Here is a 60,948-nt window from a genome sequence, read left to right as displayed (position 1 = left end):
TTGAGGTGTGCTATAAACACAATTATTCAAAAGTACATATGAGCTAAATACATTTGCAGCTGTGCGTAGAGTAATGCTGTGTTATTATCACTTCTAGTCCTTTCCTGGTGTCCCTCTGCTGTTTCCCTTTTTGGGGAGATGTAGTTTGTTCTTTGCGGCTGACTGATAAATAAAGTATAGACAAGGAGGAAGTGCTTGAAATATTTATGGTCTTTGTTTCAAGAAACACTGTGTAGGAACACAAAATGGAAGACATGAATGCTGTCCGTATGTACGCACTGTACTGTACGCTACATTTATACCTAGAGGGCACGTATGTACAATGCAACAAGAGGCATAATGGTTTCTGTGAGAGTTAAGGCTATAAAATGCCTTCTGTTTCATAATATAGATTAATAGTTATGCAGTGGGGGAGGCCTCTATATTTGAGACCAGTAAAATAATTAAAAAGCTATTGAGGAATATGTTTTTCAATATCTTTATGTAAGTAATGGAACAATACATGATGTACTCAGTAATACCTGCAGTATTTCAGCAGCTCTGCAAAAAAAAAATCTAATATAAGAGGTTTCCATAAACAGCGGATTCCCATGGCTCATGTCTTTCACTGAGAGTCCTGTAATATTGGTGTAAGCATTATATCCAAGCACTGTGTATGATATTATCTACATTATTATGTAAGTCTAAGAATACTATTCAGGCCACATTTGCTTGCATAATGTTTGCTTTTCACACTCATAAAACTGATGATGCCTCTACAGCTTTACTGGCTCATTGTAGGAAACCTGTGAATTGCTTAGTATGATCACAAAGCTTCATATTTTGCATGGTTTCTCCCATATGCACCCACTTCCTCTCTCTTTTACACACTCACGCACACACCAAACAAGACACCAGCTGGTCCTGAATCATTCTGACATCTGCATACAGTGTACAGGGACTTGTGTTGCTATATCAGGAGAGGCTCAGCTGAACTAACCCTAACCCATTCTCAACCTGTCTGCTGTTTGCCTGCCTGTAACCGCACTTTTACTATAATAGATTTCCCATATATTGATTTTATCCGCGTACAATGTAAGCAAGCAGTTCAGGGGAACACAGGCTCCGAGACACATTTATTTAAATAACTTTCAAAAACAGCAATAAAGAAAACATCTATTGAACCTACAGTACATGGGAGTGAAACGTTTGTACAAAAATATGTCACTTTGTCGGGCCAAACATACAGTAATACATGATTATTATTATTATTATTAATAAAGTTATACAGATCAGTAATAAGACTAAATTGAGCATGCTGTATCTCCTGTACATGTTATATAAATATTTACAGTCATTCAACATGAATACATCGTCACCAGCTCAAGCAAACTCCTATTTTCACAATCTTAACAATTCAGCTATATGTGTCAATATCATCATACGATCACCTCTCTTCTGTTAACTCTCAGTTCTTACGTTGGGGAAACTTTTTTGCAGGTGAAAGCTGTAGGAAAGAGCAGTCATGTTGCAGTCCTTCATCTGGTCATCTTATCTCCAGTAGCACTGTAGCTGAAACTGAAATCAAGGGATGACTTCTGAGTTATTTTTCCTCTGAAATAACTGACATTTTCATTCATCCTGCAGCTGTCAGATGAATGAAATGACGCACTCACAACCCAATATTACTTCAAATTGCTTGTTGGAAATACTACTTTTATTTTAAACTCTTGAACTGTATGTGTCTGGATTAGTCTTTCACGCCCCTTGAACTCTGAGTTACATTTTGCCTGCTCATGGATTGAGCCGTCGTTGCTGTTTTGCGTCACGTTCTGCTTCATCATCCACCCGCTGAATATGCACAGCTAATCCTGAATGTTTTTTTCTCTCATACCACACTCCTCACTGCTGTGCCGTCCTCACCACCCTCCCTCGCTCCTGCTTCCCCCACTCCTCCTCCCTCTCCCTGTGTTGTCTCCTGTTCCTGCTCTTCCTCATTTCCTGCATGTGCTTCCACTTGCCAGCTCCTAAGCCCCGTCCTCGCACCCTCGATGGCTTCTTCTCCAGCCACAGCGAATCGCAGTACTCCTCCAGAGAGCCGAAGGGAGAGCTCATCACTCTTAAGTAGTCTTTGTAACGCTGGCGGGACTCCACCACGGGGTCTTCGCTCGGCTTGGGCCTCCCGTCCAGTTTTCCGTGTGTAACAAGTTGTAGATTGAGACGGAGGAGAGTGTGGGTGAAGTGTGTGTGCTCTTGAGCCACGCAGAAATACACACCGGCGTCTGAGGCGTGGAGGGAGCGGATCAGGAGACCGCGATCTGTGTGGACGACACGATCATCCAGCCTAACCTGGGAGACAAAAAGAAACACGTGAGAGCTGAGCAATGTAAGACAAAATGTTGTAAAATGTCGCTTTCTTCAATTGCCCTTACAATTTTCTCTTCATAAATCAAGTTTCAAAGCTCTACTGCAAAGAAACAAGAAATCCAGTGTCCCTTTACCCCCAATAAATCAATCAGAATGAGCACACATTGCAAAACACCGCCTTGATACCTGCCACCCTGCCTACATCCATAGATTTTCACGCCTGATTTGTATCCAAGGTGCGTTAAGCACGGTAATGACCCCTGAAACGGGAAACATATTGAATTGGGTGCAGTGAGTGTCACCCACACACAGATGCAGCGTGGGGGGCCAGGGGTCATTATGTGGTGTGGAGAGATCTTTAGATGCGTGATGAGTGCAGGCAATAAGCGAAGCCTAAAGAAGGCATTTGGCAAATTTGTTAGTGTGTGTGTGAGGGTGCATGTGCTTGTTGTTAAGGTATAAGGGCAAGCAGTGTGCTAATGTTTGCGCACCGCTCTTTTTATTTAGCATCCACCATGATTCATCAGGTGGTACGGCTGCTGTCAGGGCCTAAAACAACACAGCTGTGTGCAGAGGACAGGGAAAGAGGGCAACAGTGTGTGTGTGTCCGTGCACGTGTGGGTGCTTCAAAAGAAAACCTCCCACAGCCCCACTCCGACCCCCCAGAGGTGTAAGTGATAAGAAAGTTAGAGAGGGAGGCCGTGGCGTGAAGTGCATGTAGAAAAACACGAATATTGGCCTGTTTATGGCACTACATATGAACCCATGTGTGCATGTGTGTGTGTCTATATAGCTCTGTGGTGGTTCTAGGTCTGACACTGATGATGTGTTGTCCAGCCAGAGACAGAGCCCCCAGGCCCTCAGAGGCTCTTTGGGCCCTGACCCTTACCCACATTAGATTTACTGCTCTGTCACCCATCACATTCTCATTTCCTAACACACCTGATTGACTTGACAAATCACGTGGGATATATATCAGAAACAAAATCTCACTCAGGCAATGCCTCTGCTGAGATGCTGTGCAATTTTTTAAAATCATTCGATCAGTATTTATGTGTTCACTCCATCCAAAATAACGGCATCTGTGACCAAATGGCAATGCCAGACATTTAAATTCACCCAGCTGGTCTGTCTTTATTTGTGTACCTGTGTGTGCATGTGTGTGTCTGTGTGTGTATGTGCATGTGATTGAGCCTACAAACTACTGCAAAGACATTGCAACGGAGCATTTTGTTCGTAGGGACCCTTGCATGCCCATTTGTGTGGACAAGCGTGCACGTGGAACAATCCAGTAAAATACAGCTTTTAATAGTAAAATGAAGCACAAGTTTGGGCAAGTGTTTTAAAAGCTTAGGTGATCAAGTTAAGAACTCACCATGCTTACAGGAAGGCTGTTTTTCTAATGAACACCACAAATGAAATTTAACATGATCCATGTTTTCCTATTGCAGATTTTCTAATGGGCCTACATTCCAGGCTCCAGGAGGTGAATACACACACACACAGGCACAAACAGACACATACACACACAAACATGCTGTGAGAAAGTCTTCCAGCTCACATCTTTAATAGCTGACTTTTACGAGGGGGATAAGAGGAGGGAGTGTGCGTATGAGTGTGATGAAAATAAGTGCTGGCTGCAGGTGCTGCGAGCAGCTGGTCGAGGACGCCTTTATCAAAACCCATCAGAAGGCGAAAAGTGCGGAGAGAAACGCAGAAGGAAAGAGACTGTGGGAAATTGTGGAGACGACAGGAAAAGTATGGGGGAACAAAGTAGACGGAGTAAGCAGCGTGAAGGCAGGGACAAAGTGAGGAGAGATTAAGGTGGGACTGATGAGAGGGAGTTGAGGGACAGAAGAGGACAAGGGATGACAGACAGAAGGAAGCAGAGTGAGAGGTTGAAATGAGCCAGACACTTCGGAAATCACCTGCTCCAGCACCACACATCCAGCTGTGAGAGCAGGCAGACCACCTACTCACGCAAGAGGGCATCATTGTCCCTGCTGTGGGGGCCACTCTTGTCAGGCTGTGTGATAAATTCATCTTAAGTCCACAAACTTTGGGTGTTCTGGTTACATACGGGTTTTCATGTTCTAGCCAATCAAGTTTCTGTTCATAAAATGCAGGAAATCAGGCTGCAAGTTTTTTTGTACCTGACACAGCTGCCAGTAAATGCAACTTGGCAACTCGGCAATATGAGAGACGGAGAGAAAACCATGACTACGACTGAAAAAAAACAAAAGTAACATCAACACCAAATGGCAGTGAAATCACATCTCCATACAAAGATGAGGAAATTGTCAAATAGCATCAATTACAAGAAAGCTTTTTGAATTCTTCAGTGTAACAAAGCTCAAACAAAGACACCCTGAAAACACGTAACACACACACACACAGCTAATCTCTTCCATCACCTGAAAAAGTACACTGTGGGTGTTTCTTTGACCTCCACCTATCTGCAGTTCACTTGAACTCCTTCACTTTGTTTTGACTGTCAGCAGCTTTGCTGAGGTTCAGCCAGGAAAACAATCAATCAAGTGCTCAGTCGTAAATTTGAACCCACATGAGGAGTAGGAAAACTGAGTGAAAGTGAACGTGCACCTATTTTATTGCATAAGATGTGTTGCCTGTGAGGGGAACAGAGAAATAAAACGTATTCAAGTATTAAACTCACAGTCAGGGTTAAGAAAATATTTCTTTCAAACTACTTCCTGTTTTAGTAATTGTTATCATTCAGTTTAAAAGCCATGTTTGTAGTCTGGCATGCTAATTGAATGCTATTTTATTAGCCCATTAGGGGAAACAATGTATCTTTAAACCATGTTTGGTTTATTTATCATTTTTATTGTTTATTCATTCATTTATCTATGCAAAAAATTATGTAGTATGGCGGCATGGTGGTGCAGTGGTTAGCATTGTTGCGGATTCCTGGTTTAAACCCAGGGTGAGGGAGCCCTTCTGTGTGGAGTTTGCATATTCTACCCGTGCCAGTGTGGGGTTTCTCCAGGTACTCCGGCTTCCTCCCACAGTCCAAAGACATGCAGGCTAGGTGAACTGGTGACTAGAGGTGTGAGTGTGAGCGTAAATGGTTGTCTGTCTCTATGTGTCAGCCTTGTGATAGTCTGGCAACCTGTCCAGGGTGTACCCCACCTCTCGCCCAATGTCAGCTGGGATAGCCTCCACCCGCAACCCTCATGGACGACAAACATGGCGCTAGTCAAGAAGGCACAAAAGCAGCTAAAGCAGATAAAAACTCTCCACAGAACATTTTACAACAACAGCTACCTGCCCTGGATGACATCGTCACCTCCCAGTGCCTGCAGAGAACACATAACATCATAAAAGCCTCACTCCATCCTGCTCACCGTCTGTTTCAACTGTTGGCCTCCAAAAGCTCTACAGGTCCATCAAAACATGCACCACAAGATTCATAAACAGTCTCTACTGTACCCCAAAGCCATCACCATACCAAACTATAAAATGAAGCAAACTCACTAAAGCATCTTACAGGTCTTTTCCTTAAGTGCAATAACTTATTTTATGGGCAATAATATGCATGAGTGCTTTTTTTATCCCATTTTAACTGCATACATTGGCAGTGAGTGTATGGTGTCTACATGTGAGTGGAATGGAGGCATTTATTTACTTATTTTTATTACTATTTTATTAGTATTTATTACTTGAGTCCTTGAGTGCACCTGAATTTTGCACAATGACAGTAAAGAAATCTGAATCTGAGTCTGGTTTGTTCATGTTTCAGTCATTAGCAGTACATTATACCATGATAAATATCAGCATTGGTCAGAATAACAAACTTGTGTTAATGTTCTGCTGTGAAGCCCAGCCTGAGTCTGTGTTATCATCCAGTAATAATTGTATTAAAATGTATCAGGAAAAAATGTATTAGTCCAGGTGGTGGCTCTCTCTACCTTTTTATTGGCAGAGAAGACGGTGAGATAAAATGTCTGTAATGTTAAAAATGACTTCAATGAGCATACTCCAGCACAGCCAAACCTCTTAGAGATATTTTGCCATCATCAATATGACTGTAGTTACTGTCCATCCATCAGATTCTACACATTATGCTTTATTTTCTTAGCTTCTGTGTCTATATCACATGACAGTCCTGAGGGAGGAAGAACTCCTGCATTCACTCCTTCATCACTTTGTCTAGAGTACAATAGGTCACATATCATTGCATGCCTAGACACACAAACACAGAAAACACCCCATTGTGTTCATTACCCCAAAACACATGGCTGTCCCTAGGGAGCGCTCTGTTATGATTTCTGCTGTAGGGGATCATAAAGAAACACACGCACACACACACACTACAGGGAAACATGGGGCTTTGTGCTGTGAGGGCCTATAAAGGAACACATGGGCCTTTAGTGGCCTCTGCACCTGTCAGTGTGTTTACATTCACCCCTGAAAGAGAGGACAGGGGACCAGTCGTGGGAGTAAATAAGTATAGCAGGAAGTGGGAAGAGAAAGGAGGAGTGAGTGGGTTGAGTGGTAAGCAGGCCACTCGCAGAGGGTGGAGGGAGGTTTGTGTGTTTGGACAGGGGAGGTGGAGGCACCGAGGTGCTGAGTAAGCAGGTCTCTGTCGTCTCATTCAGGAGACGGGTGTCATCATCAACGAGTTCCTTTCCACACCTCAGATATAAACTCTATGTCCCTGTACGTCTTCGTCTGTCCACCATCCTGTCTCGTAGGACCTGAGTTTTAAAGTGACACTGGTTCGATGCAATGACAATTAGCAAGAATCACTTACTGAGTTTTCAAGTAATGCTTTTGCTGCATTCACATGCTCCATGGACAGTCCTGTTTTTCAAGTTGGGAAGTTGTTCTTCCAACTTAGGTCTGTTCATGTCTTAGGTCCACACAGTTAAATATATTTAGTGCCATACTTGCGTTTGGCCATGTCGTCAAGCTAGTCTGCTGTCTCTGTGAGGTAGCTGTCTGTTAATCATTCTCTCTACAGCAGGAAACTGCACTTCAAAATAAAAGCTTTGCACCAGAAATTCACTGTACTTCAAAATACAGTCCATTTTTAACGACCTTGACACATTTGCAAGTCATTTGCAGACCATTCAGAACGGAGCTGTGACCCACTTTTGGAAAGCGACCCACCAGTTGGGAACCACTGCTCTACATGAACATAACTAACCTTTTCAACCTAATACCATATTACAATCATTGTGTGAAATGATAAAAAGTATTATCATCAATCAAGCAATCACTTTAATCCACTGTGCTTCTGCATGAGTTCAACTTGGGAACATGTGTACCAAAATTTTGTTGTTGCAATTTGAGAATGTGTTCACTTGAACTTTCCCAGTCGGGAACTCATTATTCTGATTATTCCAACACCATATGACTGCAGGGTTTGTGTGAAGTCAATATTGATACAGCCTTGAGCCCTGTTTCCCCCAACGACTTTCGATATAGAACCTTTGGAACCAGAAGTAACCCTTCAGACATGGTACCAAGACCCTCACGTTTCCACCGCAAACAGTACACTTAAATGTGGGAGGGGTTGTTGCTGCTGCAAGAGGCAGCAAAACATCCTTTCATTTTATAGTTACAGTTTACTAATAAAACTCTCCACGGTGGTTACATAAGCCTCAATCCAGCCACAACTCAGCCCTGAGCAGAGTGACCGTCCGCTATTGACCAATCAACAGACTGCAGTGTTCACAGCTCCACCTTTTAGTACCAGATCTGTCTGCTAGGTACCCCAACAGAGGGGGGACCAAAAATGGGGACGGTATGGAACGGTTCCATTGATACCATCCACAACTTTTCACAGTGGAAACGAAAAAAAAGCGTACTGTACTTAACTGCACCGTACTGTACTGCTTCGTGGAAATGGGTCTATAGAGTGCTGAGTTTGTTTTCTGATCCACCACTCCATCCTCCTGCCCAAAACACAATTTAAGGAATCTACAGTCGCCCTTGAATAATCTACGGTGGCCCACAGGGAGAAGTAGTTGCATTCCAGCATGATAACTTAATAAGAAAATGCAAAAAAAACAAAAAACAAAGGTTAAATAAAGGGTAAAATTCAATTCTCATGTTCTTTCCCCCCTTTTTCCATATAAGATAGATAACTCTCATCAATATCCTTTCAGGTGGGCCTGCTTTAAGTCATTCTTCACCTTCCTCAACACCAGAGGAGCTGCAGCACATTTCAGAAAGCCCTGGACACTCATAAACAAAAATACTAACCTTACACAAGTAACTAGCGAGACCCTGGATCTCTCCCTTATTACCTATAATTCCACAATAGATGTGACTTTTGGGTATTCAACTTTGTATAAAGCTTTGAATAATATCTTCTTTGTCCAAGCACTGTTTTTCACCTTCCCTGAGATAAGCAGGACCTGCAGTGCTGTGATTTGTGGTACAAACAGTTGCTGATGGGTTCAAGGCTCAGACCTCACAGCCAGTGAGGTTAAGTCAAGTATGTTTTTGGAGGTTTTGAAGTACTTATGTAAGAAATTACTTTTGCAGTGACAAATGTCCGTCTTCAGCCCTTTAACTTCCTTGCTTTGTGACCTGGCATGAAGAAAATGTAACCCCTCAGGTACTGTAAACTCAAGAAAAGCAAAAAGGCCCACCTTCAGACATCAGAGAGAAAGAGAAAGAAAGAAGGAAAGGAAAGAGCGGGAGATAATTTATGTTTGGGTGGCGTGTGTGTCAATGAGTGTACTCGCTGACCTCCTCCTTGCGTTCAGTTCCAGGCCTCTGTATGTACCACCGGATCTGGGCCTGTTGAGATTTGGGAATACATTCGAGAAAGGTGGAGTTGGTCTGCACACCGTAGAGGACTCTCTCCTCCACCCGTCCCCCAACAAGACCTAAAGAAAACACAACTGTTATTGATCCAAGAGTCTTTTCTCTGGCTCTAAAGAAAGGTATCTCATGCAGGTATCCTCTAATGACTTGTTAAATGATTCATTTATCTGTTCGCTCGATGGAGCTTGCAAAGAAAAAAGCAGACTTTCTTACAAAGACAGACAAAGGTGGAATTTCTTGAGAGAACAAAGTCTACATACTGTCCTCTGTGTCCCAGCACTGACTGGCAGGGTCTCCATGCTTGATGTCCTGTCTTCTGGCTCGCCTGGAGAACAAACACACCAAGTTTATTAAGATTACGAGTTCATGTCAACTTTGAGAGACATGTAACCAAGATAGAGAGAGTTTGGTGGAACTGATCATTTAGTATAGGAGCTAACATTTAGCTTATGTAATAACCACCACCAAATACATAGGTCAAACTTGACACTGACTAAGAATGCTGTAAACATGTGAGGAGGTTGCCTGACTGTAACCTCCGGCAGCAAATTTTCAGAATGACATAAAATGTGATTTAAGGTGACCTCTGAAACCCTCAGTGTCTTTCTCTGGTTGACACATGTAACAGCCCTGACACATCAGGCTGCCGGTCGGCCGCTGGTCAATGTCAGGCCATCGGTGCATCTGTGGCTCTAGTTTTCACAGTGTGCCCTGCCTCTTTGACCCTCATTGGCCTTTGTCTGCTTTTTTTTTGTTTTTTTGGTTGATTTGGCACGTTGAATCAGCAAGGTGACGGCTTAGCCCGTCTGTGAATGACATCCCTCATGATTGGCAGTTCAGCTCATTGGAGAAAAGAAGTGGAAGTGAGGAAAGTAAACAAACTGCTAACATCCAGAGGGAGTGAAATCAAAACTAACTTGTTATATCCTCCTGAGATCCTGTGTCTTCATGAAGGACATCACATTTTGGGTTTACTTGACCATATACTTCATTCTACTTAACTTAGACCTGTTGTCCTCATTCTTGGACACTTTTTTATGCCATCTAGCAGCAGTAAGAGCACAATACACTAATCCACCTAAAAAATAGATGGCAGTCATCTCTGCCAAGTTTGCAGCCAATCCCAACACAGAAGTGGACAAGGTTGTAAACGTGATCACGTTTTGTGGTTGAAAGTTGTTTATTTATGATTAATAATCTTTGTAGTTTGATATGGCAACAAAGTTGACCAATTTTAGCAACAGTAACAAGCTAAGACACTGTTGAGATTTTATTGGGACTTTATTATCGTCTCATTTGAGGACACTGGGATTTAATTATTGTTGACATAGTTCTGTTTTTTTATACTTATCAGGTCCTACTGATCCCAAATTGCTAGGAGAAATTAAAAATGCATACCAAAAAAAGTTCAGGTCTCAGGAGTATATGAGGTAAGGTTTTTTTTAGTCATTGACCTCTTTAGCAGAAACAGTTCATAATTGTTTGTGTTAGTGTTTGCTAGCACAGTAGCTAAATATCATTTGGTCTTTTGTTTATGTGCTAACTGGCTAATTAGCATCTTAACTCAGTGCTCTTGGCCTTCCGGTTTCCCACTTAAATGACGAATAACAGTCCACCACTGCCTGCTGGTACTGAGAGTAATTTCCTCTCATGCAGCCGCAGAATGTGCGTGCTAGTTGGCTGTTGGCTGCAGTCTTTGCAGTGTGTTCAGGTGCGACTTTTTGGCTGAGACACAGGAGACGTGAGGTGATGCACAGGTTAGCCTTTGTCACTGCCAGTTCATTGATGTCAATCGATGTCTGTGTCTGGGCCTTAAAACCAACAGTGAATCATTCTGCCTATAACTGTAATAGAAATCTCATTCACAAACTGATTGTTTGGTGTTATAGTCGAAACTGTTCTACAAATCACGTTTCTTTGGCCTCTAGCTCAGTGCTGCTCACTTGGGCTCCTTCAGTTTGTATTGATTACACCTCCTCCACCTCCTGTCAGTCCTGTGTGATGGGACATCTGTAGCCTACACTCCCTGACACTGTGGAGATCAGCTTTCAAAGAGCCCTGGAGACCGAAAGCAGGGCCTCCACTGTTCCACAAACCATAACAGCATCCCCACTGGCCAATAATATGGCAGTGTGACCTCTAACTGTAGGGTATAGATTCTGTGGAGCCTCGATTTGTGCAAGCGAGCACACAAAACAAAAAACAAAGACACACATGCAGCACACACTAACATGCTTTCACACCTCAAGGGCTACACTCCAGAGGTGTGGAGTGACAGTAGCATTAATCAGCTGAGGAGCAGCATCTCTAATCAATGTTTCAAGTGGACTAATACCCTCTGGCATGAAAAAAGTGCCGAAGAGGTGAAGAGAACCAAAATAGAAAACATATTTAGCAAGAACTATGAACTCCACCTGACAGTCCCAGAATAAAGAACCAGCCCTGGGACCACGCACCATTGAGAAGTAGGGCAACGTAGGGTCAGTTTAAAGCTGTTCTTTCGTAGGATCACACATATTTTTAAGTTTATTCCTGAAAATCATGCTATCCAGTGTCAAAATATTTCAAAATTCAAGTGGCACCAAGACATTAACGCGCAGCAGCTCTGTGCAAATGAGAGAAAGTAAATATAAAGGTCAATTTAAAGTAGGGAATTTCAAATTTTCAAGAGTTTAGCATACCTCTTGGATGCAGGGATGTATCGTGAGCATGTGTGTCCGTCCCAAGCGCAGTATGGGTCTCGTGCCAGGCAGCATTCAGCACAGGCTTGGCCATACAGGTGACATCTACTGAGTGAGACCTGGGCTAGCCCTTCACTTGAGCCGACGTAGAGCTGTTGCTACAGTGAGACACACACCATATTCTGCTTTAGGGAGGGTAAACACACAGATCAATTTCAAGTTCAAATGTATTCTTTTAATGGTGTAAAAATATATACATAAAGAAAGTACATCAACAGAAGCAGTCCATAAGACGGTACATTTTATGGTTTGTGCTAAAAGAATTGTTTTCTCTGTACACATATAAACTTCATATATCAAACTTTCCTCAGGGTTCCTCCTGTGAATTGAGCTCAAGAATAACTCAGGGTCAAAGTGTTGTAAAAATAAGACTAATAATTCAAAACCTGAGACTCGCACTTGAAACAAACCAGAGATTTAAGGATTTTTCAATGGGAGGACTTTTTACAAATGTGGCCCAAAGGATCTGCTCTGACTCGTCCTAAGTTACGGAGATTCCTGCACAGAACTTCCAAACAACCTCTGAAAAACACTAGCGAGCATGCACATACAGACACACACACAGGTCAAAGCTTGCTGGAGATTAATGGAAGCGGTGATTGGGGTTGAAGTGTCTACTGACACCCCTGACCTTAAGATAATGAGGCAGAAGGGGGAGCATGAAATCGAATAGATGAATGAATTTAGGATAAAGAAAAAACAGTATCTCTTGTGCCACATCAGGCAAATACAGCTGAAAGTATCTGGCATGAATGAAGGCAGAGAAGTAGTGTAGGGAGAGTGTGGGAATAAAATGGATGAGAATAAGGCCGAACCTGTTTGGAAGACATCTCCATGCTGAGGATGGGAGTGGGAACCTACACAAAGTAAATCAAACCAGCTTTAACACCTCAATAAATATACATTGCTGGAGCAGAAACAACAGATGATGAATATTTCACTGTTTGATGAGTCAACTATACCACAGAGGACAGCCAGAGAACAGTTGGCATCGTCAATCAAAAAGCTCGAAGCGAATGACAGCGTGTGTGTGCTTCTGTTTCTGTATTTGTGTGTGGAGCTGTGTTGTGCGCCGAACCTGGAAAACTTGAAGTTCTTCAAGCACCACTTCCTCTGTTGACCAATTCTCCTGAGTGATGCTCACCACCTTCAGAACCGAGCCGGCGTCTACAGCAGAGAGTGAGACGAAGAAGCAGGAGGGGTGATTGGGATCAATCAAGCAAACCACACAGCATGAATTTTTCATTCAGAAGTGAATAATATAAACCAGCCAGGTATGAGTACGGTATTGTTTTCATATCCAATGACAATGAGCACACTTTTCTCTCAGGCACCAACACAATTTCAACAATTCTCAGACTTTAGTTTCAGAATTTCTGTTGAAATGTACATCTGATCCAAGACATGGATCCATATGCAACCTTACATGTATCATTTCTAACAACTGCAAGACCATATCAGCATCAGATACATCTGTTTACAGCCAAGGAAAACTCATAGTAATCTAGTGCTCTCTGCTGGCCAAATATGGAGCTTCAAGAGACAACAGAGAGGAGATATGTGTGTCTCACCTGTTCCCAGAAACATGACCTCATATTGTCCATCCTCCGCCAAAACTTTGTCCACCACAATCTGAGTCAGGGTGTAGTCCACTCGAACACGTGTGAACACAGGTCGGCCAGTCAGAGGGTAGACAGAGCGATACATGAGAGGGTGGAACCGAATGAAACTGACCACCTCATCTGGGAAGTCTTTAGTTGTCTTGATTCTTGGATCATAAGTCATGCTGGGACACTAAAGGACAAAAATAATAAGTGTTGATTTAGTGCAAAAGTTTTACAATTCCAAGATAAAATTCACTCCATGTATGTGTTAAGTGAGTTTTGTCTATCAATGTAATGGTGCTTGTCTCCCTCTGCTGGCCAAATGAAAAACAGCAGGCGCCTAACCACATGTGGAACATCTGTGTCACTCCTGTTCCCCCCTTTCTGTGGATGCCATAGCTCAAACAGCTGTGCACCTGAAGCGCACGCCGAACTCTCCATACATCCCTTCCCCTCCCATGATTACACTTTGTAAACAAAATGAAACAAGAATCTGATTAACATGTCAAGCAGCCTCATCCGAGCCAAGGTTATGTCATACATCATGCGCAGATGTGAGCATGCATACCCTACAGCATCTTGAACATTTCACCTTTGAATCCAACCACTTTTAAATTAGGCCATGTTTATTATTCTGAATTAGGAGGGAGGCTTTTATTCATCTAATTGTGAGGAGGAAATCATATTTAGCTGGGAACAATCAAGTATGAGCTGTCTCTGCACCGTTCCAGGACGTGGATATGGTATCCTCCCCTCGTATTCCACCCATCGGTGGTCGGGCCCCTCCTTGTGGGCGTAAGGTCCATTAAACACGGCCCTGATGTCCGCCATGCTGTACACGCACACTGCTGAGCCACGGAAAATGGAGCTGAGTGAAAAGAGGAAACAGGTTAAGTATAGGGAAGAAAAGCAGAGACCACAGGTGATGGTGATGACGGTGTGATGAATACTGGATTTACCTGGAGGTGGTGAAGACGGCATACACTTTGGGGTTTTTATCATCTCTTGTAGGGAGCAAAAATATGTCCTCTGTGAGAGAAGGGGAAGCAGCATAAAGGTTATTTGTTTTTATTACCTTTATCCGCACAGAGAGATTTTCTGTCTCTGTGCCGCTGCTGGCATAATTGGAAATGCTGTCCTTTTCAAAAGTGCACTCAAAAGGTAGATTCAAGAGGATAAAACCCACTTTATTGGTCTGGATTTTCCCTCTTTATTCTCACAGTCACTTACGGAGCTCATCAAAGTGTGTGTCCACTCCGTCCGGTCCAGGGATGGAACACACAAGTCTGGTTTTGAGGAAGGTGGTCCACTTATTGGTCAGACTCCTCAGCCCACCCACATCATTCTGAAACACAACCACGTACAGTGTAACAAAACCACAGTCAGCACAGTGCAGCTGTCCTACATGGCCAAAAGCCCACCACAATTAATAATACACACTTTCGACTTAACCACAACTTCACTGTAATCTATCTAATGGACCCACACACAGAGATAACACACAGCATCGCAGGCTGACTCAGATTTCCTGCACTAATTGGGAAAATAAACAGGTGAACCGCATGGATCTGCTTATTTAACCAGCGCAAAGGAGGCCTTCTTGTTAGTTTAATGACAGTCGGGAGTAATTGAAAAGGGAGAGGAAAGAGAAAGAGGAAAATGTTGAAGAAGAAGAGCAGGTTTCATCTTAGCATTTGAATTGCTGTTTTAAGTAGCGACCTTTGATTGAGCGATGGTAAGAGCATTCAAGTGCACCGCTTTGTAATGCATAGAAAACTTAAGAGATCCTCCTTATTAAAATTGGCTAGTGCACCATCTAAGTATTGTTGAGAAGACCTTTATGGTTCGACATCACAAAACCACAATTGTGTTTAAGAGACAAAAAGAAATGTAAGCACTTAATGAGGACGTTTCACAATGGTGATAATCTTCAAAGAGGACTGAAGTGAAGTGCCCTTGCTTCTTTTTGCATGCAGAGACAAACACTTACAGATAATGAAAGTGAGGGAAAAAAACAAAAAAAACAAAGAGCATATGAGAGATAGCTGAAGGAGAGGGAGAGGGCTGTAATCCAGAGGAATCTCCTCTCTGTCTGCCTTACAGCTTACTCCCAAGTCATAAATACGCTGAAAGCTTTTCTCTAAGAATGTAGCAATGGGTCTCCGAATGCTAATAGCAAACTGCTGTGTGGGCTTGTCCCATTTGGAATGACTAACGGCGCACTGTATGGTATACAAAAGGTCCCCAATCATGAATCTATTCAGCCCTCAGTCAGCTGTGCAGTGCCATCCGAGCTTACAGTTGTTTTGACATGCTGTCAAACAGAACTTAATGGGCACTGAAACATGATATGCTTCTCAAATGTCTCGCAGCATCTCACAACAGAGCGGAGAGAATGTTTGTATTGTCAAAAATGATTCAGTTTAGGTATGAATTTAAAGTTTGGCATTGTGCTTCTAGCAATAGACCTTCAAATGATGACTTGTCGCTTTTGTTCCAGTGGAGGCTGAATGCTCTCGCTGTAAACTGCGTTGGACAAAAGCATCTGCCAAATTAAAACAAGCTTGTGTAACGTACTGGGACCACACAAAAAAAGCTTTCTTTATCAGGCCTTTATTGGAGAACACATGCAAATCCTTGAGTTAAAAAATAATGATGACAATGAGATGGTGCAAAGATCTACATCGATCTCAGTGACAATGTAGGCAGCCGCACTAAAAATGTCCTGTCAGCTGGGCACAAAGGTGCTAACAACATGATTAACTGCTCCTGACACAGTCTTTCAGATGACTACAAAAGAAGAATGTATCAGGATGGCCTCCTCCTGGGAAACATAAAACACTTCTGTAGTGGCCAACACAAAGATCCTTATCCGATCAGAACACTGAGGGAGTTACTGACTACGTTTACACGTACACTAACACTCCACCATTATTCTGAATGTGACGATATTATGAATTTCATGTAGGACAGCATATTCCATTTGGATAGTCCAAAGTAGGCCATATTCTGAATGTAGCATTTTCCACTTAAGACGGTATGTGCCAGTATTATTCAGGTTTTGGGAGTATTCTTTGAACATGTATACAACGCATTTGTGCATCTCAACTGGGGTTTTTACAGCAGTTTGCAACACACAGCCTCTTGCCTGTTTACTACTAGCCAACAGTTTGCAAGGTTTTTTTGAGAAAGTGGTTTAAGAAATCCTAACTCCTAACTAAATCCTATTTTGATGCAAGAAGCAAAATGGCACAAGCAGCTCCAGCTGTTCCACATTTCCACATTTTCATGTGATAAACAACACGTACGGGCATGTTATTTAGTGTATGCATGGCTGCATGTGAATGGAATCTAAACAGCTCAGTAGGAATAGCGTCTTTTTCAGAATAAGGGCAAAAAACAAAATATGTTGTGCATGTAAACATAGTCAATGATGCACGGGTCAGGGGTTTTTGGAATCCACCAGATCCGTTATGAGAGCCAATCTGCAGAGCCCAGCTTGCAAAAATATGTGTTAATCGACCATCAGAACCTGACTCAACGTGCATACCGGCAACTTTTGTGTATTTGAGAGAGAAAGGAAGTGATAAAAAGAGAGACAGAAAGTTGGGAAGAAGAAGTGGAAGGTGGACTATTGCAATGTTTCTGTAAGTTATTGATGACTTACTCAGAGTGCTGCTTTGTCACCTTTTGACCCGCCTGCTCAAACCTATGACATTTTCTAGTGAGCTCACTCACTCAATCTCAACCAATGCACAACTAGTCATAAGTGGGGTTTTGGCTCCTCCACACTCTGTAAGAGGTCTTCCACATCCAATGTTTTTCTCAATAGTCCCACTATGTCACACCCACTCTATCTTCCAAATACCACTTCTCTCATTAACTGTGTGCTGAAGTTCATGTACAAGTATCCTAGTCGGGCCTTTAACTCTTCCATCCCCTCTCTAATCCCCTCTCTACCCCCTGCCTGTCCACCCATCTGTTACATCCTCCCCTCCATGCCTCTGTATACCGCCAAACTTTCCACACCTCTCTTGTGTAATATCTCACCTTGCACACACGAGCCACTCGGGACAGGATGCTCTTGTCGTTGCCTTCCCACGACACTTCGCGGAAGAAAAAGTATATCTTATCATCATCTGGATTGTAGGTGTCTGCAATGGGATGAGCAGATATAAACCTGGCCTCTGAAGACACGGAGAGGAAAAGAGAGACGGGGGAGAGTGTTAAAATAAGTCAGGTAATGGATTTGCCATACGCTGCAGCCTCAAGGTGGCATTAACACTACACTTAGCACAAGTTTATTTACAATCTCACTCTATTTCTACAGAAAGGTCTGATTTATTACCATTTTCTTTTTACTAAGCTAAAGTTAGGGCTGCACATAAATCCCCAACTTGCCGTACAGTTTGATACAGTGATTCTAAGGATATCTGAGTTAGTTTAAAGGCAGTTTTGTATACTTTTAATGATTTTCAGCCTGTCTGACAGCATCTGTTAAGCAGCAGTGTGCTGCTCAAACACACAGGCTTACCTGGGTGTACCACAATGTAAATATTTTATTACAAGTATAAAAGTCCTGCATTCAAAACCTTACTTAAAGCAGGATTAATTGATTCTTTTAGCCCCTTGAGGGCGGCTGTAAACACAACGTATTACAAATCACCACCTAATAAAGCAGGACATATGAAGCAGACACAGAGCAACATTAGTATTCACCTGGAGTCATGTTTCTGGACACCCAGTGAATGTAAGACCAATTCTAACTCCTCATCTTCCTCTGTTTTGATCTAAACCAACAACAAGATAAAAAAAATGGGGCTCTTTAGCTAAGTGTTCCATTATGGTCACCTGTTGTTTGCTAACTTTGTGTACTCTATGGTGCTGGACAGGTTTCTTATAGTGACTTTTTTTTTGCTGGAAACAGCTGCCTGTTGCAGCTGGAAGTACTGATTATTGTTTTGAGTGAAAAAAAAAAACGACAATAATGTTGCCGTAAAATTAAAAAATGGAGCTAAAAGATGCTAAAACACTCCACAGAGCTAAGGGGAACTGCAGAGTTGGGTGATAATTCTCTGTGGGTCAATATGAGTGACAGTTTTCATGTTACACACGGTCATCTAATTCAACTTTGATATAAAAATACTGATTATTGCTGCTGAATTATATTAGACTTAAAAATCAAATGGAATCATTGTTGGAAACATTTCCAGCAATGTATTTCATATTTGCAGGCATAACTGAGAGCACACTGTTTGACTCTGCTCCTCCATCTCAGCTGTGATGCACACCTTAGTGCCGGTGCTGAGAGTCTAGCAATGATGGGACCGCCCTTTTTCCCCATCATGCCTAGGCCTATAAGCTCCAGACTGCAAATTTGACTTTGTATCAATACAAAGTCACAGTGTTTATGATGCATTTGTTCAGAACATAGTGACTTAAGATGGTAATTGTAATTGTCTGCCAGAGGATCTCATCCTGCCGAAAAATGCATCATACTTTATAATATGATCCTATGTTTGTAATTTAAATTTTAATTCACAAGCATTAGTGTTTATATCTTTCAGAGAATTAATGAATAAATGTTGTGCAGTAAACAGTAAAGGGTTATTTATTTAATCTTACTATATAATGACGAAAACTCTCAATCCATGTGAAATTTGGCACAGTGGTAGAGGGTCATGGGAGGATGCAAATAAAGCAACCGATTGAAATTGCAAACTTTGAATGGGCATATCTCATGCCCCGTATGTCGTAGAGACATGAAACGTTGCACAGAGATGCCTCTCCTCGTGAGGAACAAATTTTCCTCAAGAACCCATAACTTCCGGTTATATAGATTTTCCGCCATTTTGAATTTTTTGAAAAACACTTAAAATCGATCTCTTTCTAGGAAGTTTGACCGATCTGCATGAAACTCGGTGAACATAATCTAGGGACCAATATCTAAAGTTCCCTCTTGGCAGAAGTTGGAAAACTTACTAAAACTGAGCTTCTATAAGGCAATGAATATTGCGGAGGGCGTGGCTCATCACATAAAGGTGTATAACATCTCAAGGGTTTCACCAATCACCACGCAACTTTGTAGGCATATGACCACACATAAACATTATTGACCCCATCAAACAAAATGGGGGCACTAGAGAGCTAATTTCTTATCTAGGCCTAACTGCCATATCGATTTTTACTAAACTTGGTAGAGGACGCCTCAAGGTGACTGGAGAAATTTAACTCTAATTGGCAACTGGGTGGCGCTATAACAACAGAAAAATGCTTAAAAATGGCTAAAATGCGACCGATCCCTGTGGCTCCCCCTGTGGACGAATGTTGTTGTTTTTTCTAATTTTTGTCATGACTAAGTCATGGTATGGTATGCTGTACATAATCACGGAAACTGTCAGTGTGTCATTCTGTCAGTCAGTCATTCTGTCTGTCCCACGTTTTTTCTGACGTGGTCAATCTATGTGAAACTGCACATAGGCATTAAGGACTGGCATAGGTAGAAGGTGACAAAGCTACCAATGGGTATGGACTAGTTTTTACTAATATCAATACTATCAAAGGGTTTCCGGGCAGATCTTTTGTAAATTAAGACATAAAAAACCAACGCTACAACTAATGATGATTGCTATTTTATGATGAAGCACAGTGTAACAAGAGGACAGTAAATACAACACATGATGTAGAAATTGCAGTGAATAAAGGAGACAATCAACAGCACGCTGCCATCAGTGCCCTGTCCTTCAGGCGGGAACTACTCCAGAGGCTTAAGTGTTGCAGTGACATTACATCAACATTAGCTCAACCCCTAGAAGCTGAGCCAACCACCAGAGGGTGATTCCCCAACTGGAACAGCTTAATGTTCGCCTGCTAACACACTCAACAGAAGGTCATTGTTAGTCCTGCAGCACTGCAAAAGATGTTCCACGGGCTCGCAAGCACAGAGACGCCACAAGAGACGATGTGCTCTTTCTCTCTGTTTTCAGTGCGCTAACACACGCTGTATACACACACTTAGTAAGAGAGGGGGAGAAATAATTACTCCAAACATCCCTGACTGCGAGGTTGTGAAATGTGGAGACCATGTGTAAGGATTTAGATCCCGGTGACAACTGTTGATACACGACAACCCATCAGCGGCTGTAAAACACTTCAGACTGGAGATGTATACAGAGAGAGAAGGCTCCCTCCTCTGTGATGACTGTGCATGCCTGTGTGTGTGTAAATGTGTGTGCGGTTGTGTGACTAAGGCCGTGAATTTTGTGGCACACTGTAAATTCCCCCATAGGTGTGGCCCCTGTGCAGCTATGGCATTCATATAAAAGTTCCAGCTAAATGAATAAGTGGGCTGTTTCCTCCGTGCTGGAATGTCAATAACCATCCTGAGGGCACAGAGAGGCTCTTTGTATCGGCGGAGAGGCTGGAAGTTTGGAGAAAAAGCAATAACAAGTTTTGAGTGCACTCAGCGTGGTAATGTGGATATGCTTAAGCACGTGTGTACCATTGATCCAGTATTCTTCAGACATGTCTGTGCGTATGTAGTGCTGGTCAGGCGGAGGGCCAAGGGAGCGTGTGAACGTTGTGTCTTTGCCCAGGAAGTCTGATGATGTTCCTGCATACAGATACTGACCTGGAATCAATTACAGACACAGGTCAATCACATATTGTGCACACATGGAACAGTATTGTACACGAAAAGTCAAGTAGCAGTAGCTTCTTAGAATTCTACTCAACGGGTACACCATAAAAACAAACAACCAATCTGACAGTTTACATTACTGTTTAGCTTTTACCATTTCATGGGTTTACCTCAGTGAACCTGCATAGAAAAACACAGACTGAGAAATATTTCAAGAAGCAAACATTTGAAAGAGAGATAAGGCTAAAAAGCACTTGTTGTTTACAAGTGTCTGCCAAATAAATGTGTTGCTCCCTGAGAAATGTCTGCTTGCCTCTTCCTTGAGAACAATAATTTGCAGAAAAGTGCTGGGAAAACAGACACATGAATACAAATTTACTCAAACAACCGAGCGGAGACTCGAGGAGAAACATAATTTATTCCCCGGTAAACGGTGCTGTGCAGCAATACAATCCTGGCGCGCGGCAGATAAGGCAGGGCTGCCAGAGTGTTGTGTGATGGCTCGCATTACCTGTGAGGACTGAGGTGAATGGCTGCAACGGATCAAAAGGACATTTCAATCTGCCAGACTCCAGCGTATTAGACAGCAGTTGGAACACGCCATCCTGAGTGTCGAAAAAAGGAAGATAATGTTACACTTTAAAATTTAAATCCAGCTCCTGAACTCATGTCAAACTTATTAATGCTGAGTTTCACTGGCTCGTATCTGCTTTACCTCTCTGCGGCCGGCGATTTCAATGAAAGCACAGATGGGGTGGAAGGCGCCCGTCCCACAGGCATAGACATGTGTTCGATTGTAGTTGTGGAGGACTCTGACAAAGTTAGCACACTCCAACTAGAGACAGAAAGGGACAGGAAAAAAAGTATGGGTGGCTGAACATGTATAATGTATTTAACCACACATAATGGTGTACAGATAGACTAGCTGGAATCTATATATTTGTCAAGGGGTACTTACATTTGCATTTTTGCCTGCCAGTTTGCACATTTCGACTCGGTCCCGGGGAGCAGGCCAGTGAATCTAATGAGAGATAAATGAAAAGAGAAACATTTCACATCTTGTGAGCCTCTAACTTCAGATCCTAAATCAGTCAGTCAGTCAAGAAACCTCAACACTGCCATTTACACTTTCATTAAACCTCTGCCAGACTGTAACGCGCTTTATGCCTCTTTAAGCCAATAAAATAACAATATAATGTGTTCAAGCTGCAGAAGGTTCAGAATGCAGCCAGACTTCCCACAACATCTGAAAGGAGAGTGCATAACACTCCAGTTTTAACAGTTCTACAATGGCTACTTGTGTACTTTAGAGTCAAATATAGGATTTTATGGATCACTTTAAAGGGTACCACTGAGTAAGCTCTTGACCCCCTGACCTGATATGGGCCTGAGTGCAGCCCAAGATCCTCTAGAATGTCCTTTTTTGTAGCCCTTAAGACCCAGACACACCAAAACAAAATCAAAGAACTAGTAGGGACTGCAGTCAGACTGTTGTGTCGCCCCATGTCGCCGGTGTCACTGCAAAGGCTGCAGACAATGGCCAGCTAGCGCATACATTCTACGCCTACACTAGGAAGTAACTCTCACACCAGTGGATGGGGAAGTCTGTATACATCATCAAAAAAAGTTAACTGGAAAACTGACAGGGTGGATTAAAGATGCTAGTTAGCCAGTTAGCACAGTAACAACACAACACAATATTGAAGAACGAAGCATGTTTACCCTGCACTAGCAAACAATAACACAAACCATTACGAACTGTTTCTGCTAAAGAGAGAAATGCCTTAAGAAAATGACCTTATCTTATGTAACAAGTTTGTTTAGATCTCACGCTCTCTGAACTTAAGCTCTTTGTTTACTTTCCTCACTTCCATTTCTCCTTTTGCGCATTGAGCTGAACTGCCAATCAGAGTGATTTCATTTACTACCGTTTACTAATGTGCTCCAACAGCTCCAGCAATGACTTAACATGCTGCCCAAAGAAGAGGGCAAACAAGGGCCAACTAGAGCTAACAGTGCTGGACACACAGCAAAAACTCAGCTTTGTCTATCGGGACCTAGATGCTGTAAACAACACGAGATCAGACTTTGCCATCAGTGCCCCATAACTCTGGAACAAACAGCCAGACAAGTTCGGGCAAGCCAGTTTTTTTATTCTCTATCAGATTTCTTTAAGCACCATTTCCACCAAACACTTTTGGTAAGGTACCTTTGGAACCAAAAGTAAACCTTCCGACATGGTACCTAGACTCTAGCGTTTCCACCACAAACAGTACTTTTATTGTCACTCACTGCTCCGTCCAGCACTCACTATATTTCCTCATTACTGGTGACACAGATGGAAGTCTGCACCTTGTTTATCGTCCACAGAACAAAGTAACTGTACTGCTCAGTGGAAATGGGACTTTAGAGACACAGTATTTTGATTTTACAGTAGTTATTCTAGATTTCTGTTTTTCACTGTTTGTATTCTGTTTCCATCTTGTATTTTACTAACCTTTGATCTGCACATTTTCCAGTGTTATGTTGTGTTATGTCTCCCAGTTCCTCGCCTCTCTCTGTGACATTTTGGGGATTATAAAACATTTAATCTAAGTTGTAGAAGAATTAACACCTCCAGGTGCTGGTACGAGAGAGCTATTGATGTATAACATCCAGTGTCCCTTCAATGTACCCCACCATGTTCACACATGTGTTATAACAGGCTTATGTGCTTAGCGTGTTATGTCCCCTAAATCCTACCATGGAGAGCTATCGCCAAACTTGTTCATGGGTCAACAGACCCTGAAATCGCATGCAAACACAGCAGTGTAAATATTAAAACATCTCATGATTCCAAATCATTGCATGCCGCCGAGGAATTCATACAGAAAACCAGTGCTACGACGTGATGAGTACGGCTTAAACTAGGTTTGAAACCAAGAATAAAAAGTGATCAGTGGCCTAGTTTTACCACAGTGTATAGGGTTTTTAAATCCTGTGGCAAAAAAAGTTTCCAATAGGGCAGCTAACTCCTGAAAATCAAGGTAGAAACAACTGGAGCATTTGCTAGCATAACATTTGGTGTTGTTTTATTGCCTGAGGGTTCCTTCTCGAGGTATGCCTCTTCATTAACTGATAAACACCAAGATTGCTTTCCTAGACCATATTCACTGTCAAGGTTCTGGTCCCAGAGGGCACAGAGAATTAGACTTTTGGTGCATATCTTCTCGGCATCAGTATCAATAACCAGAGAGGCAACAAAAAGGCAACACTTTGAGAGCAAGACCAAGAGTTAAAACAACCAGATAAGAATCAAATAAACACACTGTCGTCCCACTTCTGTGGATCAACCTCAGCTGCATAAACACACACTCACATCTACAAACTTTAACATGTGGCATCCGTCCAAATGCATTTGCGTGTTTGTGTATGTACTTGTGCGTGCGCGTGTGCCCTCCATCATGATGACCCTGACCTTGCCAGACAGACACTTTCAGACTGGTGTTGACTGAAAGGTGAGCTCTTCCCTAAAACAATACACGGCTGAGTACATTTCAGCTTAGCAACGCAGGAATGGGAAAAAAAATACCTTACATCATCCCACTTAATGGCAAGACAGGTATAAGTGTCATGAGCTGAAGCTAAAGGACTGTCGCTATAATAATGAGCTGCAAATGACAGAGGTTATTAAGACGTCTCAATGGACTCCAAGCATAAGTTTGCATGTCTGGGGATTGGATCAATTCATGTGTGTGGAGAAGACACTCCAGCTCCAATTCAATCTTACACCTTCATACGGCACTATTCTCCTGTCAGAGGGTGTAGGGATTCCTCAAACTGCTGTAAACACTTCAGAGTCTACCTAAACAACCTCTCAAGTATAACAAATGGCCTGAACCGCTACAAACCCAAAAGCTGCTGTTTGTTTATTTCACTAGCAGATCCATTCTTTGCCTCATTTTTCTGTCTGAGTTTGGATCGTTCTATATCCTTCTATATATAATTTGCACATGCCTGTTCTGTGCTCTTCACAGTATGGCGTACCTTTCTGGGGGCCCTGGCGAGATTGTCAGGGTCAAGCAGGTAGATGTGCTCCCTGGCTCCCAACAGCAGACGACCTCGCTCCTCATCCAGCAGCAGCGAGTGGGAGTGGAGGCCATCAGAGGGGCCCAAAAACAGAGACACACTGCCAGCATGCAGCAGTTCTGGCTCAGAGAGAGGGGCAGACAGACACAGAGACAAACAGAGAGATTATTAAATACCCGCAGCACAGTGTATGCACAGAGCTTACATTTAAAAACGCACCATATAGCATTGAATTACAGTATGCTGAAAAATGATTTCAGAGGGATTACGCTGTCAAACTTATTCTCTTCAGTTCACTCATGCCGAAATCCCAAAGACAAGCACTGAGTTTCCTCTTCTGGAGAAACAAAACGTGCCTTGGCTTGACTTGAAACTTGCCTAATCCTCTGTGGTTCAACACCTTAGCTACATATGCTGATAGAGAGGAGATACAGTAGCAGGAGATTTCAACAGCACACTGCCTCAGTGGATGCATTAGCAGATATCTTCATCAGGGTATTTTTGCAGCTACTTCATTAACTCTGAAGAAGATATCTCATGGTTTAAAAGCAGCTGTCTTAAAGGAGGTGAGGGCTTTATTTTATTCTGAAACTACCTGTCTCTCTTCCAGTACTTTCCTGACAAGACCTCATTAGCAGATGACTGAACATCTTCATAAACATGTGTTGTGGCTGTATGTCTGTCATGGGTAATGTGATATTAGATCACGATAAGAGCAGGTGGAATACCTGTTGCTTACACATTAGTTACACATCATACATCAGTTGCACCCCCAGAAATCTTTCATAGGGGTGGCCAGATGGGGGCCATCTGAATCTCAGAGAGGCACAACCAAATCATAACTCAGTTTTCAATTTCAGGAACTCGATCATGCTGTTGAAGTATGTAGGCTGGTTGAAAACTACGTCAGTATGAGAGTTAAGAAATCACATACTGATATCGGCCGAATCACCATGACACCACACAAACATCAACAATCACTTTCAGGTAGAAATCTGGCATGTGATTACAATGGTGGAGGTATGTAAAATCGGCAAACTCGTAGGGCTGCTGTGAAACTGCGCCTACTTAGGGCAACAAAAAAATGTATTAGTCAAGGACTGAAACATTTTCTGTTTTTTTTTTTGTTCACTTTTAATTATTTTTTTTGCAATTTGAGCACCCTTTTTGTGCACAGATGTCCTAAATAAACTGACATTTTTTTGCATTGATCTCAGCCTTTTTATGGCTGTCCAGCCCAATTGCATTGGTGTGCAGGTATCTCCCCTGCCGTCCTTTGTGAGATATATAGTTACACATTGTGATCTGACTTGTCTAATGTTTGTATCATGTTTGATAAATGTAATCAACCAGCGTGGTAGCTTAATAATATATTTTTGTGGATGGGCCTGCAGCCAAACGTAAGTGTATGCTACATTTGAATATTTGCTCTACTTTACCTTACACACTAACCAATCAAGGCCATGACAGACCATCAACTCTGTGTTCTGGCACATAAAATTACTGTTTTTGTCAGTGGAGTCTGGTGGCTTCAATATAACAGGTCAATTCCCTGTTGGAAAAGGCTGTCTGACAGCAAGGTAATGCAATGAAAATATTCCAATTAAAGTTTACACTTAAACTGATATTGAATTTTTTGGTGGGCTTTTTTTAGATGGCTAAACAGTAACTAATTGAGGCAATGTTTGCTCAGCTACATTTGATTTTAATGCTCATGATGCAAGGATTTTCTACCCGTCTTGTAAATAAACACTGTGGTTCTGTCTATGCTAAAGTTTCTTATTTTTACGGTTACAAGAATAAGAACTATCTTACTACTAACCTGATGTGCAGAAACTAATTCCAGTACAGTTTCACAACAATCCTGTTTTAATATTACTCTGTGTGTACATGTATTAGGCAAACCATCGTTCTTCAACAAGGCTAGTTGTCCTTTCCCTCAAAAAGACAAATAAACAGTTTTAATTTGGAGGAGTTGATTGTTAGGCACAAAACATTAACTGGGAAAAAGCCCTCTCAAGATTAGGGGAACCATGTTCCCTGGAGTTAGAAACTACTTCCTGTTTTGTGGCAAAATGTGGAACTTTAACAGCTCCCCACAGCCACACTATTCAATGAAAAATGCAAACTTAACAACTTCGAATCTCAAATGTCTTTTGATGGCATAGACAAAGTTTGAAATGAATCAGGTTGGAGTGTAAATGGCAAAAAAGACAAAAAGACAAAAAAATACCTGCATGGTTAGCTCAAAATGGCTGACTTCCTGTCAGGTTTAGTGTATGGCTCGAAGAGACTTTTTAAGGTCTTTTCATGTCACTTTGCTTCCCAGTTTTTGTCTGTCTGGGTGAAATGTACCGCAGGGAGTTCTTTATGCTATTGAGCCATTTTGACACACCTGAGCACAAGACTTAAAAAAAAATCATATTTTTTCACTGCTTATGATGTATTTGCAATGTTTATGGGCAACTTTAGCCTTTAAAAAATGCAGTTTATTTCAAGAAATAATAATAATTCTTTGAGTTTCATTTCAGCCTTCACTCCCACCTGCAGTCAGTGCTCAGGGCCCTAATAAACTGCATACAAAGACTTAATATAACAACTCTGTATATGCTGTGTTTCCATTAGTAGCATTTGGACTCCCTGCTTTCAAGGTCCATTTCTGGGAGCTAACCATTGACTACATTCTCAGCTCAGTACTGTGTCCTTGATCTCCTTGATCTGAGGAAAATCTCTTCTATCACCAGGCTCTTTTCAGTGCACCAGTATAGCAACATGCCTTGAATAAACACTGGCTCAATGCGGGGGAGTCCTGTGGGAGTCACTCTGAAAGGATTGACATTGTGATTACCCTCTTGGTGTGAAGGATTGGAGAGGTTACCAACCCTCAATATTTGAACTTCTAGGACCTCTCCACACCACGCAATCCTGCTTAATACCTCCTCCCATACACGAGCTCACACACACAGCACCCCCACATGTTCATATCTCTCACCCCTCTCTCACACACATCGTGCCCCCAGCAGACTAAACCTCCCAGAGAGATTAGGCCTGCTAGCCTAATCTGCTCTGTAAACACATAGCACTATGAGCCCATTGAAACAGCCCGCTTGGCTGTTGCCACTTAGCATAGTTCTCCACACCTTTCACCAGCCAAGTGAGCCCTCATCCCCTTTAACAACTCTTGATCGGCTCCTCTGCTGGCGCTCCGAGGCATCCACACATTTATTTGAGTAAGACATCACCATGTTGGCTTGCTGCCAACAGGTTAAGACTCTGCTGATGAACAAGATTTAAGTTCTATAATACTATAATGTATGCTATTGTAAAAGTGCAGACCACCTCACACAGGATGAGTAATGTTTAATCGGCCGCATCATTGCCTTTCTTCTGAAGGCTGAAGTTGATGTAAGCGCATTAAGTGGAAAAGATACATTACTGCAATGACACTGTGTTTGAATCTGCCATAAGTGCTGGGAGAAGATTCACATCATAACATTATTCACTATTGGAAAGATGGTCTTTTGATAGGCTGTCTATGCAGTAGAAACACACAAATACTTATGGAACTGGCACTACATGACCAAAGAAAACAGAATAAAAGGGCTGTGGCATTTTTTACTACGACTACCAGAATGCACTGCACCGCATCGGACCAATAAACACTGCAGCTGGTGTGTGAAGTAATGCAAGCTTGGCCTTTTTGACACAGGAAACAATATGCTGGCCAGCTGGTAACAAACAATCTCCAATTACAGTTAAACTGTAGGCTAAAATATGTTTCTGAAAACACTTTAGGGGGACAATAGGCAACGCAGTTAGAGAATCTTGGTTCATATTTGATCAGCACTGCTTAGTTTTACCGTTTGATCTAATTTTTTTCAGCCTTCACTTCTCCAGTACATGAAACTGTATGACACCCACTTCTTGTATTATTCTCATATTACAGCCAAACAGTGCACTAAAATATGTTTCTGAAGTGATTTTAGGCTACAAATAGGAAATACAGTATCATAATCATGGTTTATATTTGATCAGCACTGCCTAGTTTTACAGTTTGATCTGAGTTTAGTCTGACTTATACTATACTTTTTCTGTCGGTGGTAGCAAGTATACGAAAATGAAAGTGTATTTTGAGCAACAGCCCTACAGCCAGCAAAAATCTGACTGGATGATAAGTTGCGGGGAGTTGAGAGATGAGCAGGGAGATCTCGGCGCTGTAAGATTAAGGGTAGTTTACCACAGTTTATTTACACATACTACCCACATCATTATGACACAAAGCTGGTTGAAAATCTGCAAAGTAGTCCTGTTAAGCATGAATTAGAACAGTATTCACTAGAAGTACCTACTGATCATCGGACTATGCATTAAAGCTAACTGCTGTTTTCATGTTGCATGATAACAGCCTCGGTCTGCCTTTGTTAATATGCAGTGTAGGATGATCTGTCCATGGTTTCACAAGACACAGAGTGACGTCCCCATCAGTAATGCTGATAAGAACTAATAATAAATTAAGAAACTAATAAAAATGAGCTCAAGAACTGCTAGATTTATCATGGAAATATGTTTTGATTTGCTGTGACTAAGAAGATTATTTTACCAAATTGAGTTTCGGTGTTGAGCAACTGTTTACAAGTAGAAGAAAAATGTCCTGTAAATTGTCTTTCTACTGTATGAACAATACACTGTAGCTTCAGAGTAATAAGGGCCAAAGGACTGAGGACAGAATGCATGTGGTGTAACTTAGTCCTCTTTTTTTTCACACATTAAGAACAAAGGCATAACAGCAATCTGAATCTGCAGCGTATTAAAGATATTTAAACCAGATGATTTCATTTCTCATTTGGCAGATGGCCATGATGTCAATGTTGTGACTCCGGACAGAACTTGAACTCGTGCCTGGAGATGTTTTCTTCAGAGGAACAAATACATGTGGAGTAGAGGGCAGTTGTTTTCGAGTTGTCCACTCAATCAGGGATGATTTCGCTTTGATCATTTCACCCTTCACTCACTGGAGCCGTGCTTTCACAGGATGGCCATGCAATGTTCGAAGAGTGATCGCTGCTGGGTGGTGCTGCTTTTGAAGAGTGTGCACGGATGAGATGATGACATGATGTGTGCATGATGTGCGCACTGAGTTGGAGATGCTTTTGCTTTTGAAAGATTCTTCTTTGCTTTAGTCATTCTGACTAAGAGAGAGACAAAAATGGGCATTGTTCTACTGTTGTTCATGTGAGATCCAAAGGAAACCGCTGCTTAGTCAGATGGCCCTTCGAGTGAACAAAAAAGTTTAGACAGCCGTGCTCATGGTCAAAGCCAAAAGACACACCCTTGTAGAGAATCAAAAAAGTTGTCAAAGATATATGGCCCCATTAAAATGTAATCATTTTTGCTTTATTCTATCAACTGGTTGGTTGAAGCAAACATAAAATAAGACAACCTCTAGAGCTAAATACTAGCCTAACTGCTGAGTAAACACTGTCCCTACCAATCATTACTCCTTCAGCTACTTACATGTATTTATGTTGGACACTCGGGACGTACATGTGTATCTATTTCCAGCCATGGGTTTTGGAAGCCTTTGACAAGAAGAGAGCTTTCGGAGGTTGAAGTCAGAGTGAGTTTACTTTTAGGTCACAGTGGGGATTCAGTTTTATGGAGCAGGACTGAAGTTCATTTGTGTGGTTTCTTGCAGCTGATACATAGCACGAGGGACGGAGACTTTGAAGTAAAGTTTGCACTGGAGTTTAGAATAGGTTTTAAGGAGAGCAATAATTCAGTTCTCCCTCCGGTGGCACAAAGCAAACAGCTGACGCAAAACTAAACACATGGACGCAGTGCACATCGCCGGGATCAGATGATATACATACAACCGATTGATCAACAGTCTGCTGTGGGCTGAGAGCATCAGCATGAAATACAGGACGTATAGAAGTGGACTGCAACTACACCAGATTTCTCGTATAGCATTTAGCCTCGCCAAATTTGTGTTTTTCAATTATTTTTGGTTGTTGTTTTTTTTGGTGCTGTGTGTCTTGGATGCCTGCTGCTTACAGTCTGGAACCTGGTCGCTACCTGTTTATAAAACCCTGATTTCACCTGAGTGCTGTGGGGTTATCCGGGATTTGTACTTCTGTATCAAATCGACGCTGTACCCTACGCCTTAGACTGACATGCACCTGCCCAGAAGTGTAACTACAAGTTGTGGCGACACAGACTTCCTGTCTATTTGCATAGGCTGAAACCATTACCCTCAGTGGAAAGGAAGCTTTAATTTACTTTAATTTTACAGAAAAAGACAATAAAGCCTCCACAAAATAGCATTTTAAGTCTTGTGTGAAATTTATCCTTCAGGGATTTATACGTCAGGATTTATCCTAGCTTCATATGAGTAGGCTAATTTATACAATGTTAAATGCCATAGTCTTGTGCTAATAACATTAGCATGTTGTATTTGTTTGGAAAACGTGTTTGTAAGACATATTTGTAACGTTAGCAATGTTAAAACGTTGCTGTTTTCCCTGGCTTCATATGAGTAGAGGAAAAGTCTGCTAGCTGCTAGGCTAATTTATACCATGTAAAATGCCATAGGCTTGTGCTAATAACATCAGCATGTTGTATTTGTGGGGAAAATATATCCAGATAAAGACAGGTGTTTGTCTGTGAATGCTGCAAGTTATAATTAAGCCAGTTTGTGTACTTGTGTTTCAAATTGTTGCTATTAAGCCATGTTTAAAGTGTGTTTTGGGTGTGTTTTGAATCATCTCAACCTTACAGCGCTTCACAGAAACCCTGCTGCCAACAAGTGTTTTGAAGGTGTAACTGCAGAGTGACACAGACACACCACTGCACAAGTATAAATACTCACAACAGTGTAGGCCACATATGTAAGCTACGGCGTAGGTGGGCTGAGGTGCAAGTATAAATCCTGCTTTACGTTCTAAGCAAATAAAATAAGAAGAGAAGGGCAATGTGTCTGCATTAAAAAGTCAGTCAAAGGTAATGATTGAAAGGAATTACTGCTGTGTGAGTCTGTACATTGTTTTTCAAGGAAAATCCGGCATTGTATATCTTTAACTGACTGCAGGTTTATGCAATAAGAATTAATGAGAGGATTAATGGACTGTGCTCATGTGTCACAAAAAGTGACCAGTGAACATTTTTGTGGCCATCAAATGTGACAAAATGAAATGGGCTAATGGTTCACAAAGTGAGTCTTCTACTTTACAGTGTTGTTTCAAAGACCACTTACTTTAACAGTGCAACTGAGCGTACTATTTCTCCCTCTTTTCACTTTTCCTCCTGGCTGTGTGCACAAAGCCACAAGAGAAATAAAAACAAGTGGAGGCAAATGTTGCAAGGAGAGATAAAGACAAAGCTAGACATGGTCTTTGAAGATGCACGCTGAAATGGTAACAAAAAATGAGTGAAAAAGAAAATAAAGAGAATCATAGGTGTGAGTCAGTAGAGTCTGATGTAACTTTAGCAATAACTCCAAGTGCACTGATGAGTTGCTGGCATGAGATAAAATATCCATAATGACGTCAAATCAAAGTAAATGTAAATACGTAACAGTAATAAAATTAAGTCAACAATATGTCTTACCTCTGTTGCTGAGTTTGACCCTGGGGACGGTTTGTTTGATGCTTGCTCCAAAAGGAAGGGTGGCCAACAACATCAATCCCACTAATGGGACCCCCGGATGGGATAGTACCTTAATCCTCTTCCCTATGCCGCCATAATTACTGCCAGACATGCGCTGCAGAGCCCAAGCTTCATTCAGACCCTGGTTACCAGAGTCCCTTCTCTTCATGGTGTGTGGAGTGGTCTTGTTCTGTTTTCACTCTGTCCTTTTCTGCAACCCTGGAGAGAGACCGGAGTAAAAAGTCAAGCTAGGGAGGAGCAATCATAAGTGTGCATGTGTGTGTGTGTGTGTGTGTGTGTGTGTGCAGTCTCATCTAACTTTGTGCAGGATATGTACACAGGTTGCTTTTGGGACCATTCAGCTGTTTCACCATGGAGCCCTACAGGCATGCCCCCTCTCTTTACCCGTCCTCCATCAGCTGTTGCCTGTCACTGGCTTCCCTTTTGTGTCGCCTTTAAATCTGTTTGCCCAAAACAAAGGTCAGGCTAAGAAAACATTCCCATTCTACTATCTTTCACTTGGCCATGCCTCTTTCAGTTTCTCTCTCCCCTTTGTCTTCTCTTGACTTGGATAACTCATTTAATTCTTGAGCTAAATGATACTTGCCAATAGTTTTAGCATTGGCTGATGACCCTGTCAGCTCCTCCTTTATGTCCTGTAAAAAAATGGGCCACGTCCTGTCTGGGACTTAACAGAGCATTTAAGAGGCCTGTAGCACAGACATTAGTTCACACTCAATGGAAACTGAGACGTATGAGGGAACAGTCATGGGAACGTTTGCTAGCTTTTCTGGCACTAATAAGCAAGGAGAACTTGAGCAATGTGTACTAATTAAACACGGGACAGAGTGAAATCATTGTGGCAGGAACTAGCCATTTCCCGAGACACTGCTCAGTGAGGAACTTTAACATTAGAAGATCCAGTGTGTAGGATTTAGGGAGATGTTTTGGCAGAAACCGGATATAATAAAATAAGAATGTTTTCTTTAGTGTATGAGAATAAGAATAAAAATGAAATAAGCCACATTTACATGGGGAACAGGTCCTCATCCATGGCCTTCGCCATGTTGCACTGCCACTTTTATACAGTAGTCCAGAATGTACAGATGTGTAGATACAGCCACTAGTGTTTTCACATTTTCACGTCAGCCACCCAAGTTAACAGCCCCTCAGCTATAAGCAGTGTCAGAAAAACACAGGTATTTTAACTTGAAACTGCTTTGAGAGAGGAAAAGTCCTGTGCGAAATAATTCGGCTCCTGGTAAAAACCTCCTGAATGTCTGGATCTGAAGTTCCATCCATCCATCCATCCATCCATCCATCCAATTTTATCCACTTATCCAGGGCCAGGTCACGAGGGCAGCAGGCCAAGCAAAGCACCCCAGATGTCCCTCTCCCCTGAGACGCTTTCCATCTCCTTCCTGGGGGACCCCAGGGCGTTCCCAGGACAGGGGAGATATGTAATCACCCAGCGTGTTCTGGGTCTACCCTGGGGTCTTCTACCAGTTGGACGAGCCCGGAACACCTTCAGTGGAAGGCGCCCACGAGGCATCCTGATCAGATGCTGGAACCATCTCATCTGACCCCTTTCGAAAGGGAGCAGCAGCTCTATGTCTATGTCTGTGCTCCTCACCTTATCTCTAAGGCTCTGGATCTTAAGTTAGCAGAGAAAAAAGGTGAGCACGCATGAGCAGGTGCTCATCGCAGACAGGCTGAACAGCGTTGGAGAAACACTGATTTATTCAGTTTTTTTTTCCTACCATTTCTAATCAGCTGGTCCATTTGTTTTGAAGAGGAAGAGATCTCTGCAGTTAAGCTCCCAGTAAAAACCTCCTGAACAATAATAAACACTTAATAAATTCTCATGAGGAGAAGTTTTAAGCTTGTTGCAATCTGCAGTCTTCACTATTAGGTGCCACTGAAACCTACTTAATCTTATACACCGGACCTTTACACATTGGAAACATGCAAATGTAGCAATGTTTCAATCCCAGGCATTTTAAACTGACAAAGATCCAGCTGTCATGTGCATATAACTACACTCTTAGCAAACAAACGTGCAAATGTGATCATCACGAGACACAGGATGTTCTAAAGGGCATGCAACTGATAAAACGAGTCCACAGAGAGGATGTTTTTTTCTTTGGTAATCATTTATATCAAGAGATAAGTAATAAGGAAATGAGGAACTAAGTGCTAAATTAATGAGTAGTCAAAAAGTTGTGCCTGAAAGTGATTGTTCCCGATTTACTCTGAATCAGGTGCTAATCGGCACAATTACACACACATCAGTGGTGTATTTGTGCCAGGAAAAGTGGTGCATCGTACCACATTGGAATGCATTGTTACCTCATAACCTTACCCTTGTTTAGAATTGCTGTGCATGTAGTGCATCGCCCTACCCAAATACCAACTGAGTAGGATCAGTGTTTTTAAACACACATTCCTGCACATTCCACAGCCATCTAGCTATTAATTAACCAAGCAATTGATGAATTAATTAATGAATGCATTAAAAGAATCCCTCCCCTGAAGACCTTCTCGCTACATCTCCCTCATTACTTTCCTTCTACCCCCATCTCAGATAACACACATCAACCTGTCTTGTGACAACATAAACAATGTCAGCCTAAATTAATAGATCCAGTGTGGCAAACACTCACAGATCTCAAAAACTGAAACCAAGCATGTTGCTTCCGGTTGGAGGAATTGGACATAAAGTCAAGATCACCTTTTGGGCCAAACACTGATATAAGTTGACATTATGAGAACATACATTCATTCACGCCTACGCACGCAGATTTGCGTGGCATGTTGGCAGACAGATACAAGCTGTTACAGTACAACTCATTTCACTTCATTTATTTTCCCTGTCCAGCTTTGGCATCTGGTGTTTGAAACTTGGGGGAATCAGGGCAGAGTGGCACCCCGCAGCTTCAAACTGGAGAGGATTAAACTCTGATAAACAGACTGCTGTTTACTTAAGATGACAAATTGAGGCACCTTCACACCTTCAGGGTTAGGAATACAGATATGGAGCTGTGTGTGATGGATGGGCCATCGGCAAAGAGAGTGAGAAAGTGAGCAGGTTTAAATCTGTGCGGTCTGCGCACACTTTGTGAGCGACAGTGATAGTGCCGGCAGTGGGGCTCATCCTCCCAACTGTATCTTCAGGGGAGCAGTGACACGATTCCACCCATGTGAGTAGCGTTCGAGTAATGTATCTCTCTCTGCTGCTTGAGTGCCCACATCTATCAGCAGCATAGGTCTGTACAGCAGAGAATACACCCCAAACAAAGGAGAAAGCTCGAGTGTTAAAAAAAACTCCATCTGTTGAGAAAAAGGATGACAACAGGAGATCGTCATGCGATATAGCACGGAAGGACGTAATGTGTTGCCAGTCAGTCAGTTCTTCGGAAAGGGTGAATAATAAAGATGAACGAGAGATAGAGAGGAAAAGCGTAAGAGAGAGGGAGAGAGAGAGAGATAGAGGTGTGAAAGAGCAGAAACTGACAGCTTGTGCCATGTGGGTTAAGCTAACACCCCTGTTTCCTGGCGGCTAGAGTCCCTGTTGTCTTTGGCAGCATGGCCGGCACACGGTGCAGGGGGTGATGGGAAACAATCCTGATGGCGATGGTGACAGATTTAAAGCAAGCAGCCAATATGGCGCTGCTGGCCTCTGATCTCAGCCCAACATATAGCATCTTATACATGTCACCTCCTCAAATTTACTGGCTTTTCCAGCAATCTGGTGTATATGTGCAATAAAACAACCATTCACCAGTACCGATTAACTAAAGCTAGGGTAGGCAATTTATTTTAGAAAAATGTCTTTGTAATAGTTGTTGAAATTCTCTTTGCATCCCAACAGCTGTCCATGAGACAGAGACAGAGGGCTAAGAAGGGGCTGAGCGAACTCTACAATGAAATAAGATTTAATAAACCAGTCCAGTCTACAGGAAACACTGGGTTTACAGTATGAAGCATGTGCATATGCCCGTGGTCGTCTGGTAGGAGGGGCTTCAGACAGTTACAGTTACAAAGTTACAAATATGTTACATATAGTTACAAAAATGGACAGGCAGAGGGTCCTTGCTGTAGGTTTGTTGGGCACAGGAAAACAGAGATCTGTGTGGGTACGTGAGACCCTAAAAAAGAGGGTGGATGATGGGAGTTTCCAGGCACATTTTAGGATGACTTGTGGGCAGTTTGACAACCTGCTGTCTATGACTCTGGGTATCCAGCAACCGCCACCACAATTTCTCCTCAATTGTTTACCAACTGTAAACTTGCTGTCGTGACCACCACAGGAGTAAGGATGCACCGATCCAATATCTGGATCGGATATCGGCCCCGATATCATCAAAATAGATGGATCGGGTATCGGAAAATGCAACCTATACCTGAGGCGATCCTTTCCCTTTAAATCTACTGCGACGCGAGCTACGTCATTCGTCATGGAGCAAAGGAGAGAATCTGCTGTGTGGAGGTATTTCACACTATTTCAACTGCTGTTGCACAATTGTTTATTTTTGTTAAAAAAATAAATAGTTCATCTGCATTAATCTGTTTCATCTTGTTTCATTTTATCTTAGGAAAGAACTGTGCAGTCATCAATGCCTGATGCCGCTAGTCTTTTCTGTTCTAAATGTAAAGGTAGCTTGTTAGCTCAACCATGGTACTGGATCGGTCTCAGGTATCGGCTGATACTCAAAGCCACAACTTCAGGATCAGTATTGAAACTGAAAAAGCTAGATCGGTGCATCTCTACACAGGAGGCCCCCCTCTCAAATCATCTGACTGAACAATGGGAAAAAAAGATGACGTGGGGCGCTTTTCCAATCTAAGTTGAAGTTTTTCCAAATCAAGGAGTTCGGAGCTCTCCAGTAAAAACGCCAGGCACCTACAGCGCAGAAATACGAGCCACGTTGCAATGCAAAAACAGCAGGCAAAAAGCTTCATTCTCATTAAAAGCAATTACAAAAAGCTGTCTCCAGCTGCCAAAATGCTTTTTGTGTGATTGGGGCCTGAATTCTGCTGGGGTTTTTTTCCTTTTCCAGATTTCTGCCCACCTTTGCTTTAACAATGATCCAAAATCTATTATTCAGATGCTATGTGGGAAATGTAAAGTAGCTGAACTTTTTAAAGAAACTATACAGAGGGCAGAAGTTGTCGCCAGACATGTGAAAGGAGCAGATGGTGAAGAAGTGCTTTGGCCACGGGCATTCTCACACAGAGACCACCCCTAATGAGGCATTTAGCAACACCCAGGTGCCCTGTAGAGTACTCTATTATCAAAGCCCTCCATCTCCACAGGACAGAGTGCATTAGCACGGCTATTTGTCTTTATTCCCTGACCACAGGCACTGACCTGGCAGAACAACATGGGTAATTGTTTCTAGCTCTCAAGACATTGGTTGTTTTTCTTGGCCAACAGTCAATCATCTTTTTTTAACCTTGCATTTAAGCAAGCATGTAACTCCCCTGTGAGTCTGTGTGAGTTCACGTCTCAAAGGGGGAAATGCAGGACAGCCAGCAGGCCACACTGTTTGTGTTTGCACTAAACACAAACTGTAAAGCATATACAAGGAGCATTAAAGTTGATGTGCCGGCTATAACTCCAGTTATAGGTGGCAGTAAGGAGGAAACACAAGACTGTTAAAATACAGTGCTCTTTTTCTTTATGTTTTGGCAGTGCCATAAACTGTAAATTTCAGAGAAAGGGCAATTTATTTCATGCTCTGCAACAAGCTGAAAGACTTATAAAAACAAAGTAAAAGAGCCCTGTCAGCTCTCCGTCCTCAAAAAACTAGTAATACTGATCTGAAAGATCCGACATTGATGTCTTCTGACTCCTGTCGAAAGTATTTCTCCTTCATAACGTTAACACAACACAAGCTCTCACTCTTTTCAACTGTTGCCAGAGATAAAGTAAATATGAAACATGATCGGTGCAATGATGTAAGATTATTTCTGGACCCAGATGAAAAACCTCAACCTACACACTGTTACACTAAAGCTTTCTGGCAACTTTTATTGTATCACTTACTTGTCTGTAATTTGTTTACCTAAGTCAAAGGCAGCAAGCTGTGATTCATTGTAGATTTTTACCGCAAACATTAGCCCATCTTATCAGAGTGAAACACCGCATCTATCAGCACAGCGTGTGTATCTCTTGGGAAATTACATATCACTCCAAAAGAAATGATTGCAAAATAAATTGCCAAAATATGCCCTTACGCACTAAATGTAATCACCCAAACACAGTGATACAGACAGAGATGGGCTTTGAAGTTGAAAACGCGGCAGTAAATTAGCCCTAAATAATGAATGAGCACACAGTACAAAACGGTAAGGATAGGTAAGGATATCTAATACCTCTCCATGGACTAGAACATGCATCATTTGATCCCTTGCCATTAGGGAAGTCTGCATTTCCTGGAGCCATTTACCTGCTAATAAATCCAATAAATCAGAAATCCACAGGCTGTCTGATTACTAAATGCCCCTCGCACATCTAAACAATACAGACAGTTAACTCCACTGCCCCTGTAAAAGAGTTTTTGAGAATCTCTCACAGCGAATCATTCAGGCCCCGCTCTGCATCACATAAACACATTCACAACACCACATTAACAGTAACAGACATCTCATGACAGCCAGCCTTTGCTTGAAACCCTCTATGCGTGAAATGACTGAGAAGTAATGCCCAGACGAGACGACATTCCAGTGGAATTCCTTCCGTTTTAGAAGCTGAAGAGTATGTCTGTGGAGAAAAAAAATACTAAGACGATGGATAAAATTCCAGCCCTGAGGTTGTGTCTGTCCATGTTTTGTCCAGCCCTGACCTGTTATTTGAAAACAACTGGTAACAGAATACTCTGAGCAACTGCTGGTATGGTAACCAAATACACCCAAGACGCATAAAAGTGCTTGTGCTGCCTTTGTTAAAGATTCTCTGTATGTTTAATGTTGCAGTTTAATCCTGAAATCTTTGGCGGTGGCAGACGGAGTCCACTGCTCTGAGGCGGTGCCAGCTCAGGTCTGAGAGTGAATGGAAAGGTGGAAGAGCAGAGGCGGAAAGTGATACTGGATCTGTGGTTTAACTCCTTTCAATAGAGAGGATGGAAACAGAAAAACATGAAGTGGAAACAAAATTGAGAAGCAGCCATGTAACCGAGACAACTGCATTTGGATAAACATGCCGATAGGTTTGTTGATAAGTGACAACAAAACAAGAAACCCTACACACGCTGACCGGGGCATGACCTGGGCATGCAGCTCTGAATGTGCAAGAGTGTCCGGCATGTATGAACATATGTGCGTGTGTAAGCTAATACCATCCTGAGATAGGCAGATGGGAGCAATAGGGCATGAAAACAGTGACTGACAGTTGGAAGTGCTCACGCTTGGCTCCTTACCTTATCCTGAGGATATATGTAAGGGTACACCCAAGTATGCAATGCAACAACTCCTCTCAAGAGCATTACTGTCTTCTAAAAATATGGGAAGCAGCTCTTTTGTTCTTGCTCAGTCCTAGAAGGGCTTTTGTTACGTGGTTATCTCCACACCAGCTCTGCTTCACTTCAGTACATACAGAGGAAACACAGAGGCCACGGAGCTGCAGGGCAGGCAGCCGGGCTGTCTGTCTGCAAGCCATTGGCACATAACCGTTGTAGACTCTCTAAACAGCAGCAAAGGTGCCCAAGCTGCTTTGTCTGTGTGCACTGAAGGATTCTGGAAACATGACCATATAAGGTTAGGCTGGTGCGCAGTGTGGCTGCGAGCGTGTTTTAATAACACTTTCCACCAAATAACCTGTTGAGTTTTAAGAAAGAACTCTTTCAGTTTTTAGGTTTCATCACCATGAACAGCATGACGTTGTCACAGAGTGCAGGAATGGTGCTGTAGGCCATTCAAAACACAGCTGAATATCGTTGCTGTGATTTTTTTGGAGTAATGTTGGATCAGTCCAGACATGCAAAACGGAACAGCAGTGAAGGAAAGCACAGAGGAGGTTCAGTGTGAGCACAGCGTGAGTTTGAAGTGATTGATACAGTGAATGATTATCAATTTTCCCAACCTTACCAGAGCTCTCACAGAAATAAGACTTTTCAGATGTCCCTTCAAAGTTCTCAAAGATCACAAGCACATCACAGCAGTCCTTAGCCTGCCCCATCCCCTGTGTCTGTACATACAACAGTCTGCATTAAATATGCCTGGCAGACAGCACTTCAGTGACGTAACGATTGGACGGTGTTTAAAGGAAGAAAATCAGACAAGATTTTCTGAGTTGTCTTTCTGTGGCCCGAAGCAGAAATCCTTTATTTACCTCAGTCATGCTGATCGAAAGCCCTGAAACACTGCCAGAGAAATCAATACCCACACAGCTCCCATCTCTCCCCTTCCTCTCTGCCTCCCTTCGACTGTTTCCTCGCCTCTCTCGCACACAACACCCCCTCAGCTCAAAGCGCCTTGTAGGGAGTTAGATAAACCTTTAGAAGTGCACTAAGTGGAGAGTGGGTCCTTGAGACTGTTAGATATACAGGCGGAGGAAGGATGGTTAAATAGCTACACCACTCAACCCAAATGAATGTTTTTTTATTCTCATATGCTGCACAGGAAGCCACAGAAATACACACATCGCAGTGAGCTCCAGAAGTAAAGCAAGTACGTCCACTGCAGAATGTTTAATGTACTGTATATCCGCAGTGTGGATATTTTGGGTCACTGAAAAGGACTTGGCTGCTTAAGTGAACCTATAGTCACATTCAATTTGGGGGTATTAGAAGCCCCCACAGTTGCCCCCCTCCTCAAAAACTGTCCAAACACTGCTCAAACACATTTGTTACCCTAACACTCAGCCACTCAGGCAGCTTCTAACATACATCTGTACCTCTCTAGCTGTATTGTGTTGTAAAACAGCTCTCAGTGGTGCAGTTATTGATTTAAGGTTGCAAATCCAGCTGCACTGAATAGAAAGTTTCACATTAATGTGCTTTAAATCATACAACACTTTTACATGGATTCTCAAAACCCATTGTATTATGTGAGAAGTTACACTCTAAAAAGTGATAATGGGTTAGTGGATAATGCTTAAAATAAATGTGTTTTTCACCATAAAAAAAATTGTTTGTTTGTTTCATTAGTCAGTTGACAACTTATTTTAAGGAGCTGGTCAAAATCAAAAACATTTTTGACATTTCTGAGTAGGACTGGGTTAAAATAAGTTAAATCTATCAAATAAAATAATCTGATCACTAAATATCACCACAGCTTTTGGATAAATATTAAATTGATAAAGCTTGATAAAGCTGAACCAAGATGTCAAAGCAAATCGTGTTGGTTATAGTAAATTAACTGAGTTTGTCAGATTACTAAATACTCATAGGACTGACTTTGCCAGAGTTGGAGCTACTTATAAATATGCATGCAAATTGTTACCTCAATTTTTAAAGTTAAACCAGTGGATTCTTTTTTACAGTGTCTGAAACAAAGCTGTTCAGAGTTGGCATTAAAATCTGGTAAGCTGTTCTGCGGAGCTTGAAGTTGGAGAAGTGACTGAAAATATCAGATATCAAAATGTGACAGGCACATAATGCAACATGTGAAAACTTAGTTAAAAAAAAAAAAAAAAAAGGTCTACAAACGGATAAAGACAAAAATCTAAATTTACAAACTGTGTCAAAAAAATGAACATGAGGTTATTTAAAACCTGCAGCTACTGATAGATGTCTCTTTCCTGTAATCGGCTATGGACTCACTTTTAAAATCATATTTGAACAAACGTCAAATAACTTCACAAGTGAATTATTACACTGCAACAGATGGTAGAGGCAAGAACTAAGTAAATATCATAACCCAAAAACCAGTGTACACAGCGACCTGACTCATACTTCTAAGTTTGGATTAAACTGATTCACATTATCATTATCGCGTGTGTTTCACCTTACCTGCCTGTTCAACTCCGTCTCCTCTCACAAGCAACACATGCCCACGCTGTGGACAGCCGCGTCACTCCTTAATTGCCTGGCGCGCACAGAAAGTAACCAAAAGTATAGACACTTGCGAAACCTCGTCCCGACCAACAGAAAAGTGGATGGATAAACTGAATACTTCCCCCCAAATATTTCCACTCCCCTTAATTGTAGTCAACCGCACACTAGCGCTCTTGAACTCTGGGTGCACTCAGTGTGTGTGTGTGTGTGTGTGTGTGTGTGTGTTGGATGGCTGGTTACTCTGTGGCAGATCGCCCCAGGAAAGACAGACGGTAAACTCCCAATTATGCTGCTGCTGCTGCTGCTGCAGGAGGGAGGGGCCCTCAGCATCTGCAGCGCTGCCAGCCAGGACTGAGGTTAGACCTCCAAGTGGTCACTGCACTTCCTCACATTTTGGAAATATTCGCAAAAGTAGAATTATAGGGATATTCCATGAGTCATGAATATAGGGCATTAGAGACTGGATTGGGTTCTTACAATGATCCATCAAATCCACAGTTGTAAAAGTTGTTTAAAAATTGTTTATAAATGGGTTGTTCCCAGATGTTCTGCAGCCCCTTCCAGGAGGTGAGTGGTTGAACCGTTGGATGCGTCTCCTTGGATTTGGATTTAAGAGCTCGCTGAAAAGTTAAAGCAGGAGCTGTCCTGGGGGAGGATTTTCCACAACCTGGCAACCCAAAAGTTGTTCTTACTAATGGCTTATCTATGAGGCATTAACAAATAATTTATTAATCATAAATAAAGTCATTAAATACAGACATTTATAAAGGAGGTCTTATCAAATCCTCTAGGGGGCTGCGATTAAGTGTATCACAATTAGATGGTTTAACTTACAACATCTGGATTTAAAAAATATGGGAACTGTATGAGATGGAACAAATTACATATGCATTGAGAGCCTGGTCTCACTCCGAAGTCATCGAAATACAGCACCTGGGCAGTGACTTGCAGCGTCACAAACCAACGTAAAAAGCACCCTTTAATGTCGGCATGTTACGTGGCCTGTTGCTGTTATAGTTTAATAGTGCCTGGCGGCGTCAAGGGGAAATGAGGCGGGACATGGACGAAAGTTAAGCTGGCAAAAGTCCAACTGTGGCTGGCAGGAGGGGTGGTGGATGGGTCCAACAAACACTGACTTTCACCCAAGAGAGCGGTGTTTGTGTCCCGTAAGATCCGAAAGCCAAACTTTTTGTTTTTTTCCTAAACCTAATCACGTGCTTTTGTTGCCTAAACCCAACCATGCGTGTTTGTTGTTGAAGGAAAAAAGAACATCAATTCCCAGTGTTGTACCGACATAGTGCATTTATTTTGAAAGAGACTGTATGTAAACGGTAAATTTCCTGTGAAAATGGAAGTGTATTTGGAAAGAAGACAATGCATGTAACAGGCAGAACTTGACACGGTGTCCTAGAACGTCAACAGCCAACGCACCCAGGGTACCTTAAATGTTGTATGTGGACGTGGAAAGTCCATGACCAAACATCAATATGTGAGGAGGTTGAAGTGAGAATGTGTTGAAAAAAATTAGTTAAAAACAAACAGAGGCCATGGTACTGAAAATGATAGAAATGTGATTGATATAAAATACAAAGAGCTCATTGACTTGAGTAGCATGGATAAATCACAAGTATAAGAATATCAAAAAAGGGTGGAGAGATAAAAAGCCTTGCATGACTTATTTTCCAGCATCAAGTATGGGAGTGACTCAAATGGATTTGATCATAAAAATGTGTGTCATGGCGGGATAATTCCATAATTAAGTTTATGATATGTGAGCATGCATGTCCCATCAAGGCCTAACGCTGATCATCTTTCGAAACCTGGTGTTTGCTCCTCTGGGATTTCCTCGGGTAGTGGTGAAAGGAAGGAGCGGCTGTATTTGGACTTTACGCTGCAGATCCTACTGGGCGGGATGCCTTGGCCGCGTGTCTTTTAGACGGGAGCGTGCAGGCCCAATCCCCCGGTTGATTTTCAAGTAAACATTGATTTCTTTGGCACTCTCATAGATGAACACACAGACATGAGTCAGTCCAAACCCACATCTTTTTTTCTCCTTCAGCAGAAGTTGTCAAAGGGGTAGAGCCAAGTGCACACAGAGGTCACATTCATTTAAGATGAGAGCTGTAATGTTGGACTCAGAAAAGAAAGTTGCAGTGTGTCCCACTCATGAAGTGAGATGGGATAAGTTCACTGCTCTGAATCTGGGTGTGTAACTTCAGCAGATGTGACTGTGTCCCGGTTACCTAAGAGGATTAGGTTGAAGGTTAATAGGTTAAAACAGTATCCTCCCTCCCTGCAGGGAGGTTCACTGTCAGGGTGTGCACTTCCTCAGGACAACTCCTACACACAGACACACACAGACACACACACACACACACACACACACACACACACAGAAAAACCATTAGTGATGAGTAGCACTGACGACATTAACTGTGTAAAACGCTGCATGCTGTCCATCCCTGCCCATGCTCCCAAGAATAATGCTTAACATTTTGTGTGTGTGTTTGTGTGTGTGGTGTGTGTGTGTGTGCTCCTGTACTATTTATCATAGTGAAGACCAAATTTCCACATAAATAAAACCAAAAATTTGATCATTTTCATTCTGGGATTTGGGCCAAGAGGTGTGCATGACAAACAGGAACAGATTTCACAAGCTACAGACACATGTTAAACAACTAGCAAAGTGCAGTATGAGTATTTGCTATGCATTGTTTTATGCCTTAGATCAGTGGTTCTCAACCTGGGGTCCGAGGACCCCCAGGGGTCCTTGAGGGAGTTCCAGGGGGTCCCCAGGAAAAGGGGGAATCCTTTATTTCCACTATTTCATTTACAATAGGAATGTTTCCAATGTGAGTAATGTGTCGCGGTGACACAGACCTCTTGTCTATTTTTGTAAGCTGAAACCATTTCCCTCAGTGGAAACAAAGCTTTTATTTACTTTAATTTCACAGATAAGAAACAATAAATTGTGAAGACAATGAAGGCGCCACAAAAATAGCATTTTAAGTCTTGTGTGTGATTTATCCTGCCTTCATATGAGTAGAAGAATTCTCTGCTCATCGCTAGGCTAATTTGCACAATATAAAATGCCATAGGCTTGTGCTAATGACATTAGCATATTATTTTTGTTTGGAAAACGTCTTTAGTATAAGACAGTTGTTTTGTCAGTGAACCTTGTGAGTTGCAATGGAGTCGAATTTTGGAACGTTACCTTTGTTAAATGTTGCTGCCCTGGCCTCATATATGTAAAGGAAAAGTCCACTAGCTGCTAGGCTAATTTATAAAATGTAAAATGCCATTGGCTTGTGCTAAAAACATTAGCATGTTGTATATGTGGGGAAAATGTGTCCAGCAAAAGACAAGTGCTTTGTCTGTGAATGCTGTGAGTTATAGTAGTGAAGCCAATTTGTGTACCTGTGTTTGAAATTGTCACTGTTAAGCCATGTTTTGGGTGTGTTTTGAATCAACTCAACTTTACAGCACTTCACAGAAACCCCGCTGCCGACTAGTGTTTTGGAGGTGTAACTGCAGCAGACACACCACCGCACAAGTATAAATGCTCAAAACAGTATAAGCTCTGCATAGAGCTGATGCACAAGTATAAATCCTGCTTAAGAGTCATGAGAGTAACTATTCTCCTCATAGGTTTCACTTCCTCCATGGTTATCTCCTCAACAGTAGTTGACTGCCATAGAATCCTTGTCTTCATCAGTGATTATTTTTATATCTAACCACCAAAATCTTTTCAGATGATGGTCCCTGAAGCAAAATCTTATCATGTAGGGGGCCTTGATGAAACGTCTAACAATTTAGGGGTTCTTGACACAAAAAGATTGAGAACCATTGCCATACTACTAGAGAGATGACAGAAAATGAGAGTGAGAGATGTGCAACAAAGGTCACCAGTTGGATTCAAATTCAATGAAGCAGTTCATGGTCGGCACCTTATCCCCTGGGAAACAGCATCGCTCCAAAATGCCCAAATATTGTTATGCAACTGTTCGTAGCCCCTTTGTAAGATTGACAGCATTGTGTGCCCTCTTTTTGTTGCAAATTAAATGAGAAACTGTTTTTGGTAAGTAGGTACAGAGGATTTTGGCAACGTTCCCAGAACAGCTGCCACGTTATTTGAAAATCAGGAGCAAAGACCAACGACAGCACAGCAAGCAGTCCATTCATCCAATTACGGGCAGCGGCAATTAAATGATGTCTCAGTAAGGGACAAAATTGTTGATCATCTATTGTTCAGCCTCCTTGAAGAGACATTTGTCCCAAACAAATGTCTGCTGAGCCCTGACATACTAAATTAAAGAGACTCACAGTAAAGGGAAAAATGTTGTTGAACTCATTCTGATTATGGTTTGGTTTCATTTTAGTGTTCCGGGATACAATAAAAATATGGTTTTATGTAAAGAATGGATAATTTTCAGTTTATAGAAAAGAAATGTGAATGTCTGAATGTGTTGGTGTACAACTCACACACACACGGACATGCACACACATACACACACACACACACATTCGATAACTGTTTCTCCCCACTACGTACACAATGGGAGCTTGTTTTGTGTCTCATCTATCCCTGTCCCTTGATATATGGAGTGTGAGTGAACTTAAGGGATTTGGCAATGGAAGACATGATAAGGCAAACCAAAGAATAGCACCATAATCCCCAGTTATCTCTACAATGTTGTTATCCTCCATTAAGGAGGATCAACTGCTCATTCTGGATGAGGTGGGAAGCTGCAGAAATGTGAGATCACCACTTGGTGGTTTTCAGAAGAATATACCATGTTGGATAGTGCTGATTATTCTCCTGCACAATTGTGATGGTATTGTAAACAAGAGAAGATCATGGAAATTGGAGGAGGAAGAATAAGTTATCTGAAGTCATGGAGAAGAAGAAATACTCTACAAGGATGTGAAACCTCTCATTCGAAGGGATTAACTCTAAACAAATTGGAAACACTTTCACTGGTACGTTATGTGTTTGGGATGTGTAAGTGGCCAATACATCACTTCATGGAGTTTGCTCCATATTCCCTGTCTCATCTTCTTAAAGTTTTGATAAAGCACTCGGCAGTTGGGAAAACACTGAAGGTTAAGTTATAGTCTCCAGTAGGCTGAATGCTCTCTGAAATGAGGTGCATGTGCAGAAATTCTTATAAACTTGGGCATTAATGTTCCATTAGTAGGTTTCCAGTCTTCAGTTGTTTAGAGAAGGAAACAGCCGTCTTACATGCTTGTGGTATACATGTGGGAGAGGGCCCGGTGCACAACCACACAAATGGTGGATATTAGGGTACAGAATACCGCGCAATCTGTGAGTAATTTCTTACAGTAATCGTGAAGATCTCCAGCGAGAGGGCAGTCTGCCAGGGCTGGTCACCCAGGGAGCCTCTACTCTGCTTGGGACACACAAACACACGCACACATGCAGGCCTCCGAGCTTTAGTGCCAATAGACTTGAACTGATTAACTAATCTTGATTACAGGAGCTGCCACCAAGCTCGTGGTGCTCTAACTACAACTGGAGCAGAGCTAATTATCAATGATTGTTACTTATCAATGGTTAGGGATAAGGATCATTACTTAGATCTCAACCAGACGTGTCAGCAAGCGTAGCAAGTCTTTGGGTGTCCCCAGGAAATTTAAGTATACAGAAGTGCAGCAGATACACACAAAGCATAAATGTTGATTAATAAAAATGCATAGGAGTGGTAAATAGATTGTTAAACGCCTCACTGACTAAGGACACCTTCATAGACAGTCCAGCTTAAGCTTCTCCTCCTGTGACTACCCAATAGGTAACCATAAAACTCTTTAATGTACCATGAAAGTGATGACTGACGGTGAACACAATAAAACTAAATGGCCAACATTCAAACAGTTGTCAGCATACATCCAGGTTATGGCTGTAATGGGATGACATCAACAGTACAGTATATATCACACGAGGAGCGGCTGTTTTTCACACTATGGTTGTCAGTTTTGTAACTTATAGATCCAGTTGTAACAGCCTCCCTGCAGTGTGTACTGTAGCTGGTAAAATGAGGAGATTTCACTGTGCACTATAAATTTAGAGGTGCTCATATTCTCTGCCTCTTTGAAATGCTCAATTTAGTATACAACGGTAGCTGCAGAAATTAAAAAAAACAAAAACTTTTGCGACATTTTAATTTGAGATGTTTCAACTTTATGCAGTATTTGCATTTTATGAGACTGCTACAAGACATTTCAGAGGAACATTTTTGGTAGGATGACCTTTAAAACTTTTATCTGACAGCTGCATTTACTTGGCAGATTCTATACTGAACATTGAATAGTTTAATAAAATATGGATTTTATAGTTGAAACTATCAAACAGTATGTAGATAGACCTTATACCACCTGAAATATTGACAACATAGGTACACTTTACTGTCCATACATTTTTTAAATAGACTGCATTGCCATGGTAACTCAAGTAAAAGTTTAAAGTACAACTCACTGTCATTCCCAGGTCATCAAATACTTATGCTTTGTGATGCTGCCTGTCAACTCATAGTGACGCAGAGGGCACCCGCTGGTGTATTTATGTAACACATGGTGTATGTTGTGAAACAACTGCGCTTAGGTCTAGGCAACAAAACTACTTGGTTTGGTTTTAAAAAATGATCATGTTTTGGCTTAAATCAAATATGTTTGTCACTTTATGGTATGTTGCGTTAGGTAACATTACCATAGGTCACGTTAGGTTACGTTACCTTAGGTTACGTTAGGTTACGTTCATTCTCGGAACCCATCGGCTGTATTCGGCGCCTGACTTCCGACATGACGGCGATACAGCCTCTGGGGGCAGACCCCCGATTTTTTGGCATTCCGGTTTGATTTGGGTGGAGGAGGCGAATTTCCGTTTCCGACTTCCGTTTATAAGTAAATATGCTGAACCACTGCGATGGGTTCAGAGTTTGCACGCCAATTATGTTCCGCCTCGTTAGTTCACCGCACGGACCGTTTAACCTGACAACAACTGCAGCCAGCTCAAACGTGATTGGTCAATATCACGCGGACTACAAAAAACCTACAACTGGAAACCAGGGCTCTTCCCCTCTTCTTCTGGAGGCAAGATCTCCAGGGTTTGCCTACAGGCTCTACATTCACTGAATGTAGAGTCTGTATATAGAGACTAGGTTACGTTACACAAACCCTTGGTTTCACCAGGTCCCAGGAGGAGCACCAGGCTTCAAAGCCAATTTTTGTAGAGGCCAAAAAATGGAATTATATCAGTCAGGGAACGCTATTGGGCTATTGGGCCCCAAAATACTTTTTCCCATTGGCATACATTATTAAAGAGACATCTGTAAATCAGAGGATAATTTTTTTTCAGCATTACAACCCTCCACGAAATGATTTGTTTTTGTTATCAGAATTTGATCTTTTCATTCTGATATAATTTCGACAGTCCAGAGGAGCTGAAGAGCTAAATCGTTTTGTCCCTATTCAAGGCAGCAGTGCTAAACTGAAAGCAGCAGGCTCAGACAGCAGAAGTCTCTCATGTACTTCATGCGCCACTGAGCAACTTTCATGGGATTGCATGGGGCCCCGCCTCCAACGCTGTACCCAACTCTCTAAGTACATCCATGGGTTTCAAAAGGGACATGGGTAGTGAGTGACATAATGTTGCTTTAAAACAACACTGACTTTTGGTTTCACATGAAACATAAACTGTGATCTCCTGGATGAAAATCGAGTTTTGTTTGACCCCTCCATCATCCATCCTGCATAGGCTTGTTGCTCATTTACTACTACTACTATTGCTACATGTTGCTCTCAGCATTTAGTACTGGCACGAATGGGTTAACATTGGAGTTAGTTGAAAGCCAGGTGCATCTAATAAAGATGCCAAAGGCTGCCTTCTGCATCACAATCACACACTGAGGGGCATGGCAAAGCGTCAGTATTTGACGCCCTTGGAATGAGATTGGACAACCCGGTCTCACTCCGAAGTTGTCAAAATCCGGCGCTTGGTCAGTGACTTGCGGCATCAGACATGTACGAAAAAAGCCATCCCTTTAACGTTGGTATGATATGCGGCTGGTCTCGTTATAGTTTAACGGTGCTTGGCAGCGTCAGGGGGAAACGCTGCGGGACAACAATGAAAGTTAAGGCGGTGAAAGTCCGAATAGGGTGGGTTTTTTATTGCCTAACCTCAACCACGTATTTTTGTTGCCTAAACCCAACCCCAAATGTTTGATTGTTGGAGGAAAAAAAAGTCAATTTGCATGTTGTATTGACGTAGTGAAAAGTGAAAAGGGAAGTGTATTTGAAAGCAAACAATGCATGCAACAGGCAGAACTTAAAGGGCCAGTGTGTAAAATGGGTTGAAAACTGTTGAAAACAGTGGTCAAATTCTAGAGTGCAGGGCTCACTCGCTCACCCCTCCCGTCGGGTAAATGACGGTGGCCTCGTAGGGACAAAAAGCCTTGCGCTTCAGGAGTAGGTCTATCTAGCGACGAGGTGAATGTTTATTTAGAAATCTAAGCCATGTTACGATATTGTAATGAATCCCTCACGAGCAGGAGACCAGAGGAGCGCTCGGGAAAAAGGCCCGTTTATTTGAGCACTCCAAAAACTCTGGTAACACTCCACTCCGTCCCAAACTCTGACTCTTCTAGCGTAACACACACACTTAATACACACATAATCGTTTACAATACCTAGCGGGCACCCCCTCCCCTCTCTGCTCCACCAATCTCCAGCCCGCACACTGACTGACAGCGTAGCCGGTAAACAGAGCTCAGCTGTTTATTTAGCCTAGCAGTATCTCCGGACTATAGTAGCTGCAATGGACGATTTTGAACGCAATTTTGAAGAGTTTCTTGTAGCGGACACATCCAGAGCCATACCTGTTTGAGCCGGAGCATACAGATGAGGAACTTGGATACTGAGTGGGCGAGACGAGAGGCTGAATCCTCCGCTCCCATTTTGCTGCACAGAATGGGATTCGGTGCTACTGCTACCATCGCTGGGGAGATATATCATCAGGAGGAAAAGCGCCGCAGAGAGTGCATCACAAGGAGTGAAGTTGCGTCTTCTTTTCCTCGCAGATGACGGTTCGGGTTCATTCTCTCCTGTTGCGTGGTAAGTGTGGTCCATTCGCAAACTTTATAACTAAAAAAACCTTTCACTACTCTCTATCGACGAACTACTAACACTCTCTGCTGTTTCTTCCTCCTTCTTCCTTCCTTCCACTGTCTTCGTTGATTTATTTATACATGCGAAACGCATTCTCTGGCTGGCTGGATTGTCCGCTCGGGCTGCCGTACATACATGGCGGCGCAAGATGGCGACCTCTCTAAAGCAAGGCCCTTGCTATATATATATAAAAGCATAATTATAAGGCTATGAAAACCAAACGAATTTTATTTTATAGCGATCGTACACTTGTATAAACATATTAATGGGTAGAATATTCAGATTCAGATTCAGATTTGACAATAAACCATGCCAAATATTACACACTGGCCCTTTAACATGGCATCCCATAATGTCAACAATCAGTGCACCCAGGGTACCTTTCACATCGTGTCCGGATGTAGAAGGTCCATGACCAAACGTCGATATGTGACAAGGTCCATGAGAATGTGTTGGAATGGGTTGTTTAATCGCTTCTGGGAAGGCACATGAGCTGCAGCACCCATTAACACATCACCTTGTCTTTGCTTATTTTCTTCATGTAACTTCTCATAAAACCTTCCTCACACCTCAGTAGTTTTGTAACTTTTAAACAAACACTGGTTCATCTCAGGCGTGAAAAATCATTTTCTGTGCAGCCACTCCACTGAGTGTTCTCTCTTCCTCCAGTACACACACAGTGACCCAAACAAAACACCAACAGACTGCGTTTCCCAGACTAAACGAGAGGCAAACAATCAAGGCTTGAAACACCACAGCCACGTAGTCTAAACAATAAACCCACAGCCCAATTAAATGCATTTCCCAAATACACACACGCGCTTCAACACACACACATTTCAGAATTCACCAAGCCATACTGCCGAAGGTAAACACTAAACACACGGGCCCATTAGACGGCAACTGTAGCGAAAACAGCCAGAGAGGTAGAGACTGAGCACACGCTTAGAAAGTAACGTTTCCTCTCAGTCTCCATTTTGTTTATTTATATTCTGAGTTTGTTAGTGATTGTCAAGTGTCTGAGCGTGGGGTTATTTATTTATTTTTCAGCAGGAACATACAGCTTTGTGGCTTTGAGAGCACCGAGCGCTACAGTAGGAGTGAAGTGACCTGAAAGTGGAAACAGGTGGGATGTACAGCAGCTGGGAGAAGAGAAGGTGTGAGACAGCAAGAGATATGTCACTGCATGAAAGAAACATGAAAAAGAAGTGACATTTTGAAAATAAATTAATAAATAAAAATCAAACATTAAAACACAAAAATGGAGTTACCCAAGAGTAAAATGAAACGTGTTGCAAAAAGGTAATTTCCTGTTAAATGCGGTCATGAATAAATCTTAATCTCTAAGTAATTTTAGAGGGGAAGTTGTTGGGAAACACACAAAGAAAGAAAAGCACCTGTGACTTGTTAAGTATTTTCTTTATTTTTCTTGTTGCATCGACCCTCTCTGTGCTGGACACAGCGGGTGAGCAGGGTGTTGTCGTCCATGGCTGTTAAAGAAGCATGTTGATTTTGTATCTGGAATGATTCTGTGCTGGAATTAACCAAAGGGAAACCACAAATGTTTCACTCAGGTAGTGAAGAGCTGCCAATATCATCATCACTTTCTCTCAAGCATTTATCTTCTCTCTGCAGGAGAGAGGAGGAAAGTACCGATTATGAAGGAGGGAGTGTCTGTCCTAGGAAATGGATGGTTGTTATCTTGCCATAACTTGTAAAAATGAATGTTATTCTAAGAAAAATTATGAACAAAAACAGGCGTAACAGAAATTCAAACTCAAGGATCGCGGATGCAAGTTTGAGGTTCATATCCTACAGAACAGACAGTGGATCTTGGGGATTTTTTTTAACCTTAACAGTGCCTCCACTATGAGTCCAACCTGTCAAAGGAAGGTTCTCTCCTTCATGTCAAATCCAGAAGAACTATGTAAAACTGTCCATTTTTTTTTTGGCATGGTATCCAGACTAAATAATGGAGCTGACGTCTGTCTGAGATCTTGATAGGCCTTCACATTCCTCTGAAATAAACATCTGCGGAGCTCATCGGATAAGCCAATAGCTCTTCTTAGGAGGAGAAGGAGACAGAAGGAGAGACTGATAGAGGGATGGAGTGTAAATTAGGCCTGCAGGGGAGGAGGCTGACATGCAGCCTCAGATGGTCTGCGAGTCTTTGAGCAAAACACATTTAACAACATCCTCCCCTGTGTAGTCTGCAAGTGTATATGTGTGTCTGCGTGATGCGGCACAGCTGTGCTATGTGTCGTTTTATCAGGGAGACCTCTCCTCCCTCGATCAGCTGTTCCCACTGTGTAAAATAAATCCAAAACGTACAGTAATGGTTCAAAGGCGGGAGGTTTCCAGTTGCTGATCTCGTTATCTTTCACTGCTAAGTGTTTAACACAGATGATAGCCAACTCTTTTTGCCTCTTCTGTGAGGTAGAAATTGAAAAGAATAACAACAAGTATCTGTTGAATCACATAAATCAGAACCAGATATAACAAGACCCACACTAAGCTCTCCGTGAATAGGCTTGACACCATTATGTTATTCGCTGGCCAGGGAGAGGGTCAGATGTTGGCAGCGGGGAGAGGAAATGGAGACAGGAGGCATGTGCACTCAACTTCCTGTCGGAAGGCTTAATTGTTATGTACCAGTGGGGATGGTGAAGTTTTTTCGGAGCTCATTTTCTCTCTCTCATATTCACCTTCCCCCTGACTGTTTCCACCAGCTTATTTTTTTTACTGCTACATTGTTGACATGTGATTCATATCTACACCTCCAGCCCATCAAATAGTCAGGGGGGGTAGGAAAGATAGAGAAAGCTCAAGGGGAGACAGAGGACTGCAGATAGAGACGTAGCAAAGCCTGTGGCCCAACTTGGCTGAAATTTACTGCGGCGTTCTCACAGCTTATCAAACATCACAGTTCACTCAGTCAGGGTGGAAGAGGGTGGGGGGGAATGGGGGCTGGCGGTGGGGGCTGGTCCCCTGAGGTGGTCTCACATTCACAAACATTGAGACAGGTCGCCTTTAAAGATGGAGTCAAGATTTGACATGCCAGAGTAAACAGTGTCTGTAAGTCTGATTCCAGTGAGCGAACGCTGTATGCTTGTGCTGCAGCCCTAGAGAAAAAAAAACAACCACATTTCATTGTTGCTAAAACCTTAAAGGGCAGTATTTTTAACATGGCTCTCTGGAAAGGACATGTTCGTACTCAATCAATACCTTCTCTGGATATTTACAGCATTAGTGTGGCTCTACAGTACATGCAGTCTTTTTTTAGTATATGTGTGTGGGATGCAGGGCTGCAGTGGGAGTATGTGTTTCAGTGTGTCAGCTCTCTGCATACCCTAAATGAATCATTTTAAATCACTGCCGCATCCTGTGCTGGCTTCAGCTTGTAATTGTGGTCACTCAAGCATAAAGAGCAAGAGGAGAGCAAGAGAGAAAGAAAGGGGCAGACAGATGAGGAAAAGAACATAATAGAAAGGGAGATGGATTCTACGATAACCTCACCGCTCTCACTGAAGCACTGTAAATGTGCAGGTTTGGAGACCGTCAGCATGCCGATGACCTTGCTTGGTTTTGTGAAGTATTACTCTCTTTTTTATCTCCGCGATCTCTGCGGTTGAATCCTGTCAACAAACACTAGAAACTATGTGATTTTCTGAACACTATCAAGCACCAAAGTTCCTCCACTCCAGCCCGCCATCCCTTTACGGGAAGTTAGAGGAGACATAGCCAAAGTTGGTTTATACGATCAAATTACTGATACAGCATCAACTCTGCTGTTATTTCTAATCTTCTTTACCGCACCACCGGCTCCCACATTCAGCCAGTAATTATTGGGCTTGTATTTCTGCACCTATTCATTATAACAATGGAATGCACTGACATGACTTTCATTAGGTCTCAGAGGTACGTATTGACGATAATGTGCGTGCCAGCCGAGCGTGACCTCCATATCCCAAAAGTCTACCTCAGGTGTGTTTTTAATCTAATGCCTCATTTTGGGGAGCACTCAGTGTTGACGTCTGGTGCGGGCAGGGCCTGTATGAAGTCATAAATCACTCTATTACAGTATTTCGAACAATTGAGAACAATTAAGAGCAGTTAAGCACCCAATTACCAACACATTCTGATTACTGTGGAACCTCAGCACCGTTACGGAGAAGTTCAATGCTAATATGGTCACAATACACGATGAGGTCATTCAGTAAGTCACTTACTTCCACTATAAACGTAAGATTTTACTGACCAATTTGGTCTAATTGGAAACAATTTGCAGTAGTTAGGAGTTTCAATAAAGTTAAGGCCGCTAAGAGTGGTTCAGCAGGGGCCCATGATGGAGCCATATAACTAAGATCTGGGTGTAAGGGGGCAAAACCCCAGGGTGTGGGCAAGGTGGGAGACATAAGTAATTCCAGGTATGTGTGTATCTGTAACTATTCGTGTACAGACATTTGTAATAAGGCCCTCAGAGAGAGTCTTGTGTGGCACCTGACTGGCTGAATGGGCCAGACCGAGCCATAAAAACACCTTCACCTCCATTAGGCCATAATGAGTGCTGTGTCAGGCTGCTGGATACTGCACTCTGGCTGCTACCACACGGCTCAAGCCTTCACCGGAGAGGAAATGAGGAGTGATTGGTACAATGAGTCACTGTGAAGTAAAAGTGGCACTGGGACAAACCAGGGATATATGCTAGAAGTAGTGGCAGGGTTTCCATCCAACATGATGCTTATTAACCTGCAGGGTGTTGGTGCTGAAACAGGAAGCAACTTGTAGCCTGTGCGTCTGTGTGTGTGTGTGTGTGGCTGCGTATGGGACCGATAAAAGTAGCAGCTCAATGTGTTAAATATGGAATTTCACTCTCAGGCACCATTCTCTCTGTTGCTTCGTGTTAGCACACCTCCCTCTTCAACACTGTCACAGGCTGGTAACACCTAATTGTGTCATGCAACAATAATCTCAAACGGCTGATTGCATGAATACAGATGCAGCACTGTGTGGAAGCACAAAGAAAATATGTGGTGTGAATAAACCTGAGCAGCTGAAGCTTCGGCACTGCCAATGTGCAACACGAGAATCAGACTCAATTTCATGTTATTTACGTGGCAAATTTTTAGAAATTACTTGTGACTTGTGTTTAATCATATTATTTTAATCCTGATGCGTTAATACGTTTCTGTAGGTGAATACTGGCTGTGTGCTGGCAGCACTTGGGAGTCTGGGGCACTAAAGCTGCCTGACTTTGACACCCTTAACAAGAGAAATGGGCAATAAATAGAGAGGAAAGAGGAGGAGAGGAGAGAAAAGGGTAAAGCAGTGATAAAGTTTGGAAAATGAAACCCTTTATCTGCTTTTCATTTGCGGCAATGGTCATTAGCTCCGTTTGCGCTGGCTTGCAGTGAATTTTTAACCTTTCAAATCAGGGGGTCATTCTGTAGAATCACTAGAAGGAGCCGGTTATAAATCTAAAGGGTTTTATTTTTTTCCGCATGGGATCACTCATTAGATTGGAGCAGTGCAACTGAAACCAATACCATATGGTTGTAAACGGAAGAAACTCAATTAGCAGGCTAACACAGGTCATGTGAGGGCATTGGGTTTCAAGAGAGGGATGGACAGACAGAGAAGAGGAAGGTACATATGGTGGTGGACCAAAACATAGGAAGGTAGGTCTCTGTGTGTGTTTATCATCTGATTCTCAGGATACTGGTAAGAGAGACACAAAAGACACAAAATGTCAATAAGTAAGGCAACCTTAAATATTTAGACCTGTTAGGATGAACGTATTTAGCTGAAAGAAATAGATGGACAGACTTACTCACTTTCTTGCTGAGATAAATTGAGATTGTCACCTCTCTTGGAGTGACAGATTACCAGCTCCGAGTCGTAGCTGGGAACATGCTGGCTTATTATCATGAATTTAGCTTGGCTCGTTATTAGCTGGTAACTAACTTCTAGCAGTCCAGACCACTCTGCAGATGGATGGCGAGGCGTTTGGGTGCCACTCACCAACAATGGCTTTATTGCAGTCTTCACCACAAAACAAGAAACATGGCCTTCTCATGAGATTTATGATAGCCCTGAGCGTATCTAGACACTTAATTTTACTGATATCATCACTCTTCGTCGCCTGCCGTCTTCACCATGACACCCTGAGAGAGCTGCTTCCCTCCATATACAGTATGAAGTACATGTCACCCTCACAGGTTACCCACAAGACCAGCGCCCCTAAATGAGACAAAGGGTGAGCCAGTAACAAGATGACCCCTACCACTGTCATGGCTTCATGGTAAATATGAAGCTACAACCATGAGGCCATTAGCTTAGCTTAGCTTAGCTTAGCATAAAGACTGGAAACCAGGAAAATGAGTTAGATTACTGCTTCCTGATTAAAACCTGTACCAACAAGTTGTCATTTTCACACTTAAGTCTTTGAATGGATCAGACTAAGAAGATATAATGACTTAAGTATTGAGCTTTACAGGTGCTAACAGCCAGGCTAGCTGTTTTGTCTTGCTTCCAGGAAGTGCACCAGACTTTGAAGCCAATTTTGGTAGTGGCCAAACAGTGGCATTACAGATACCATGTGGTCCAAAAGACTTTTTCCCATAGTTCCACCCCTTACATGGTGGAAGAGACCTATATAAATCAGCGGACACATTTTTGTGAGCATCACAACTCTCATGAAATGACTCATTTCACTATCAAAATGTGGTCCATTTGGTTAGATAATATTTGGAAAGTCGAGAATAGCCGCACAATTGAATAATTTTATCCCCATTAAAGTAAGTGAAGCACTAAACCAGAAGTAGCTGGCTTGGACGGCGAAAGTCTCAAGTGTGAGTGCTCTATGGGCCACACAGGGCAAAAGCAGTGCTGATCATTGTGGGAATTTTATATGAGGCAGTTGAACTTTTTTGGCTTCATGCACCATTGAGCAACTTTCTTTATACGTCCATGGTCTGGCTGTAACCTCATATTTAGCATACAGGTATTTGAGTGCTACTGATTTTCTAAAAGTCTCAGCAAGAAAATGAATAAGCAGATTCCCATCATTGTCAACCTCTTCCATTATATTGCTCCTGGTTTTTCAAACTGTTTTACAATCGCTGGAGGTAACATGAGTTTACAAAGTTGCATTCTCTCATCTTTAATTTCTACTAACCCTTTGCCCCCTTGAGTAAAAGATAGTCCCCTCAAGCCCAACCAACCATTTCTCTGGCCTCGACCCAGACCTTAACCTCAAACCCCAGCAAATAACCGGTGCCTTCCCTCCAGCCCCCTCAACCTCTAAGCCAGACCACCTGGAAGACTGTCTCTCGTCTCTGGTCTAACGTCTACCTGTTTGAAGAGCCCAGCATGAATCATGACCTCACTCTGGTGAGTTAATCACATCACAAAAAGCAGTGATCCTCGCAGGAAGCAAGACTTAAAAACCAGGAAGTTCAGACAGAGGTATAGCCCGAGGCTGGTAATCAATCACAAAGTGTCTGGCGTGAGGTCACCTGCATGTGTTTGTTGGTGAGTGTGTGTTTGAAGCATTCATTGTTTCTAGCACAGTATATCGAGGCCTCACATAATCTCTGACTTTGGGAATTGCCACTACATAAAATATGACCTTTGTAAAAACAGAAAATGGGATGTGACATTTAGGGGGTTGTACGTTACCACGACAACCCCCATCTCGGTTTTGCCTTCACTGAAATTTGGACCCATTCTGACAGGAAACCTCATCATGGATGACACGCAGTAACAGGGAAAAATACTTTTATGAAAAGCATGTTTTTCTGTGATCCCTCCAGCTGAGATTATTATTGTGAAATGACCTTCATTGCAGAAGTCTGCGAATTCAGAATGACCCATTGTTTCCAAGGTTACATCATGGCACTGTCCAATTACCGACAATGTTAGGGTGGACACGATAAGAGCTCTGATGTTGTCCCAGCTTTTCCCTGTGACTGTGGAACACATAAAATGTTTTATATTTTATCTAAGCATTGTTTTATGTCTTCTTTAACATTGTGCTCTTTTAGTTTTTATTTTTCTATACTACTTTATCCCTTAAAGCTCCAGTGTGTAGGATTTAAGGGGATATATTGATGTTTTTATCAGTTTATGATCACCCAAAAATAAGAATTGTTGCGTTTTTGTGACCTTAGAATGAACGGCTCATATCTACATACGGAGTGGGTCCTCTTCTTAATGGTCCACAACATTGTTTTAACAGTAGCCAAGAGTAGAAACTGGCTCTACAGAGAGGCCATTCACGTTTTTGCTTTGGCCTCCATACTTCTCCTACACGCTTGGCACACAGCAGATTTTTCCTTTGGTTGCAATCTGCACCCTCACCAAATGTCACTAAATCCTACTCACTAGACCTGTAAGTTTCAACTGTAGTGCTATAAAAATTTTTTAGAGATGATCATACATTAATTTGCTGTAACCACTTATCTGTTGGGGGTCTCAGAGGGGCAGGAGCCTATCCCAGCTGACACTGGGCGAGCGGCGGGGTACACCCTGGATAGGTTGCCAGACTGTTGCAGGGCTGACACATAGGCTGAATCCAAATGTCCGGAATTCACCACACTTGCAGACTCATCTACTTGCGGTGCATTCACGGGAAGTCCGGGAGTGCTAAGGGCTCCAAATCCACAATTCATCCAGTCCACAAGGGGCCTCAAATTGACTTCCTGCAGACTTCAGAGAGGTGCAGACTTCAACAGACTTCACTGATTTAATAACCCACAATTAATTGCAATACAGACTACGACTGCCAATTTTTTTTTACGAATGTGTAAAATAGTTATTGATAGTTAGGCCTATTAAAATACTACTTGTATTGGGAAGGCCAGAAATGATATTAAACCACATCATGATACAGAAATATGAATTAGTACAGACTATAGAGGGACTGA

At 42.3% G+C, this 60,948-nt stretch overlaps 1 protein-coding gene across 3 annotated transcripts; it reads right to left on the bottom strand.

Annotated features, from left to right (window-relative positions):
- Window positions 1-1,096: 1,096 nt before the first annotated feature.
- Window positions 1,097-43,083, bottom strand: sema3d (sema domain, immunoglobulin domain (Ig), short basic domain, secreted, (semaphorin) 3D). 3 transcript variants are annotated; one of them, XM_033635998.2, is made up of 18 exons: window positions 42,797-43,083; window positions 32,805-33,062; window positions 25,158-25,318; window positions 22,090-22,152; window positions 21,847-21,966; window positions 21,643-21,736; window positions 20,994-21,122; window positions 17,543-17,679; window positions 14,723-14,837; window positions 14,452-14,521; window positions 14,216-14,360; window positions 13,460-13,682; window positions 12,967-13,055; window positions 12,704-12,745; window positions 11,829-11,986; window positions 9,408-9,472; window positions 9,070-9,209; window positions 1,097-2,328 (listed from the first exon to the last, which is right to left on the bottom strand). In XM_033635998.2, the coding sequence occupies exons 2-18, from the start codon at window positions 33,010-33,012 to the stop codon at window positions 1,882-1,884; spliced, it is 2,406 nt and encodes an 801-aa protein (XP_033491889.1). In that variant the 5' UTR covers window positions 33,013-33,062; window positions 42,797-43,083; the 3' UTR covers window positions 1,097-1,881. The 3 variants fall into 3 exon arrangements, with proteins under 3 accessions (XP_033491889.1, XP_033491890.1, XP_078024063.1); XM_033635999.2 differs by lacking the exon at window positions 42,797-43,083 and adding an exon at window positions 41,176-41,296; XM_078167937.1 differs by lacking the exon at window positions 42,797-43,083 and adding an exon at window positions 33,163-33,336.
- Between the last annotated feature and the right edge of the window lie 17,865 nt (window positions 43,084-60,948).

This window comes from Epinephelus lanceolatus, chromosome 5 (assembly GCF_041903045.1).
Source record: "Epinephelus lanceolatus isolate andai-2023 chromosome 5, ASM4190304v1, whole genome shotgun sequence".
Taxonomy (NCBI): Eukaryota; Metazoa; Chordata; class Actinopteri; order Perciformes; family Serranidae; genus Epinephelus; species Epinephelus lanceolatus.
The sequence above is the reverse complement of the archived record's forward strand: the minus strand, read 5'-3'. Positions and strand labels throughout refer to the sequence as shown.

Excerpts from the sequence above, each read along its gene's own strand:
- sema3d (XM_033635998.2), bottom strand. The coding sequence starts at position 33,012 with ATGAAGAGAAGGGACTCTGGTAACCAGGGTCTGAATGAAGCTTGGGCT. Across the intron at positions 21,737-21,846 it reads AAATCGCCGGCCGCAGAGAG|GATGGCGTGTTCCAACTGCT; the intron begins GTAAAGCAGATA and ends TTCGACACTCAG. Across the intron at positions 13,056-13,459 it reads GGTCATGTTTCTGGGAACAG|ACGCCGGCTCGGTTCTGAAG; the intron begins GTGAGACACACA and ends TCTCTGCTGTAG.